Source organism: Tamandua tetradactyla, chromosome 4 (assembly GCF_023851605.1).
Source record: "Tamandua tetradactyla isolate mTamTet1 chromosome 4, mTamTet1.pri, whole genome shotgun sequence".
Lineage (NCBI taxonomy): Eukaryota > Metazoa > Chordata > Mammalia > Pilosa > Myrmecophagidae > Tamandua > Tamandua tetradactyla.
In genome coordinates this window covers 65242826-65314914 of record NC_135330.1, presented here as the reverse complement: position 1 = coordinate 65314914, position 72089 = coordinate 65242826, and the positions used below count along the sequence as shown (strand labels likewise).

The 72089-nt window shown below is 37.0% G+C and overlaps 1 protein-coding gene across 7 annotated transcripts; it reads right to left on the bottom strand.

The window, feature by feature from the left end:
* Positions 1-34673: 34673 nt before the first annotated feature.
* Positions 34674-67075, bottom strand: CD55 (CD55 molecule (Cromer blood group)). 7 transcript variants are annotated; one of them, XM_077157650.1, is made up of 11 exons: positions 66851-67075; positions 65892-66077; positions 64336-64527; positions 63823-63922; positions 62653-62738; positions 58711-58899; positions 49382-50632; positions 46323-46343; positions 41767-41839; positions 36590-36686; positions 35610-35734 (listed from the first exon to the last, which is right to left on the bottom strand). In XM_077157650.1, the coding sequence occupies exons 1-11, from the start codon at positions 66978-66980 to the stop codon at positions 35720-35722; spliced, it is 2340 nt and encodes a 779-aa protein (XP_077013765.1). In that variant the 5' UTR covers positions 66981-67075; the 3' UTR covers positions 35610-35719. The 7 variants fall into 7 exon arrangements, 6 of the variants coding, with proteins under 6 accessions (XP_077013764.1, XP_077013768.1, XP_077013765.1 ...); XM_077157649.1 differs by lacking the exon at positions 36590-36686 and having other exon boundaries at positions 34674-35734; XR_013174280.1 differs by lacking the exon at positions 41767-41839 and having other exon boundaries at positions 35627-35734.
* Positions 67076-72089: the final 5014 nt, after the last annotated feature.

The following is a 72089-nucleotide window of genomic DNA, read 5'->3' as shown; positions in this document are numbered from 1 at the left end:
GACCATACAGTATTTGTCCTTTAGTTTTTGGCTGGATTCACTCAGCATAATATTCTCTAGGTCCATCCATGTTATTACATGGTTCATAAGTTTATCTTGTCTTAAAGCTGCATAATATTCCATCGTATGTATATACCACAGTTTGTTTAGCCACTCTTCTGTTGATGGACATTTTGGCTGTGTCCATCTCTTTGCAATTGTAAATAACGCTGCTATAAACATTGGTGTGCAAATGTCCGTTTGTGTCTTTGCCCTTAAGTCCTTTGAGTAGATACCTAGCAATGGTATTGCTGGGTCGTATGGCAATTCTATATTCAGCTTTTTGAGGAACCGCCAAACTGCCTTCCACAGTGGTTGTACCCTTTGACATTCCCACCAACAGTGAATAAGTGTGCCTCTATCTCCGCATCCTCTCCAGCACTTGTCATTTTCTGTTTTGTTGATAATGGCCATTCTGGTGGGTGTGAGATGATATCTCATTGTGGTTTTGATTTGCATTTCTCTAATGGCCAGGGACATTGAGCATCTCTTCATGTGCCTCTTGGCCATCCGTATTTCTTCTTCTGAGAGGTATCTGTTCAAGTCTTTTTCCCATTTTGTAATTGGGTTGGCTGTCTTTTTGTTGTTGAGTTGAATAATCTCTTTATAAATTCTGGATACTAGACCTTTATCTGATATGTCATTTCCAAATATTGTCTCCCATTGTGTAGGCTGTCTTTCTACTTTCTTGATGAAGTTCTCTGATGCACAAAAGTGTTTAATTTTGAGGAGCTCCCATTTATTTATTTCCTTCTTCAGTGTTCTTGCTTTAGGTTTAAGGTCCATAAAACCACCTCCAGTTGTGAGATCCATAAGATATCTCCCAACATTTTCCTCTATCTGTTTTATGGTCTTAGACCTAATGTTTAGATCTTTGATCCATTTTGAGTTAACTTTTGTATAGGGTGTGAGAGATGGGTCTTCTTTCATTCTTTTGCATATGGATATCCAGTTCTCTAGGCACCATTTATTGAAGAGACTGTTCTGTCCCAGGTGAGTTGGCTTGACTGCCTTATCAAAGATCAAATGTCCATAGATGAGAGGGTCTATATCTGAGCACTCTATTCGATTCCATTGGTCGATATATCTATCTTTATGCCAATACCATGCTGTTTTGACCACTGTGGCTTCATAATATGCCTTAAAGTCAGGCAGTGCAAGACCTCCAGCTTCGTTTTTTTTCCTCAAGATGTTTTTAGCAATTCGGGGTACCCTGCCCTTCCAGATAAATTAGCTTATTGGTTTTTCTATTTCTGAAAAATAAGTTGTTGGGATTTTGATTGGTATTGCATTGAATCTGTAAATCAATTTAGGTAGGATTGACATCTTAACTATATTTAGTCTTCCAATCCATGAACACGGTATGCCCTTCCATCTATTTAGGTCTTCTGTGATTTCTTTTAACAGTTTTTTGTAGTTTTCTTTATATAGGTTTTTTGTCTCTTTGATTAAATTTATTCCTAGGTATTTTATTCTTTTAGTTGCGATTGTAAATGGGATTCGTTTCTTGATTTCTGCCTCAGCTTGTTCATTACTAGTGTATAGAAAAGCTACAGATTTTTGAATGTTGATCTTGTAGCCTGCTACTTTGCTGTACTCATTTATTAGCTCTAGTAATTTTGTTGTGGATTTTTCTGGGTTTTCTACATATAGTATCATATCGTCTGCAAACAGTGATAGTTTTACTTCTTCCTTTCCAATTTTGATGCCTTGTATTTCTTTTTCTTGCCTAATTGCTCTGGCTAGAACTTTCAACACAATGTTGAATAATAGTGGTGATAGTGGACATCCTTGTCTTGTTCCTGATCTTAGGGGGAAAGTTTTCAATTTTTCCCCATTGAGGATGATATTAGCTGTGGGTTTTTCATATATTCCCTCTATCATTTTAAGGAAGTTCCCTTGTATTCCTATCTTTTGAAGTGTTTTCAGCAGGAAAGGATGTTGAATCTTGTCAAATGCCTTCTCTGCATCAATTGAGATGATCATGTGATTTTTCTGCTTTGATTTGTTGATATGGTGTGTTACATTAATTGATTTTCTTATGTTGAACCATCCTTGCATACCTGGGATGAATCCTACTTGGTCATGATGTATAATTCTTTTAATGTGTTGTTGGATACGATTTGCTAGAATTTTATTGAGGATTTTTGCATCTGTATTCATTAGAGAGATTGGTCTGTAGTTTTCTTTTTTTGTAATATCTTTGCCTGGTTTTGGTATGAGGGTGATGTTGGCTTCATAGAATGAATTAGGTAGTTTTCCCTCCACTTCGATTATGTTGAAGAGTTTGAGGAGAGTAGGTACTAATTCTTTCTGGAATGTTTGATAGAATTCACATGTGAAGCCGTCTGGTCCTGGACTTTTCTTTTTAGGGAGCTTTTGAATAACTAATTCAATCTCTTTACTTGTGATTGGTTTGTTGAGGTCGTCTATTTCTTCTTGAGTCAAAGTTGGTTGTTCATGTCTTTCCAGGAACCTGTCCATTTCATCTAAATTGTTGTATTTATTAGCGTAAAGTTGTTCATAGTATCCTGTTATTACCTCCTTTATTTCTGTGAGGTCAGTAGTTATGTCTCCTCTTTCATTTCTAATCTTATTTATTTGCATCCTCTCTCTTCTTCTTTTTGTCAATCTTGCTAAGGGCCCATCAATCTTATTGATTTTCTCATAGAACCAACTTCTGGTCTTATTGATTTTCTCTATTGTTTTCATGTTTTCAATTTCATTTATTTCTGCTCTAATCTTTGTTATTTCTTTCCTTTTGCTTGCTTTGGGATTAGTTTGCTGTTCTTTCTCCAGTTCTTCCAAGTGGACAGTTAATTCCTGCATTTTTGCCTTTTCTTCTTTTCTGATAAAGGCATTTAGGGCAATAAATTTCCCTCTTAGCACTGCCTTTGCTGCGTCCCATAAGTTTTGATATGTTGTGTCTTCATTTTCATTTGCCTCTAGGTATTTACTAATTTCTCTTGCAATTTCTTCTTTGACCCACTTGTTGTTTAAGAGTGTGTTGTTGAGCCTCCATGTATTTATGAATTTTCTGGCACTCCGCCTATTATTGATTTCCAACTTCATTCCTTTATGATCCGAGAAAGTGTTGTGTATGATTTCAATATTTTTAAATTTGTTAAGACTTGCTTTGTGACCCAGCATATGGTCTATCTTTGAGAATGATCCATGAGCACTTGAAAAAAAGGTGTATCCTGCTGTTGTGGGATGTAATGTCCTATAAATGTCTGTTAAGTGAAGTTCATTTATAGTAATATTCAGGTTCTCTATTTCTTTATTGATCCTCTGTGTAGATGTTCTGTCCATTGATGAGAGTGGTGAATTGAAGTCTCCAACTATTATGGTATATGTGTCTATTTCCCTTTTCAGTGTTTGCAGTGTATTCCTCACGTATTTTGGGGCATTCTGGTTCGGTGCGTAAATATTTATGATTGTTATGTCTTCTTGTTTAATTGTTCCTTTTATTAGTATATAGTGTCCTTCTTTGTCTCTTTTAACTGTTTTACATTTGAAGTCTAATTTGTTGGATATTAGTATAGCCACTCCTGCTCTTTTCTGGTTGTTGTTTGCATGAAATATCTTTTCCCAACCTTTCACTTTCAACCTATATTTATCTTTGGGTCTAAGATGTGTTTCCTGTAGACAGCATATAGAAGGATCCTGTTTTTTAATCCATTCTGCCAGTCTATGTCTTTTAATTGGGAAATTCAGTCCATTGACATTTAGAGTTATTACTGTTTGGATAATATTTTCCTCTACCATTTTGCCTTTTGTATTATATATATCATATCTGACTTTCCTTCTTTCTACACTTTTCTCCATGTCTCTCTCTTCTGTCTTTTTGTATCTGACTCTAGTGCTTCTTTTAGTATTTCTTGCAGAGCTGGTCTCTTGGTCACAAATTCTCTTAGTGACTTTTTGTCTGAGAATGTTTTAATTTCTCCCTCATTTTTGAAGGACAATTTTGCTGGATATAGGAGTCTTGGCTGGCAGTTTTTCTCTTTTAGTAACTTAAATATATCATCCCACTGTCTTCTAGCTTCCATGGTTTCTGCTGAGAAATCTACACATAGTCTTGTATGTGACGGATTGTTTTTCTCTCGCTGCCTTCAAGATCCTCTCTTTCTCTTTGACCTCTGACATTCTAACTAGTAAGTGTCTTGGGGAACGCCTATTTGTGTCTAATCTCTTTGGGGTGCGCTGCACTTCTTGGATCTGTAATTTTAGGTCTTTCATAAGAGTTGGGAAATTTTCAGTGATAATTTCTTCCATTAGTTTTTCTCCTCCTTTTCCCTTCTCTTCTCCTTCTGGGATACCCACTACACGTATATTTGTACGGTTCACATTGTCCTTGAGTTCCCTGATACCTTGTTCAAATTTTTCCATTCTTTTCCAGATAGTTTCTGTTTCTTTTTGGAATTCAGATGTTTCATCCTCCAAATCACTAATTCTATCTTCTGTTTCTTTAAATCTGTCATTGTAGGTATCCATTGTTTTTTCCATCTTTTCTACTTTATCTTTCACTTCCATAAGTTCTGTGATTTGTTTTTTCAGTTTTTCTATTTCTTCTTTATGTTCAGCCCATGTCTTCTTCATGTCCTCCCTCAATTTATCGATTTCGTTTTTGAAGAGGTTTTCCATTTCTGTTCGTATATTCAGCATTAGTTGTTTCAGCTCCTGTATCTCATTTGAACTATTGGTTTCTTCGTTTGACTGGGCCATATGTTCAATTTTCTGAGCGTGATCCGTTATCTTCTGCTGGCGTCTGGGCATTTAGTCAGATTTCCCCGGGTGTTCGACCCCACAGGTTGAAAGATTTTTCTGTGCAATCTCTTGGTTCTGTTTTTATCCTGCCCAGTAGGTGGCGCTCGTGGCACACGTTTGTCTGTGGGTTCCACCAGTGAAAGTTGCTGTAGGTCCTTTAACTCTGGAAAATTCTCGCCGTAGGGGAGGTTCGGCAGCCGAAGCGTCTTGGAAGAATGCCAGCCGGTCTGGGGTTCCGAATGCGGGGAGGGTCGCCGGCCGTCGCAGCACAGGAGAGCGTCCGGCCAAATTAGCTAGTCGGCCCGGGGCACCAAGCGTGGCGGGAGGGCGCCAGCTGTCGCAGCCCGGGAGAGTGCACTATTCCCAGCCGATGGGGGAGTCACGTGTTTGGAAGGGATCCCCCGGTCACTGTTCTCCGCAGTCTGGGGATTTCCGACCCAACTATCTCAGTTGTTCCGGGGGGCCTCGTGTGGTGGGGGCACCAGCCGCCGCGGCCTAAGGGGACCACCTGTCCAATTCTACCAGCTGGCCTGGGAAGGTGGAAGGGAGGGACTCCGGTCGCTTGCCGTCCCACCCAGGAAAGCCCGTGCCCCTTGGTGATCTCACCGGAGCTGGTTCTCCCAGATAGTCAGCTGTTCCAGGATGGGGTACGCTGTCCCTTTGATCTCCCTCGTGGCTCCGGGAGCTGCTCTGTATTATCTCCACTCCCCCAGTAGTTGTTCTGGAGGAGGAAAGGTGAGGGCAGCAAGGCTGTCGAGGCTGGTGGCGGAGGAGCACGGTGAAGGCGGGGGAAGAGGGCACCGTGGTGGTTGGAGAGCAGCCGGAGCAGGAGGGGGAGGAGGGGGGGGAAGGAGGTCGGGCGGCTCGGCTGCTGTGGGGCGGGGGCGCCGCGCGGCGGGCCGGCGGAGAAAGAGAGGGGGGAAGGAGGTCGGGCGGCTCGGCTGCTGCGGGGCGGGGGCGCCGCGCGGCGGGCCGGCGGAGAAAGAGAGGGGGGAAGGAGGTCGGGCGGCTCGGCTGCTGCGGGGCGGGGGCGCCGCGCGGCGGGCCGGCGGAGAAAGAGAGGGGGGAAGGAGGTCGGGCGGCTCGGCTGCTGCGGGGCGGGGGCGCCGCGCGGCGGGCCGGCGGAGAAAGAGAGACTCCTGTTGACTCTTAAGAACACCTAGGGCTCGAGCTGAGACTCTATAAAGGTTTCATGCACTAAATTTGCTTTCTTGGAATCTTGGAATAATTCCTAGAGGGTTCCTAGGTCAGATAAATCTGGAAAACCAGAAGTTTCAGACTGGACCAGACTCTCCAAGATTATAGAGTGATTAAATTCCCCTATGCTTTAGTGTCGACACCCCTTCTCAACCTGAAAAAGTCAAAATGAGCATTGCCTAAAGATCCCTATAGATTGGGAGAGAGATCAGAAAAGGAGGAGGTAGAACAGAGAAAATAGGATTTAACAAATGAGTATGACTGATGAATGACTATACTACTATTCTTTCTAGTCTCCAGGGTTTTGAAAAAGCTAGAAGGAAAAATCTGAAATAGTGGAAGGGTAATCCATAACAAACTCTGAAATTTGGTAACCGATAACAAAATCTGTTCTGTAACTCTTGTTGAAATGTGCTTTGAAAATTGTTTTTTCTTTCTTTGCTTTGTATATGTTATATTTTATATTTATATTATATTTTCATAATGAAATACTTAATGTAGCTTAAAAAAGAATGATATTGATATTGGCTTATCATTGCTGTCTAGATTTATGGACCACTTGTGTCAAAACATATTCTACCAAAATGAGAAAACTTTTCTGGAAATTTATAAAACAAGACATTATAGTTTCAAACAATTAGTTATTAGCTGTCACCATTAAACCATTCTTTCCAGATCGTAATATATGATGCCTTTATCATACTGTAAGATCCCTTATGGAACTGGATCAACATCTAAATTCTATTTGGCATTAAAGTATTTTGTTGACTTACTTCAACTGTAAAGTTCTTTGTAAGTTAATTTTGGCTGAGCTATAATTAACATAATTAATATAATAGCAAAAGTAACATAAAGCTTTATATTTATTTCTTGATACAAATTATTTCAATGAGAAACATTCATTTGACTTCACAGACAATACCAGTGTAACCCTAGGAAGAATGTCTAGAACTTCAGCCAAAATTTTAGAAAATTTTCCAGATGTTTTGACTTGGAACCAAGAGTCTACATATTTAAGTAGCTCTGAATGATCCAATACAAGGTTTAAATCAAGAAAATCACTTCAAATCATTTCTCAATACATTTATATTCATTTACATATATCAAATGAACATTAGAGGAAAATGAATAACAAAACAAAGTGGCGGGAATCTAAATAATGAAAACAGAATGATTTATTTGGCTGTTGGGGAGCAGACCAGTGAGCTAGACATGCAAAAGCTGTGTGGAAACCATTCAAGTTTTGTAGATCACTTTACAACGAATTTACAGTGTAAACATCTGGATTGAATTCTTAAGAGATTTAGCTTCAATAAATGCATGAAAAGCAATGTCAAACATTTATTTTTTTCTATAGGAAAATGCAGTTATTAAAATGAAAATTTAATTCAGTATAAAAACACATATAAAACAAAGGAAATTATGAGAGAAGTGATTGCTCTTAAAGAGGTAAATATGATGTACTCTTTCTAGAACTAATTAAATCATGAATTCTAAGATAAAAACTATTGCTATGTCAAATGAATTTCATGAAAATTTGATGACAAAAGTTAAAAACAGAATTAGCTTTTAAGTTCTTCCAAATTATCAAATTCTAAAACGTGGCCAAATAAAACTCATAGCTTGAAGATGAGCAACATTTCATAAAAGGAAGCCAGCTAATTATGACATTTCAATAAGATAGAGATGGTGAGTGTATAAAAATTGCACATAGCATTATAAGGGCTAAAAATTTTTTCAGTAGACTCTAAGAAAATTGAATACCACAAATTAAGCTTATAAATGTCATAAGTATGGTGTGCACATCAGAGTAAATACAGGCATTCTTGAGACCCATCATAAAATTCCAGGAATATCTTAGGAAAACAATACCTGAAAAAGGGTAAAGTAGTGGAGAAAGCTTAATGATCAATTCCTTTTCTTTTCTCTTTTCCCTTTTCTCTTCTTGTGAGAACACTCAAGGTTGTAGGGTTGTGATCCCCAGATATACTCTAACTCTATAGATTCAGCTTTATTGTATGAACTAGTCTTACTGGCTTTTAAAAAAATGTATCTATCTTTCCATTTTTGCAGATGCAGATGGATAGTATAGGGGGCAGGTAAATAAATAAAACTTCAGTTTGGAAGATAAATATGTATTTATAACTTGGTGAGACTAATGGTTTAAAATGTATGTGCGTGTGTGAAAAAGACTAAGTTCTCTTATTTCTAGAGTGGTACATAATTCTCAAATATACAAAATGAGAAAAGTCTATAACAAACTAAAAAAAAAGATATTCATTTGGATTGTGGTTTTCACTAGTTTATTACAGTCATGATATATGACATCACTAGACTAGAATAAAATATGAAAAAATGCTACCCATGCCAATATTAGCTGAAAAATATCATTGTTTTCTTTTCTTTGTTGAATGTATTTAAAATCTCATTAAATTGTTGTAACCACAGTTTCTGGTCTTCTAAGTAGAGATGAAATGGGGAGGGTAGAAATTGGAGCTACTCTTTAGAGGCAGCAGAGTGTGCTGGCAATATAGAGCTGCCATTAAGTAACCACGTATTTGTGGGACTGCAGGTAAGTTGCTTAACTTCTTTTGCTTCAGTTTCATCATCTGAAAAATGAAGATAATAGTGGTCACACAGAAGAGTAGTATACATCTCATATCCAAACTTCTTCTTTGCTATTTTCCTTATCCAATCTGAAAGTTCTAAACTTCTCAGTCCTTCTCTTGTCTCTTGGTTCTAACTAATGGAATTCTGGTCCTTAGTCTTGAAAAGATGCTAGTGAAAGAAATCCCTGAAATATAAGTGTTTTAGTTTATTAAAACTGCTGGAATGCAATATACCAGAAACAGAATGGCTTATTAAAAACTAATTTATTAAGCTGCAAGTTTACAGTCCCAAGGCCACGGAAATGTCCAAACTGAGGCATCCAGAGAAAGATACCTTAACTACAAAGAAAGGACCAATGACATTGGAGGTTTCTCTCTCAGCTGGGTAGATACATGGTGATGTCTGCTAGCTTTCTTCAGACGTCTCCTCCAGGGAAGTTTTCTTTCCGCATATCCAAAGGCTTCCAGGCTGTGTGGGCTCTCAAGCATTTTCCAAAATGATTCTCTCCTAAAGGACCCCAGTAGGCAACACCCCCCACCCCTTGTCCCTTGAAAGGGTGGAGACACATCTCTATGGAAACCACCTAATCAAAAGGTACCACCCACAACTCGGTGGGTCACATCTCCATGGAAACAATAAAAAAGATCCCACCCAATAATAATGAATGAGGATTAAAGAACATGGCTTTTCTGGGGTACACAACAGTTTCAAACTGGTACAATAATAAGGAGAAACCAGTTCTGACAAACTGGTGGATTGAGAATACCAAGTTTACTCTACTGTTCAGTCTAAAGGATAATGTGAAGAGATAGAATCCTATCGTTTTTATTTAGCCAATGGGCCTTTAAAAAACATCCTGGCCTCAAAGATTATTTCTTTCTCTTTTGAGATTTTATTTATAATTTCAGAAAGTCTACAGTTGTGATTAGTTGCTTACTCGACCTGAAAATTATTAGGCCTGGAGGGCAGGACCCCTTCTCTGCAGGATGTAACCTACCTCTGAAAAATATTTCAGAAAGCTTCTCTCACCCCAAACCAGCCCGGTGTCTTCACTCTCTATCAGCTGCGCTCTTGCACTAACCTCCCATTATTCAGCTTCTGCTCTCCAGAGAATGCATTCTTGTATAAACTCCCCTTACTCTTACACTGTGGCCGACCCGCATTTACAACCTTGCGTGCCTAGGGCAGTGTTTAAATTTTAAACTTTACCAGTGGGAAGCTGCGAACTCCGGATAAGATTCTCTTTCTCTCTCTCTCTGTTTCTCTCTCTCTCTCTGGCTCTGTTTCTCCCTGAAATAAATCCTTTGCCTGAACTCTTTTGTTCCCACCTCATTCTGGTGAATTTGCCTTTCAAAACCAATATTTAAACGGACACGTTTGTTTCCCTAAAGTTATGAATAACTTATGAGAGGTCTCTGTTTTGAGAGAGAAGGAACTTATCAATTATAGCATAAATGTATAATAGAATCTAATAGAATGGATTTCCTTGGATTCCTTATTAAAACGTAGATTTTAAATGTCTTTGTCTCCTTTAAATCAACAACTAACAAATGATACCGTGGAACAGAGAAAATAACCTGCTGAGGATAGTTTCCCATCCTGGCAAAAAGGGATCGCAGCCATTGGGAACGACACACCATGGTTGTTTGCATTGCATATTTCTCAAGGAATGAAATGATCCCAGTGTGCAAGGTTTGATTATAGCAATTTTTTAATTTGTTAGTTTGTGAATATTTAGATAATTCTGAAATTTAAAGGAAAGAGAGGGCCTTAAACAATAGAATCCCTGTTTTACTTGGCATTAAAAATCCCTAAATAGTTATCTAAATATGGGATGACTAAAAACTTCCAAGAAATTAAGCAAAATTTTCTAATTCTGCGTATGTGAGAGTCCCATAAAAGAAAAAACCTCACGATGCTGGGGAAAAAAGTGACGGATAGGCTCTATAATTTTCATATATGAAATAGGTTGTAGAATTTAATAATCAGAGAACTGGAACTTAAAATTGTCTTCTCCTTGGAAAAATAACTTTCTATATATTTGAAAAAGAAATTATTCTATTGAGGTTTAATACTTTTGTTAATGACACCTGGTTAAAGATAGATATTACATTTGGATAAGAAAACAAGAAAGGAAAATACCTACAATATGTGCATAAAAACAAATGACTAATAGATATTTATTTTCCATAATTAAACGTTCCTATCCTTTAAAACGTTTTTGGTCAAGAAAAAGAGAAATCTAACTTTGCTTTAATGAACTCAGAGTCCCTGCCTAGTAATAAGCTTAAAAAAAAATACAGATATGAAAAAGAAAGGACAGATGCCAGTAAATTAGAAGTCTACAAAAGGCTTAAGTGGAAAAATATAGCAACTTTGAGTCTTAATCCTTTTTCTATAAAAAGGTAAAATTTAAACCTATAATTATATAACATCTGTGAAAATTTTTGAAATAAATATTTTAAATGAAGAATTATGAGGCAGTACGTGGTAAATAAATAGAATTAAATTTATAATCCAAGTTCATTCATGCCCTTAATCAAGGTATACCCTTTGATAAACAGTTTGGTGAATATAAAGTATGAAACTTTAGTTGTGTGTATTTAGTATTTATTTATTTATATTATTAATGCATTTATTAATATGTATCATATTAATAAAATCAATGCAAACATGGCGTTTTAGTCAGGGCCAGCTTCACTGGGTATGGAACCTGTGTGGTCTGAAAGGCCCTGAACTGGGATTCATGCTGTGCAATCACTGTCTTGAAATTCTTAACAATTTTTGAACAAGAGGCTTCACATTTTCGTTTTGCACTAGGCCCCACAACTTATGTAGCTGGTCTTGATTTTGCTATATGCAAGTCCTTTTTTCAAATTAAAAATTTCTAAATTAAATACACATACACAATTTTGATAGGTTATTATTACCTACAATAATACTTGAATTTATGTAAATGTTAACATAACTGCTAAACTAAACTGATTATTAATTGATATGATCAATGTCTTCCTAAATTGCTTCTTGAAATTTTAAACCATTCCTCAAACTAAGTAGCCCTAACAAATTACTCCAATCAGAATATCTGGGTACAATGTCATATACCAATGATTGGTTGAAAATTAACCATAGATAGCTCATAAATTTTATCAACATATATAATGAATTGACTGCAAGCGTACTGGCTTTATTTCTAAAAGTCTGTGTTCTTTGGAACTAATAAAATTCAATGCAATTTCTTGGGATATGAGTACTAATTTTACTTACTCCTGTTCATACGTTAGTAAAGCTTACTGAAAAGCTGATTCTGGTAATTTTCCTGAAATAACACAATAGATTATATCAAATCATTAACAATGCAATTGAATTATTTCTTTTACACTTACAAATCTTGATTTTTTTTTGTCCAGTTCAACAAAAACTTCATTGGTAATTTATTTGGAATTGCATTGATTTTATTTTTATATTTGGCAAGATTTATTATTTGTAGATTAAGTCTCTCACCAGGGGAACAATTCGTCTTCCTTTTGTCAGGGCTTGTTTTATAATTTTAAATGAAGTGTTAATATTTTATTCACATGGTTTCTGAATTTTCTGGGCAGCTTCCTACTAAGATATTTTATAATAATCGTAACTTCTTTCTATGGAATCATTTCTTGCACTTCCGTACTTAACTTGCTATCGTCAATATTTACCTAATATCAAGTCCATTATTAAATCATCGTATTTAGTCCAATATATTTTAGGTCAGTATAAATTAGATTGCTCATGTAATTTACAAGCTTTAAAAGTAAAATTTGTAAATCTAAACACTTCATTTCTATTATTTATTTTCATTCTTACATTAGCTAAAACTGCTAAGAGTATTAAATAACAATCATGAAAGGAAGTTTTTATTCCTGAGTTGAGTGATGTTTTTGGTGGTTTTGCTATTTCAGTAGTCTCCTTCCATTTCCTTCTCATGTTGAATATTTACTATCATGACTGCTTAATTTAGTCATGTTATTAAACCGTATTTTTATCAGTATAAACAATGACTACCCTTGTATATATGTCCTTAGGTATTTCGCTTTTCTTTAATAAATACAGTTTCCCAGGAGTACAATTGCTGGATCAGAAGTTGCTTGCTTTTTTGTTTTGCATGGGCAGGAATCAGGAATCGAACCCTGGTCTCCAGCATGGCAGGTGAGAACTCTGCCACTGAACCACCATTGCTCACCCGGCTTGCTTTTAAATGATAAAAAAGAGCATATGAAATTTTTGAAAGAGATTGAAACATTTCACATTTCTATTAGCAAGATTCCTATTCTACTCACACCCCTGCAAGATAGGTGCCATGACTCTTATTTTTGCCACTTATACATGCGAGATTTTTATTATTTTAATTTTCTTTACTCTACTTGCGAATTTAAGCATCTTTTCATACATTCTTCGTCAATTTGATTTGCCTTTTTAAAATACTGCCTATATGTATTCCCTTTCATTTTTGTATTGGATTCTATGTTGTACCTTAATTTGTAAGAGTTTTCTGTATATTACATTCATCCTTTTTATCATTTCTGTAACAAATCATTTATTTCCTATTGATTATTTTTTATTAACTTTGTTCATTAAATTTATTTTGTCACATTGTTAAAGATATCTATATTTCATTATGTAATTCCTAAGATTCCAATCTCTTTTGAAGTTTTATACTGCCCTTAGATTGAGATTTTAGATTTCATTCAATATACTTTGCTTTTATATGTATCCTGACTATTGTGCTTTCTAGTTTTTGTGTAGTTATTTGGTTCAGTTTTAATTTCATTAATTTTCTTTATTAATTCCCTCCTCCTACTGACTTTGTTTAATTTGCTGTTCTTTGACTAATTTCTACATAAGTTTGAGATCTATTTTTCATATATTTTAAGAATGAAGGTAATTAAAGCCTACAAATCTCATTAAAACATATTTCTCTGAGTTCCTTATGACTTAGATGCATGTTTTCTCCCTTTCACTTTTCTCTAAATGGATTATAAGTTTTTCAATTTCATCTTTGATATTAGCATAATTTAGGACTATGTTTCTTAATTCCAGAGTGGTTAAGATTCTGGTCATCAACTTTCTTCGTACCCTTTCACATTTATTAATGTAAACTTTTTAAAAACTGACTATAGATTTGTGGTCAAGTAAATGTTTGCTGGGCTTACTACTTTAAGCCTGTATCTTTGATTATGAAACACATTTTTCCCCACATTTAACTTCTCTGGAATTGGGGTGCATTGCCACAGGGCTGTCATCCCAGAGCAGTGATGATGTAGTTGCGTGAAAACCTTCAGTCGACACATTTTGGTAAAATCAAGGAATCAAGAAAGCATTTGCATCAGTGTCTTAGAGTTAGACGAAAGCTGGCGTATTCTCCCTTTGAGTAATATAAGGTTCTTTGTGTCCTTGGTGTGTTTCTGTCTACTGTACCTGATTCTGGTGGAGGTGTACTGAAGTCTGCAGTCATTATTGTATTTTATCAGTTTTTTGAATTTCTAATAGTCTTGCTCCATATGGTTAGCTAGTTGTTATATGGTTTGATATTTACAAACATAATTTCTTCATGAATTTTGCCTTTTATAAATGGTTTTAGCCTTATAATTTACCATGACATTAATATTGCCACTCTTTCCTGCCTTTTTTTTGCATCGGGCTATTTCCTTTCCCTACCCTTTTATTTTCTACTTTTCTTTATTAATTTAACTTATGCCTTGTAAACAGCTTTTTCTTAAGTTTTGCTTTTTAGCCCAAATCACTAGCCTTTGTTCTGTAATGGAAGAATATAACCCATTCATATTTCATGTATTGCCTGTATATTATTTTTGGTATTTACTACGTAAATCACTGTTTCTTCTTTTTAACTTTTTCTTGTTTGTATTGGTTTATTCAGGTTCATCCCATTTGTTTTTTTCAAAATTAATTGTGTATTTTCTGTTTATATCCCATTAATTGTTAACATTATGACCGCTCTCAAGGCTATATATAATTATATTGTATATAATGTATTCTGTAATATTATATATATTATATATAATTGTTTGAAAACTAGTAAACAGCATTGTCTTTCCTCATACAACTCTATTACCCCAATTTGCTTCCCTACACAAATTAGATGAGATCTCTAGAGCACCGTTCCTCCTTTTTCCAATCTTCCTGGTTGGAATTCTTTATATCACTGGGCATCATGCTTTTCCTTGGGTCTACTGGTTTTTATTACTTATAGATGTAATTGTTAGTATATACAAAATATTTTTATAAATACAAATGAAATTAGCATAAGTCTTCACCATATTAGAAGAATGCTCTGTCATGATCCAAAACATGGATTATTACAGGAGTCAAGGATGTCTCAACAAAATGAAATTGCTCAAAATAAATCATTTGAAAATTGAGGGATGTGAGGAACTTCACTGGGACTTCTCCCTCTTCTTTTCCAACTCCAATGTAGTTGCCTCTTCCCTCCCTGCAGACAATGCTGTCTGGAATTCTTTCATTTCTTTCTTCTGCAGAACACACCCCCCATCCTTAAATATAATTAAGAACTTACAGTATACATTCCAAGAGAGTATGTATTTATTGAGAGTCAGTCTTATTGACCCACTATTCAGCTCCTTCTTGACCTTTTGAGGATCTAAAGAACTTCAGATGGAGCAAATATCAATCTTCCTGGTTGGAGTTCTTTTAGATCACTGGGCATCATGCTTTTCCTTGGGTCTTTTGGGGTTTTTTCTGTTTGTTTGTTTGGTTTTTTTTTTGCATGTAAAGGCACTGAGAATCGAGCCCAGGTTTCCGGCGTGGCAGGTGAGAACTCTGCCACTGAGCCACCGTGGCCCGCCTGGGTCAATTGTTTTTTGTTACTTATCCCAAGGAACCAGATTCTTTTCTTAAAATCTTATTCAAGTCAAGGGAATAAAGTCTTGTAATGTATCTTCTTGGTAGGACTTCAAACAATCCCAAGGTGGGTATATAAATTGTTTGGAGCTTACAGTGGCCGTTGGTTCTGATGAGGCAACTACGTTGGAGTTGGAAAAGAAGAGGGAAAAGTCCCAGAGAAGTTAGTTCCTCACGTCCCTCAATTTTCAAATGACTTATTTTGAGCAATTTCATTTTGTTGAAACATCCTTGACTCCTGTAATAATCCATGTTTTGGGTCATGATAGAGCATTCTTCTAATATGGTGAAGACTTATGCTAATTTCAACTATATTTATAAAAATGTTTTGTATTTATATTAATAATTACATCTATTTTAATAATGTTTTGCATTTGTATTCATAAGTGCATATACAATTATGGGTCTTTTTTGGTAGGGTGCTTGCCATTTTTTTTTTTTTTTTTGCATGGGCAGGCATTGAGAATTGAACCCAGGTCTCTGGCATGGCAAGCGAGTACTCTGCCTGCTGAGTGAGCCATCATGGCCCACCGAGCTTGCCAATTTTTTGCATGATTTGGAATATTTTTCAACAATCTTATCTTATAAGAAATCACTTTTTAAATCATCAGATCCTGAAACAAGTACTTTTAAAATTATAGGTCTTTAGCAATCTTTCCAAATTCTGATTTTTTTGTTATTTTTGAGGCATTCTATCCTCTTGGATCAATTTTAGTCATTTATATTTTACTAAAAATTTTCTCTAAAGTTTCAAATTTGCATTAGCATAGAGTTAATTTATTAAACAGATGTACATTGAGTGGTAGCCACCATTCTAAGCAATGAAAATACAATGAAAAACAGTTCCATGAGCTCATAGAACTTATATTTTGTGAGGATGGGAGCAGAAAAAAAACAATCATATCATTGTGTCTATTATACAGGCTTTTAAAATACATCTTGTGCAGTTATATGACTGTATTCTTTCCATGATTATTTAATTATGCAAAACTGTATAGTTTTATTGATGATATACCAAGTTTTTGCTAATTCCTTAATAGTATGAAAAAAACCTACATTTTACACAGTTACATTTAGACAATAAAAGAAAATAATGGGGCAGGCAACAGTGGCTCACTGGCAGAGTTCTTGTCTGCTGTGTTGGAGATCCAGGTTCGATTCCTGGAGCCTGTCCATGCAAAGAAGAAAGTCACTTTAGTCATATTGTTAATTTTTATAAAACCCTTTTTAATGTTCTTGATCTGGACTCCAGGGAAAGAGTCATGGTGGTGACATTATTACAAGGGTTTAAGGAATACAAATGTTAATGAAACATTTTCTATAGCAGAATGAGTAATACCAAATATAGGCACTACTTTTTTTTTTTTTTCCAAATGTACAACCCTGGTGTTTAATAAAGTTTAAATTCATTTAAAAGAGAAAAAATTTTCATTTGCCCACCAGGCAAAGTGGTGTTAAGACCTCAGAAACCTTGCCACCCTCTACCAAATTTCCATGAAATGACAAAAAACAAACAAACAAACAAAACTCTAAAAATTCTTCATTAACAGATGTCTGAGAAAATAGAGTGAGGACAAGTATGTGATGACTCCTTCCAAGTTCTTCAAAATGAGGAAACAAAGGTTGTATCAGATCTAAGAGAGAAGTAGCTCCCCATGTATTAGAGGGAGGAAATGTTGAAAATGCCTGTTCTAGTTTGCTAGCTGCCAGAATGCAACACACCAGAGACGGATTGGCTTTTAATAAAAGGGGATTTATTTTGTTGGTTCTTCAGAGGAAAGGCAGCTAACTTTCCACTGAGGTTCTTTCTTACGTGGAAGGCACAAGATGGTCTCTGCTGGTCTTCTCTCCAGGCCCCTGGGTTCCAACAACTTTCCCTGGGGTGACTTCTTTCTGCACCTCCAAAGGCCTGGGCTGAGCTGCAAGTGCTGAGATGAGGAATGCCAAACTGCTTAGGCTGTGCTACATTGCGTTCTCTCATTTAAGCACCAGCCAATTAAGTCAAACGTCACTCATTGCAGCAGACACGCCTCCTAGCTGACTGCAGATGTAATTGGCAACAGATGAGGTTCACGTACTTTTGGCTCATGTCCGCAGCAACAAGACTAGGTATGCTCACCTGGCCAAGTTGACAACTGAATCTAACTAACACAATGCCTGTAAATGAATGATTAAAGTATTTAGCAATTCACAAAACTCCTATCTTTGTCAAATGGGTGCACTTTTGTGGTGACAAGTATTGAATCTAAGTATTATTTTTTGAGTGGAAATGGAATCAACTGTAGTTTATCCTCTTTGGAGAAAAACTGTGTATAGAGGCAGAAAATCTGTCAGGGCTCAGATTAGGAGAAAATCAGAATCAGATGCTGGAAATATTTATCCCAGCACTGTGGACTTAACGAGCCCCACGATGCAGAGACTACTCTTTGACATGCTGCGGAAGGTATCACTAGCCTGGATTTATAACTAACTACAATTTCTTCTTATGGAAATTAAGAATGGATGTTGTGTTGCAGGAAAACTTAATTTGGAAATAGAACCAAATATTCTGGCATTATTTTCAAATTCCCAGGATAAGGAAGAAATACTGTAATATAAGCATTCAGGCAAACGAATTGGCTTATCCTCCAGTAACCAAATTTCGAAACAAATTGCCCCTTTGCAACATTAAATGCAGTAAAAAAATTAGCTTAACGCCCATAGGGTTTTCAAAAATTATATATGATTCTAAAATTCAAGACATGCATGAAGGCAACTTTCTAGAATCTGCTGCTTGTTCCCTTTTGAGTCTGATTCCCTATTTTTGCATCTGATCAGAGCCACCTCGAACAGTGACTATATTTCCCAGCTTCCTATGGAGCTAGTATGACCACATGACTAAGTTGCAGCCGGTTGGATGTAAGGAGAAATGCATGTGTGTTTTCAAGGAAGCAGACTTAAAGGAGGGGTGTGAGCATTTTCCGCCCTTCCTTAGTTTCTGCTCTCTTCATGCAGACATGATGTTTGCATTTGCGGCAGTCATACAGGATCGTAAGTAGAAATTATGTTTGAGCATGAGAGAGACACAAGATAGAACGAAACAGTGTGTCTAATGATTTTGGTGCTGTCACACTGGCTTTGGAACGCTTCCCTTTGGAGTTGGTTTATGTAAGGAATACATAAACTTCCATTTTAGTTAAGCCACTGTTATTTTTGTTTTCTCTCAGATGAGCTGAAACTAATTCTGAGACTGCTACAAAAATCTTTTTTAGCTATAAAATGATTTAGCATGAACAAATTGCACTAAAATAAATTGCACTGTTCAATACAAAAGCCCAGGACTTCCTTCTATTCCTCTGATTTTATTTCTCCCCTACTCTGTTTCTTCATATTTTCCACAGTGTGTAGTTATATGACTGTTGCAATGAGTTGAATTTTTCCACCCCTCACCCCTCATAAAGGTATCTTTAAGGTCCTAACCCAGGGTACTGCTATATTGATTGTGATTTTATTTGGAAATGGGGTCTCTGTGGATATAGTTAAGCTATAAGGTAAGAAGAGGTCATACTGCACAAAAGGGCAAATGTTGTATGATTCCAGTTTAATAAAATAACTAAAGCAAGCAGATTCAAAGACACAGAAAGATTAGAGGTAACCATAGGCTAGGGGGAGGGGAATGGGGGAATTACTGCTTACTGGGTACAGAGTTTCTGTATGGGGAAAAAAAAGTTTTGGTAATGGATGATGATGATGGCAGTACAACACTGTAAATGTAGTTAATGTCATTGAACTGTACACTTCAAAAATGATTAAAATGGCAAATTTTATGTTATATGTTATCATCATAAAAATAGTAAACTAAAATATGAAGTTATACTGTATTAGGGTGGGCCCTAAATCTAATTGCTGGTGTCCATATAAGAGACAGAGATGCACAGGGAAAACATCATGTGATGATGGAGACAGAGATCGGAGAGATGCAGGCACAAGACTAGGAAGTCCAAAGCTGGCTGGCAACCCCAGGAGTTAGGAGGCAGCGTGGAACAGAGGCTCCCCCAGAGCTCCTGCGAAAAACCAACTTTACCAAATGATTTTGGACTTCTATCTTTCAGAATTGAAGGAGAATTAATGTCTGTTGTTATAAGTCACCCAGTTTGAAGTGTTTTATTACAGCAGCCACAAAATTGATAGAGTCACTCATCAAAAACACGTCCATGGGGATACAGACTGTGCAACAGGACTAGATACAAAAACTCAAAAATGGACAGCACAATAACACCTAATTGTAAAGTAATCATGTTAAAGCACTGAATGAAGCTGCATCTGAGCTATAGGTTTTTTTTTTTTTACTATTATTATTACTTTTATTTTTTCTCTATATTAACATTCTATATCTTTTTCTGTTGTGTTGCTAGTTCTTCTAAACCAATGCAAATGTACTAAGAAATGATGATCATGCATCTATGTGATGATGTTAAGAATTACTGATTGCATATGTAGAATGGTATGATTTCTAAATGTTGGGTTAATTTCTTTTTTTCTGTTAATTAATAAAAAAAAATAATAGAATGGCTAAAATAGAAAAGGCAGCTATATCAAATTGTCATGGTCAGGTTCGTGTGTCAACTTGGCCAAGTGGTGGTACCTGTTGTTTGGTTGAACAAGTGCTGTCCTGTCTGTTGCTATGAGGACATTTCATAGAATTAAATCATGATCACGTTGGCTGCATCCACAGCTGATTCCATTTGTAATCAGCCAAGGGGAGTGTCTTCTGCAATGAGTGATGCTTAATCCAATCACTGGAAACCTTTTAAGGAGGATTCAGAAGAGACACGCTCTCTTCCTGCTTCAATCAGCAAGCCTCTCCTGTGGAGTTCATCCAGACTTTCCATTAGAATCATCAGCTTCACAGCCTGTCCTACAGATTTTGGATTCTATGTTCCCATGATTATGTGAGAGACTTTTATAAATTTTATATTTACAAATATTTCCTTTTGATTCTGTTTCTCTAGAGAATCCTAATTAAAACACAAATGTTGTTCAGGATGGAAAGCACCTGTAACTCCCAAATACTGCAGAGAATATACAGAATGCTACAGCCTTGTTGGAACAGCAAGTTTGGCAGTCCCTTCAAAGTTAAATGTGCACTTACCACTTGTGCCAGTTTGAAAGTGTTGTGTACCCCAGAAAAGCCATGTCCTTTAATCCTGATTCAATACTGTAGAGTGGAAGCCCTTTTGACTAGATTATCTCCACAGAGATGTAGGGCTCCCAGTTGTGGGTGTAGCCTTTTTGGTTAGATGGAGATGTGACTCCTCTCATTTAGGGTGGGTCTTGATTAGTTTAGTAGAGACCTTGAAAAGAGGAAATATTTTGGAGAAACCTCAGAGCGAATGCAGACTCTTGGAGAACATTTGCTTCAGAGCTCACAGAGACATGGATATTTGGTGATGTTTGGAGTGCCAACAGAGGAAATGCCTACCCATGAGCAGAGAGCCTAACAGACTTTGCCATGTGCCTTCTCATGAGATGCTAAGCAATTCAGAACCTGGAGAGATCCAAGGGAAGCTGGGAGATGAAAGCCAACCCCGAAGAAGCAAAGCAGGGAACCCCCACAGGAACAGAGGCTGAAAGCAACGGAGGCTGGGAGCAAGGGACCAGCAGAAGCCCACAGCCAAGTGACTTCCCAGCTGACGAGGTATTCCAGATGACATCAGCCTTTCTTGAGTAAAGGTAACCTCTGGTTGGTGCCTTAATTTGGACATTTTCTTGGTTTTAGAACTGTAAACTTGTAACTTATTAAATTTCCTTTATTCGAAAAAAAAAAAAAAACACATCCATGAAAGGAAGGAAAGAATAAAGATGTTTTAAACATTATAAGCACAGAGAACCTCGGACCTCCATTATGAATAAGCTTTTGAGTCATACACTTGGGATACAAAATCTAAAACTAAACTGTGCATTGGAATTAATACTTTATTAAGAGAAGAGTAAACTAAGATTTACTCATAGGTAAATCTTGAGAATAAAAATGAATCTCAAGAAATGTAACTAAACATTGACTCTTACTCTTTCATGCACAATGTGAAGCACTTGGAATCCATAAATTATCATGAACACAGGAAATCAGACTCTTCTTACCAGGAAAAATCCAGAATTGCAGGCAAATGCTACGATATTCATTTATGTACAAGGAGGCACTGAATTAAAACTCGGACAACTGTTTGAAGCCCTAGGCACTTCACAGAAGACCTCTGGGAAAAAAGTAGAAATCATTTTGCAAAAGTGATAAATGATAGAACTAGAAACGATTCTTAAAAGGTGCCTTCTCTCTATGCTTATATTTTATTTTGAGAAAAAAATAGAATACAGATAAGTATAAAACAATGACTGTAACAAATACCCATGTACCTATCACTTCAAGTAATGTAAACTGATATATTTTTAAATGTGTTTCAAGTCTTCTACTTTCTAATAAAATAAATAAACATTACAGGGAGAGTTGAAGCACTCACCATCTCCCACTCACTTCTAGTTCCTCCCACTCTCCCTCACTAAGACTTATCTTCCCACTTTGGTTTAAAAGATGTTTATGCACATGAAAGGATTCAGGAATTATGCATCTGTTTATTTTTGGCTTCATATTTGTAATTTACATAAATTTTATCACTCTGCCATGTAATTTTTTTCCCTCTCAGCGTTTCATTTTTTTTAGGTATATATAATAAGAAGTATACATTGTGGCTAGGAATTCCATTTTTCAATAATGGTGTCCTAAATCATTTTGTACTAATCACACTTTAAAAAGCAACTAAGGGGTGGTGCAATGGTGGCTCAGTGGCAAAATTTCTGCCTGCCATGCCAGAGACCTGGGTTCAATTCCCCGTGCTTGTCCATGCCAAAAAAAAGCAACTTAGATTGCTGGAGATATATATATATAAACCATTGATGAGCTGATATAATAGAGGGGTAATTGCCAAGAAAAATTCTTGGAGAAAGAATGAATCCAGAAAAGGAAGGGAGAAAATATCAGAGTAATAAAACTTGCCCAAAGGTCATTCACTGATACCAGGAAACTTTTGTTTACCTACAGAACTTCATGGAGTAAGAGAGACAGAAGTCAATGCCCAGGACCCATCTAAGGTGAAAAGTTTAAACAGAAGTGGTCCCAGCATTGCGTTGGGAATGCAAAAGCCTTCATCCACATGATTAGAGTGAACCATATATAAATCTACCCTTTCTGAACCCAACCCCAGAGGATAACAGGTAAGGTTGTCTTCTCATTGACTGAAGCTAATAATAATAATAATAATAAAAATAATAAAAAGGAATAGAAATATAAAAACTTAGCTGTGAAAATATGTGGCCACTGCCCAACCATTGTGAGAATTCACAGCCCAAGTTCTCATGACCTGGGTGGGTCAGGAAAGCTCATGCTCAAAATTTGATTTAAGGATGTGTCCAAATGATACTGCCAGATTAGTCTGGTGGATGGAAAATTAAATACCCTCTAGAGGAAAGTACCTTCATCCTATGCCTTGGGGAATCCCAACAAGTAATTTTATAAAGTACAATGAGTAGCACAGAGGCAACCAGATACACAAGGAAATAAACCTCCATGAATGAGAACCTACAAATAAAAGATAAAAAGATAGCTGAAACGGACTCTTACAGACCTCAGATATTGGAATCCTCAGACACAGTTTATTTAAAAAAACATGCTTAGTGGGTAAAAAAATCAATGATAAGTTTAAAAATATCTTCTGGTGACAAGAAAATATTTAAAAGTTATCACATTTTCAAATGTGAAAATGAACCAGTTAGATACTTTGGAAAAGGCAAATAAAATAACCAAATGAAAAATTCAGCCAATGGATGTGATTGGAGAAGACTGGACAAAGCAGAAGAGGGAATTAGTGAATAAAATATTGGGGAGGGACATACCTCTGGACTCAGATGACCATAAGCCATCCATCCCTCCCCTTTTCCAAGTGACTTGGTACTGGAAGATAGCAAGACTACTGACCAGTATCAGCAGCCTGCAAATACCCCAGGTGATCTCTGGAGTCCAATCCTGGACTAGAAAACCTTTGTCACACAATAGTGTCCTTTACTCTGTTTTTAAACTAGTGTATAAATATGTAGAGTGGAGCTGGAGTGAGAAACCTTGTATTAAAATATCCTTCATAGCGTTCCAATTCTACTGACCTACCCATGTCTATTTGTAGAGTATCAGTAAGGGCTTAGGAATCCTGTATGCTCTGCTTTTCCTCCGATTCTTATACTGTTTTCAGTCATTATCGTTTTTGCCAACACTGTGGCCAGTGTTGTGGATCCATCTCAGGGAGGTTCTTTCTTGTTCATTTTCCTCCCTTGCTCCTGCAGAAGTAGATGTTGGGGGTTATGTTCTCCCTGGGACCTTCAGTTTCGGCAGCCCATTTGTTGTCCATCACATTTTGGGCACTATTTTCATTTCTCAAATACTAAACAAATACCACACAAAAGGTTGGCTTAACAATAGGAACTTATTGGCTTATGGTTTCAGAGGCTAGAAGGCTTGCTTCCTCTCAGGGTTGGTATCTTTTGGCTGGCCAGCAATCTTTGGGGTTCCTTGGCTTTTCTATCACTTGGCAATGCACATAGCAGCATCTTCTCTTTTCTCTTCTGTGTCCCATTGACTTCCAGCTTCTGGCCACTCCCCATGGCTTCTTCCTTTCATGTCCAATTTCTTTTGCTTCTAAGGACTGCAGCTGTATTGGAGTGAGGCCCAACCTCACTCAGTTTGGGTACACCTTAACTAATAACATCTTCAAAGGTCCTATTTACTAAAGGGTTCACACCTACAGAACCAGGGGTTAGGGCCTGAACATGTCTTTTGTGGCAGGTATGATTCAATCCATACCAGGCACCCAAAGACTCTGATAGTCAAAGGCTTTTTTTTTACATGGGGAGGCACTGGGAATCAAACCCGGGTCTTCGGCATGGCAGGCAAGAACTCTGCCACTGAGCCACCATTGTCTGCCCAGCCAAAGGCTTTTAAGTCTAGGATTTTAGTTTCTTTGACAATGCCATTCCCTCAAAAAGTAAGTAGACTTCTGATCTATTTGTATCCAATGAATAATTTCCTAAATGGAGTTCTCAAGCCTGAGTTATTCCTTTGCTTCCCAGTCCCTCTGTCATTCTTTCAGTTCAATGGGCATTATCATGAGGTCCTCAGAAATAATAGGTAAGAAATCCACACCATTAGTCTTATTTTTGCTCCTCTGCTGAGTGTTAATAGGTGTCTACTTCTTGAGAAATCTTCTTTTCTTTTCTTTTTTTTTTTCATATGCAAAATATTGCTGGGACTACCTGTCAAGATATTTCTGCAAATACAGACATCACCACACCATCTTTAATCCAAATATATAAAAATTAAAGATAAAATATAACAAATGAGATTCAAAAAGACAAGACTAGGTATAGTAGGATGAATGGTGGCCCACAAAAAAGATATGCCTATGTCATAATCCCTGGAACCTGTGAATGTGACCTTATTTGGAAAAGGTATTTGCAAATTTAATTAAGATCCTTAAGATGAGACCACTCTGGATTATCCAGGTGGACCCTAAATCCAATGACAAGTGTGCTTATAAGAGGAACATAGGGAGAAGAGCAAGAGGCCATATAAAGACAGAGGGAGAAATTGGAGTTACACAGCAGCAAGTCGAGAAATGCGAATGGACTCCAGAAGCTGGGAGAGGCCAGGATGGGTCATTCCCTAGAGCCCTCAGAGGGAGCATGGCTCAGCCAACACCTTGATTTCTATCCTCCAGAGCTGTGAGAAAATACATTTCTGTTGTTAAATTTTAAGCTACTCAGTTTGTGGTAATTTGTTATAGCAGCCTGACCACAACACAAAGTCTCATCCAGACACAGTGTCAGGCTTAAAATCCAGGTTCCTCTTGATGCAGAGATTGATGACCTCAAAGGGCAAGTCATATGCTTCCGGTACACTGCACAATAATCACATTCATCTCCAAATGCAAAGGAAAAGAATAGATCTTTCATGACTGTCTATAACTTTTTTGCTATTCAGCTGGGAAACTTTGCTAAGTTCCTTGTTCCTTGATTAGGTCCGAATTTTTCTCCTGGGAAAGTTCTCTGTTCATTATTCTTCTTGGTTAATGCTTGTGTCCCTCTAGAAATTCTTCATTTGCCATCATCTTTCTTAGTCTCATCTGAAGAAGGCACTGGAGAACATAATTCTACTTGCAACCAAGCTGCTGTTATAGCCTGCTTCCTCTTCATAATTAACTGGGAGCCCAGAGGTCTTTGTGGGTCTTTAAGAGTCACTGTTTTTTTTTTTTTTATTAAATCCAATCAGGGGGCACTTTGCCAATGCAGTTCTCTACTATCTATGTACAGATTTTAGTCAGATCCATGTACCAAAAGCCACATCCACAATTCTTTTTGTGACATCTATCTCTCCCTCTATTCTTAATTGCTGCTACTTTGGATGAACCAGGCTTCTGTGGTTCCATCCCTTTAGACTTCTTTCAAAGAGCTGAAAGTATCTCTTAGGCACTGCCTTAATCCTTTTGGAAGCCTTAACAAAGAGTGATGACAACTTTGGCTCTAGGGCTATGTCTTAGAAGGATTTTTTAATTCCAGACATTTCTCAACTTTATCTACTATTTGGCAAAGAGAACCAATTGCATTTTCCAACCTTGAAAGTTTTGGATCTTCTGGGCTCTCTGTATTCTTTTTCAACTCTGTGTGTAAACTGGCCAACTACATTCTGAGTTTCTCTCTTATAGTCTCATATCAGCAGTCATTCAGACAATTATTCTGCTAGAAAGCATCCTTGCTCATTGCCACTGTTCAGTTGGTACATTTTCTGTCTTCCAAGTTATCTCAGACAAGAGCTGCCACTATTTCATCACTGCATAATCTGGGATGCCATTTTTCCTACCTCCTGTAGCAGACATATTTTAGGATTTTTCATAGCAGAAATCCACTTCTAAGTATAAATTTTATTCTTAGGATCAACTTTTGTTGTAATAATGCTAACAATATAAAAATCTTAGTGGTAATCATATATATAGGATGGAATGATCAAAGGTTAAGAATGTTTGTGTTTGGTGTTTTTTGGTATTTAAAACAAAATTTTTTTTAATTATAAAAAAGAAGGTATGTCAGAGGACCCGGGTTCGATTCCCGGTGCCTGCCCATGTTAAAAAAAAAAAAAAAGGGAATACACAATTATACCTAAAAAAAAAGTCTTAGTGGTTTACAAAAATATATTGTCTTCACTTTTAGAGTGGAGATCAGTGGGAATTTGGCTCCAGGCTCAGTCCTGGTTCAGTTTTTTTTTTTCCTCCCATATATTTATTCTTGGTACAGCCGATAACTGGTACGAGCTCTTCTCATGATATATACAGAATCAGAAGAGACCAAGAGTAATTAAGTAAAACATCTAACACTTCTGCTTACATTATGTATACTAGCATTCCATTGGTCAAAGCAAGTCCCATAGCCTAGCTCAGCATCAGTGGGTAGGGGAGGTCTAGGGTACTGTAATCAGTCATTTTCTCCAAGGAACTTTGGTTTCTTTTAGTGGTGAAAGGTGATCTGGGGTCTCATTGCTTCTAGGCTTTCTGAAAAGAACTTCTGCACATGTACGTACAAGCACACACACACACACACACACACACCTGTATCTACCTCTTTATCACTTTTTCTATGTTTCTGTATTTATGTTAGAAATCAAGAGTGACTTCATATCCTAACTCAAATTATAATTCAGCATCACTGGGTTCATGCTAATGCTCCCTTTTCCCTTATTTTAATTCTCACAATAACGAGAAATATGGCTCTCATTATTCACAATATACTTACCTGTTCTATCCTAGAATACATATAACATAGTAACCAATCTCATTGTTTCTATCTAGCTTCTCTTTTGTACATCCTTCCTATGTGTGTGTTTTGTTTTGTTTTGTTTTTTGCACAAATGAGAAGATAGATGTATTTTTAAAAATTTCCTTTTCTTTCTTATTTGGAAGGTATACTGGAATCTTTTCCACTTTGCTTCTTTCATATAACAATATATTCTGAAAATCATTCCTTAACAGTTCATAGAGGTTTTCTATCTTTATTTATTTTTTACAGCTTCATAGTGCTCCATTGTTTGGATGTAACATAATTTTTCAAATCAACCTCCTAAATATGCGCATTTAAATTATTTCCAATCTTTTACAGTTATAAACAATTCCCTAGTGAATAATCTTGCGCATGTATATTTTCATATTGCTGGAGATGTATCTTCAAGGTTCATTCCTAGAAGTAAGATTGGTGAGTAAGAGGGTGTATACATATGGAGTTTTTTTAGAAACAAAATCCCCCTCCAAAAGGGTTGTACTAGTTTGCATTCTTACTGACAATGTATAAGAATACCCGTTTTCCCACTTCTATACCAACAGAATAGGTTGTCATACTACACGAAAACCACATCTCAGCATGACTAGAAGACAGAGAAAACTTAACACGTAAAATTGTCTATAAAAAACAATCAAACAAAACAAAGAAATTCTGCAATCTCTCTCTCATACACACACACATGCCCCATAGGCCTTTGTAGTGAGCAAGGGCAAACTGAGGAAAAATTGTATGGAAAAGAGAAAATGAGAGCTAACAGTGTGCTGGTTTGAAAGGATGTGTGGACCGTAGAAAAGCCATGTTTTAATCAAAATCCCATTTCATAAAGGTAGAATAATCCTTATTCAATATTGTATGTTTGAAACTGTAATCAGAGCATCTCCGTGGAGATGTGATTTAATCAAGAGTGGTTGTTAAACTGGATTACGTGACGACATGTCTCTGGCCATTTGGGTGTGTCTTGATTAGTTTCTGAAGTCCTATAAAAGAGGAAACATTTGGGAGAATGAGAGCAATACAGAGAGAGCAGAGAAAAACGACATAGCCATGAGAAGCAGAGGCCACTAGCCAGCGACCACTGGAGATGAAGAAGGAAAACGCCTCCTGGGGAGCTTTGTGAAACAGGAAGCCAGGAGAGAAAGCTAGCAGATGATGCTGTGTTCGCCATGTGCCCTTCCAGGTGGGAGAGAAGCCCTGGCTGTGTTCACCATGTGCCTTCTCACTTGAGAGAGAAACCCTGAACTTCATCAGCCATCTTGAACCACGGAATCTATCCCTGGATGCCTTAGATTGGATGTTTCTATAGACTCGTTTTAATTAAGACATTTTCTCAGCCTTAGAACTATAAACTACCAACTTATTAAATTCCCCTTTTCAAAAGCCATTCCGCTTCTGGTTTATTGCATTCCAACAGCTAGCAAGCTAGAACAAACAGCAACCCTCAAATTGTTCCAAAACTATTTCCAGAAAGTAATGTCTACTCCAAATTTGAAAATATTGGAAAAGTGTCCTAATATACCAGAGCACTGACCACAAGCACTGATTATAGGGCAATTAAGTATATATGTGATTTGAGTTGAAACTCTTTGAAAGACATGGCTTCTGGGAGAGGAAGAAAGATAAACAGGAAGGGCAAGGCACACTTTGATGAGTAAGTGGCAAAAAAGGAAACGAAACAGCAGAAATTTGGGGATCCTATGGGACAAAACAAACATCAGAGAACATACAACCCATTCACCACTACCTTCACCTAGTACAGGCCAGCTTCCTGAAGTCAGAGCAGCCTGCGGGGAGGGAGCAGAGTGGTGCTAAGGGAGCAAACACAAAATATCCAGCACAGGAAGAAAGTAGAAGGCCAGTGTACACACTGGAGTTACTGAATTAGAAAACTGAAAAGAGAGAAGGTTATCATCAATGAGGAAAGAGTCTGAATTAGTGATTTAAGAAAGAAGGCACTTTTAGGTAACAAGTTCCATGGAAATAATGGCTTAGGTAGAATGAAGGAGGGAATGAAGGAGGTTATTGGAGATTAGAAGTTCAAGGAAATGAGAGGCAATGGTACCTGAAGGAGTCATCCATGTCAATAGTGAAATCACCAGGAATAATACCAAATTGTAAGATGGGTGGAAAGACTGTGATCCCGGTTCCAAAGTCTGTGGTAAACAGGACGCTAAAGTGGTTTTGAATTTGCAAACAAACCTCTGAGTGCAAAAATGTTTCTCATTGCTCCCCTTGATCCTGCCTTTAACCAAACCTGGAGGTGAAGTTGTCCTCTTCTTTTTCATCATTGCTACTTCCAGACCAATTATCACGCCATCATTTTATGCCACCCAGTGTTATCTTTTTTGCAACCGTCTTTAGACTTCCAGGCCTGTCCTCATTCCTTGAAGATCTTAGCTCTTCACTTATCTTTTGAACATTAGCCCTGTCATACTTCTTGGAGATTTCAATATTGAGTAAGATGGTCTTTGGCCTTCTTTCCCCCCAGAACTTTTGTCCACCATTTTGCTTCAACCTCTCACAAGAAGAAAGGCTTTAGACAATCTCATGATTGTGAGAGGCTGAAGTTGAGTGTGGACAAAAGTTCTGGGGCAGAGAAGGCCAGACACTGTCTAAGCTTTCTTTCACAATAGCTAGAAGCCTTCATCTTAGTCAAGATAATAATGGCTATAATAACAGAGCAAGAAAGTCCCCCAGATATGATGATACAAACATGATGGAAGTTTGTGTCTTCCCCACATACAGTCTAAAGTGGATGTTCCTTTCCCCCAAGCTGTAATGTAGGCCCCTTCCATTCTGTTACTCTGTTCTCTTCAACATGTGACTTTCAAAATTCACTGTGCCTACCTTCATCAAATCAATGGGAGGAGAAAAGGCAAGGAGGATCACATCTAGGAGTACTTTGTCTAGAAGTGCCACACAACCCTTCTGCTTGTGTTCCGTGGGCCTGGACTCAGTCATTGTGCACACCTAACTCCACGGGTGCCAGGAAATAAATCTAGCCGTGTGACCAGAAGAAAGAGGAAACCAGTCTGTGAACAGTTCTGTCTTCGGGTCACCAATTCTGTTTTCCTCTCAGTTTAGACATTCCTATTTCTTACTACCTCATATTGCTATTCCAGTTCACTCTTTCTACCACCTCAATTCTAGCAACTCCTTGCTAGATCTACAAAAATTTGATTTCTCACCGCATGTCCTTAACTTCCCTCCTTACACTATTTATATTCTGTGGTCCATCAGTTTAATCATTCCCTTGTAGACTTGTTCAGTTCACTTCATCATATTCATCTGCTGACCTCCCAGTCCTGATTAAATCCAAACACCTGCTTTTTCTGAGACGGCATCTAGGTTGCTAAATATGACTGGAGAAAAACTCATAACCATGCTTACGGTTACAGTCAAAATTTATGGGTACCTTCCCCAATCATGGTCCATGGCACTGCCCACTAATTCTATTTCTCTAGCCTATTCTTTCTTTCCGTCTCTTTTCAAAAATGGAACACTTCTTCACTTATCTTTGTTTTCATCAAGACCTTGCTTTCTATTTCACTGAGAAAATAGGAGCAATCTGAAGAAAATTTCCAAAAGCAATCTGAAGAGAATTTTTCCTAAAACTTTCCAGTGGCATCACCAACCACCTGCAACAGTCCTCACATACCACCTGCTTTCCTGTTAACTATGAGTCTTCTACCCTATCTGCTTCCAACTAAAGCCAATTTCTTCATTTGTGCACTAATAATAGCTAAAACTTACTGAGCACTATATAGTTAGCACTTGTCATGGTCAGGTTCATGTGTCAACTTGGCCAAGTGGTGGTACCTGTTTGTCTGGTTGGGCAAGTGCTGGCTTGTCTGTTGTGATGAGGACATTTCATAGAATTAAATCATGATCATGTCAGCTGCATCCACAGTTGATTCCATTCATGGTCAGCCAAAGGGGAGTGTCTTCTGCAATGAGTGATGCTTAATCTAATCACTGGAAGCCTTTTAAGGAGGATTCAGAAGAGACAGGCTGTCTTCCTGCTTCGGCTAGTGAACCTCTCCTGTGGAGTTCGTCCATACCCTCCATCAGAATCGTCGGCTTCACAGCCTGCCCTGCAGATTTTAGACTCTGTGTTCCTGCAGTCATGTGAGACACTTTATAAATTTTATATTTGCGAGTGTTCCCTGTTGATTATGTTTCTCTAGAGAACCCTAATACAGCACTATTCTGAGAGTTTTATGTTTATTTACTTATTTAATTCTCCTAGCAAGCTAATGAGATAGGTACTTCTGTTATTTTCACTTTGCAGATGAAAAACCTAAGTCACATAGCTAGTTAAGATGCATAGACTGGGAAATTTCCTAAAATTATTTGGCTGATGAATGGCAGGACTGTAATTTGAGCCCAGGCAGTCTGTCTCCAGAATCCATGCTCTTATTCACCAGCTACACTGCTTCTCAAGATAAAATCATTATCACTTCCTCCTCCAGATCTTTATGTTGGCAACTCTTTCTCCTGTAGCATATATACCAGCATGCAAATGTGATATAATTTTCTGCATATTTTAAAATAAAACCTCTTCCGATCCCACATTGCCCCCCACTAACATCTTATTTCTCTGCCCCACTATTCTGCAAAACATCTCAAAAAAAGCTGTTTATATTCACATATGCTGGCCGTCTCCAATTTCTCTCCTCCCAGGCTCTGCTGAAGCCTCTCCATTTGGGTTTACCCACAACCATTCTACTGAAAGCTTTGTTCACGGCCACCTATGATCTCCATTTTGTAAACCCTAATGTCAAATTTTAGTCTTCATCTTTTTTCTTCCCTTCAGTTCCATGGTACCCATTCTCCTGTTAATGACTCCCAAATATATATCTCAAGTCTCGACATCTTCCCTGAACCTCAGACATGAATATGTGACTATCTCCAATACAACATTTCCATTTTGATTTCTAAAAGGCACATCTCAAATTCATCATTCTAAAAACAAACTCCTGAGCTTTCTGCTACAAGAGAGTAAATGGCAACCTCATTCTTCCTGTTGCTCAGACCAAAAACCTTGGTGTCATCCTTAATTTCTGTCTTTAAAACCCCACATCCAATCCTTTAATGAGTTTTGCTAGCCCCAACTTCAAAGTATAACTATAAGACTGCCACCTCCCACCACTCACCTCTGAGTTCTTTCCACCACCATTCCACTCTAAAACTTGTCAGAATGTATGGCTTGGAAACTTTGGTGCTGTTACTAGCATCTGTCTTCATTGTCCATCATGAGAATCTTCTTTCCTTGTATTTTTCTACCTTCTTCCCTGCAGCCTAACCCCTGATGAGAGTCTAGGATTTCAAAGAACATCAAGGAAGAGAGTTGTTTTTAAGCAGTTCTGCTTTCACCCTATCACGACACCCCCATGTGGCAAGGAGCATTAACTCTGGCTACAAGCATGGAATTGAAACAGCGACAACTGTAGGAAAAAGAAATTAACATCTCAGTAAATTATCCTACTAGAGTGAAAGAACACTCTTTCACTTTTTGAAGTGTGTGGGAGAATTAATATGGTAATAGTGGCAAGGGAAGCAAGGAAAACACCATCATCACTTCCCACTATTGAGATATATGGAGTATGGAAAAAAAACAAACATCCACCACTGTGAGGGAAGTTGTGACTTCAGGAGAGTGGCAGGTTTAATTTAGGTGGAGATAGAAGGAATACAAAGCAGGTGGGTAGAGAATGAGGTATGTGCACATTGGGTGTTAACCAAAGAAAACTTCGTGTGATAGCACAAAGACTGATAATGTTCGTGTTCCCAGAAATTTGAGTGATAGTGGTTAAATATTGTAAAATGCAAATTTCTATGGCAATAAGTATAATTTCCTACAATAAATAAGCATCAGTCTCAAGTAAAGGCAATATAAGCTTTGCAATAAAATTAAAATCTCATCGGAAAGCTTACCTTGACTAAAAATAAAAACAACTACTTAACCTCATGACAACAGGATACAAAGTAAATATAAATTCCACAAAGTTCCATTACAACCAGCATATCGACTGTTTATTTTCTTCAAGATAATTGTTAGGTATTTTGTTCAGCTTTTACCCTTATTAGCTTTATTGTCGAAGTTCAATATTTCCCCAAAACTAAAAGTCTTGCTATTTCAAACCTTGTGCATTGATTTTCCCTTTTAATCAAGGTGGAATAAAAAATTGGGGATTATAATTTTTCCTTCTACACTGAGCACATGATCTTCTAGCCCTCTCCCCAAGTCTTTACTACTTTGAGCATGGAGTACTATTTGCATCTCCCAGTCCTGCCATGATAATTGCAGTTATTGTCCTTTCACAACTGGCATCCTGCTTAACCCCTCCCCCCACTCATCCATTAGAACACACAACTTAAGCAGCCACTGTATTGTGTACAAGTATTTGCCAATAGCACTTAGAAGTTGACATTCCTTTCTAAGCAACTGAATAGCATTGGCCTATAATTTGAGCCCAGGCCGTCTGGGCTATAAGCAACTTGAAGGCAGATACTATGAATTAATTAGTCATCTTGAAAGCCCAGCACCTGCCATGCTGTAACTTGCCCTTAGTAGAGTGGCAGGTAATTTTCTGAATAACTGAATCAGGGTCATCCTTGCTATCGGTTGTCACAAAGTAGGTGGAGGAGGCCCTCATGTTGAACAAATGAGTGAACTGATGGGTGGATATGAGTCTCTTCTCAGAACTTTTAGAAGAGTTCAAAGAATTTTCTGATATTAGAAAATATTAGGAAATTATTGTTAGTCTTGTTAGTTGTGATAATGGCTGGGAAAATGTTCTTATTTTTTAGAAATGTATTGAAGTGTTTACAGTGAAATCCCATGATGCCTATGAAATTTACTTTAAAATACTTCAACAACAATAAAAACAGATGATGCAATATAGCAAAATAATTATTGTTAAATCTAGTTATGTGCATATTCTAGTTTGGTCTATTACTTAATATGACAAGACTATATTAGGAACTTAGATATTAATGTGATTGCATTAGGTAAATCAACAATAAATAAAAAATAGCAACACTCATCAATATAAAAGGATATGGCATGGTCCAGAAAGTATAAAATAATATAATATATACTGCCCTACAATAAGTTAGCCAAAGGGCAGCATTCTAAACTACTTACATGAGACAGGGAGGAAAACTCTTCTTTAGGAATAAGTTATTCACATTTAAGAAAGTAAATTTCAAATATTACAGGAGGCAAAAAAATAGGATCAGTTATTTATTTCTATATAAGGAAAATAAATTTTTCTTTACATATCTTCTCATATATTTGGACTTTTCTTGTTTACATGTAAAACCAATGCGTTCAATTACATAAATAAATATAAATAAATAAATTGCAATATTTCAAAAGAACAAGATTTACAATTTGGCTATGAACATCTCACTTAGAAATATAGAATATTTTCTTATGTTAATATTGTAATATTTCTGAATATTTTTAAAGACATAGAGTCAACGAAGATTCCTTTCTTTTACCAAAAAAAAAAGATTGTCCTAAGGACAAAATTCTCGAAACTATCTTAGAATAAATGGGATAAGTCTTGGTTCTTTATATGTATCTGTGAAACAAAGGAAGTAATGTTTTTCATTCTATATTCTTCCCTTGCCATCTACTAACTCAAGAAACTCAACATTCTGTGTCATTAGCATGTTTTCCCTTTAAAATATTTTATCAAACCATTCAGACTCATTTTAATGGCATAAGGAAAGATTTTGAAAAGGCACTACAGTCAAGGATTATTTTACAATATGGTTCAGCTCTCTGTGACAATTTTGTTCAGAAGAGACTGGTTTCAAATTTTTGTTAGTTTAATTTTAATTTCAATATCCAGTTAACATTTTTAATTTTTATTGCCTGTATAAGTAAAAATTACACAGAGTGATAAAAACCACATTTCCTTTTCTCACTCTCACATTCTAAGCATGAACGAATGAATCTCTGTTCTTCCCTGTACATTCAGGAGAGTAATCACTTTCACTCCTCTGTGTTGTTCTATTTGCAAGAGGCTTAGGTGTGTTGAGATTGTGATTCCAGGACAGACTCTTTCCTCCTTGCTTTGCTGACTTCCCTATGCATTTTAAAGACATCCATAACAAGCAAAACGAAGAGCACTACTGGAAATATTGTGTCCATTCCACCGAAAAGTTCTACGACACTAGAAAGATTCTGTGTACTTGGGTACACTTTCTTCTTAATTCTTCTTCTGCTAAGACAGCTAGCCAATGGTTACTAGCATCATAAGCAAAACAATCAGTGTTATAAATGTATGTCCTGAAAGTTAAAAAAAAAAAGTTAAAATCAAAACGATTTTATTTACTGGTGATAAGCATTATTATTATTTTGTTGTTGTTGTTACTACGTGACAAGTCATCAAAAAGAATTAGTAAGTTAGTTTGGACTGTAAAACGCATGCAAAATTAGTAAATTATAGAGTATGGACAACTTTGACAGACAGGAAGTTTAGTAGCTATAGCAACATGAGATAAAATATGACAGTTTTTAGTTTCTTGATATTAATAAAGTCCAAGCCAAACTCAATTAAAATGCTATCAGATTAAAAGTCAATGAAAATCTCCTGACTGTAACATCTGGAATAGAGGAAAGTTTCATCAGGAGAGGACACTTAGAAAGTTCACAGACAGATACATTTACATCAAATTATTTTTTGTGCAGTAATTCTGTAGGACAACATAAAATAGGTATCTTTGAATATCTACAAATGCGATTTAAAGATGCCCTAAAACAGATGTTAGTATTTCCTAAACACTGAAACATCTAATCATTAAGCAAAAGGAGAAACAAATACAACACAGGGCAATCATCACCTCATGATGCAAACAGTCATAATGAAGTCATTCCTTATGGATCAGTATTAGTGCATCATACTTTCTTTTCCCCCCAATTATTTGTGGCATTGTTAGCATCTACTCATTACAATAAACAGAGTGCAAAAAACAGGATGAGATGAAGAATCTACCGCTGAAGAGTCAAAAATTGAAGCTGTGTCATGCTAATGAGAAATTCAATGTGTTAGAAACAAAGAAAGAAAAACAAAGAAAGATAAACCCTCAGCCAACCCTAAGATAGTCTACAAGCTCAGAAATGCAATTTTATGAAACCATATACCTTTTTTAATTTATCAGAAAGTCTTAATTCTGAGTCATCACCAGTCACAGCTATATGATGAAACATATCTTTGTTGTTCTCATGTGTATTATAAGAACTGAATAGCAGAAAAGGAAAAAACTAATTGTATTATATCATTTTAATTTCAACTGAAAAGTGAAATCAAACATTTGCTTGTAATGTCCCTTTTAAAATTATATAAGTCTAGCACTTCTAAAGGAAGCAAACAAATTGATTGACAAACACAAAGGCTCACCAGCTGAAGCTACATTATCATCTTTCCACTCAGTAACTATTTCCCCCTGACCTGATAAAGATAAAATGTAAAAATTAAGCAATATGAAGTCAGGAGAATTCCCAGGCATACATCAAGTTAGCTTCTGCCCTCTACAGCTTATACGTCCAAAATAAGGCAGGTGGGGTGTGTTTCAGGTGTATATGGAAAAGGCAAATTACTGCTCATGGGTTTGCATGAAATTTCCCCTGATTCTTAGTTGAGGAATTAGGTTTACTGCAAAACCCCAATGCAATCCAAAACAGATATTCCCGCCTTCTGCCTCCCAGTGTTTCTTGTCCTGTTAAAAATCATGGCCAATTTTTTGGCCAAAGTATTTAAAGAACCTAATTGAAGCCACACGTGGCAAAGTTGCTACATTCTGCCTGCTTCCTCCTTACCCACTAAGCCCCAAAACACTTTAGAAGATAAATAACATTCTATTTCAAAGGGAATGTGGGAATGAATCCAAGAAAGTACATAACATCAGTGGATTAATTATTTTTTCAGAGTAATTTTGCAGTGGCATCTGTCCCAACTTAACTTACTTTGTATCGCTTAGAACTCTGTTAGTTTTTGCTGAGTTCTAAATCATATTCTTAAAAAGCTTCTGAAAAATCCAAGGATAAAGTTACATCTTATAACATTTATTTTGATAGCATCCTGCATATTTTGTTGGCATTAAACAAATATCTGCAAAAACTACTTTTTAAAAGCCAGGATCTAATGGTAAAATATTTTTACTAAACCACTGAACCATATAGTGATTTAAAGAACATTTGCATACTTCAGCTTATAATAGGCTTAAATAATAATTTAATAAGAAAGAAAAGATTATAGAGGGTAAAAATGTAGAGAGGTAGGATCTCCCAAAGAATTAAAACAGAAAATTTAGTAATAGCTTTACAATATAGTTGTTTTTTATTAATTAATGAAAAGAAAATGGGTAGGCATTAGGGCAGTTTAGAAATAATTTGTCTATATGAACTCCACAATTAACTTTCCCAACAGTGAAATCTACAAAACAGAAGTTTCAACTTAAATAATGCTCTGCTTGTCTACAGAATATGTCAGAGCCAACCATGATGTGTGTATTTAACATATATGGTTTCCAGACAATTCAGCTGTTTCCAATAATATGGAAATTTTTCTGTATGTTGTTGCTTGACAGCTGAGTATTTATTATGTGCCAAGCAATGCTCTAACCTCTTTACAGGGGACAATTCATTCTATCCTCATTGCAATCTCATGAGGCAGGTACTACTGTTCCCCCATTTTACAAATGAGAAAACTGAGGCATAGGGAAGTTAGGCTGCTAATCACAATCACAGAGTTAGTAAATGGAAGACCCAGGATGTGAATCCAGGAAGTGGGCTCCAGAGCCTGCCCTCTTAACCAAAAGGCTGTTTTTGGCTAGAGATGGCATCTATTAATAAATTCAAATTAGAAAAAGACTTAAACACAGGCAATTTATCACTATATTAGATTTCTCTGCAATATGTGAAATTCTGTACTGTATAAAGATATTAACATAAATTCATCCCAGGTATGCAAGGATGGTTAAACATAAGAAAATCAATTAATGTAATACACCATATCAACAAATCAAAGCAGAAAAATCACATGATCATCTCAATTGATGCAGAGAAAGCATTTGACAAGATTCAACATCCTTTCCTGTTGAAAACACTTCAAAGGATAAGAATACAAGGGAACTTCCTTAAAATGATAGAGGGAATATATGAAAAACCCACAGCTAATATCATCCTCAATGGGGAAAAATTGAAAACTTTCCCCCTAAGATCAGGAACAAGACAAGGATGTCCACTATCACCACTATTATTCAACATTGTGTTGGAGGTTCTAGCCAGAGCAATTAGACAAGAAAAAGAAATACAAGGCATCACAATTGGAAAGGAAGAAGTAAAACTATCACTGTTTGCAGACGATATGATACTGAAAGTTAAAGCCTCACTTTTTTGCAACCAAATAATCAATTCACCTTTTTTCCTGCTCAGTACAATTTATGTTAATATCTTTATACAGTACAGAATTTCACATATTGCAGAGAAATCTAATATAGTGATAAATTGCCTGTGTTTAAGTCTTTTTCTAATTTGAATACGTCGAAAACCCGGAAAAATCCACAACAAAACTACTAGAGCTAATAAATGAGTACAGCAAAGTAGCAGGTTACAAGATCAACATTCAAAAATCTGTAGCATTTCTATACACTAGCAATGAACAAGCAGAGGGGGAAATCAAGAAACGAATCCCATTTACAATTGCAACTAAAAGAATAAAATACCTAGGAATAAATTTAACTAAAGAGACAAAAAACCTATATAAAGAAAACTACAAAAAACTGCTAAAAGAAATCACAGAAGACCTAAACAGATGGAAGGGCATACCGTGTTCATGGATTGGAAGACTAAATATAGTTAAGATGTCAATCCTACCTAAATTGATTTACAGATTCAATGCAATACCAATCAAAATCCCAACAACTTATTTTTCAGAAATAGAAAAACCAATAAGCAAATTTATCTGGAAGGGTAGGGTGCCCCGAATTGCTAAAAACATCTTGAGGAAAAAAAACGAAGCTGGAGGTCTTGCACTGCCTGACTTTAAGGCATATTATGAAGCCACAGTGGTCAAAACAGCATGGTATTGGCATAAAGATAGATATATTGACCAATGGAATCGAATAGAGTGCTCAGATATAGACCCTCTCATCTATGGACATTTGATCTTTGATAAGGCAGTCAAGCCAACTCACCTGGGACAGAACAGTCTCTTCAATAAATGGTGCCTAGAGAACTGGATATCCATATGCAAAAGAATGAAAGAAGACCCATCTCTCACACCCTATACAAAAGTTAACTCAAAATGGATCAAAGATCTAAACATTAGGTCTAAGACCATAAAACAGATAGAGGAAAATGTTGGGAGATATCTTATGGATCTCACAACTGGAGGTGGTTTTATGGACCTTAAACCTAAAGCAAGAACACTGAAGAAGGAAATAAATAAATGGGAGCTCCTCAAAATTAAACACTTTTGTGCATCAGAGAACTTCATCAAGAAAGTAGAAAGACAGCCTACACAATGGGAGACAATATTTGGAAATGACATATCAGATAAAGGTCTAGTATCCAGAATTTATAAAGAGATTATTCAACTCAACAACAAAAAGACAGCCAACCCAATTACAAAATGGGAAAAAGACTTAAACAGACACCTACCAGAAGAAGAAATACGGATGGCCAAGAGGCACATGAAGAGATGCTCAATGTCCCTGGCCATTAGAGAAATGCAAATCAAAACCACAATGAGATATCATCTCACACCCACCAGAATGGCCATTATCAACAAAACAGAAAATGACAAGTGCTGGAGAGGATGCGGTGAAAGAGGCACACTTATCCACTGTTGGTGGGAATGTCAAATGGTGCAACCACTGTGGAAGGCAGTTTGGCGGTTCCTCAAAAAGCTGAATATAGAATTGCCATATGACCCAGCAATACCATTGCTGGGAATCTACTCAAAGGAATTAAGGGCAAAAACTCAAACGGACATTTGCACACCAATGTTTATAGCAGTGTTATTTACAATTGCAAAGAGATGGAAACAGCCAAAATGTCCATCAACAGATGAGTGGCTAAACAAACTGTGGTATATACATACGATGGAATATTATGCAGCTTTAAGGCAGGATAAACTTATGAAGCATGTAATAACATGGATGGACCTAGAGAATATTATGCTGAGTGAGTCCAGCCAAAAACTAAAGGACAAATACTGTATGGTCCCACTGATGTGAACGGACATTTGAGAATAAACTTGAAATATGTCATTGGTAACAGAGTCCAGCAGGAGTTAGAAACAGGGTAAGATAATGGGTAATTGAAGCTGAAGGGATATAGACTGTGCAACAGGACTAGATACAAAAACTCAAAAATGGACAGCACAATAATACCTAATTGTAAAGTAATCATGTTAAAACACTGAATGAAGCTGCATCCGAGCTATGGGTTTTTGTTTTGTTTTGTTTTGTTCTTACTATTATTACTTTTATTTTTTTTCCTCTATATTAACCTCTATATCTTTTTCGGTTGTATTGCTAGTTCTTCTAAACCGATGCAAATGTACTAAGAAACGATGATCATGCATCTATGTGATGATGTTAAGAATTACTGATTGCATATGTAGAATGGTATGATTTCTAAAAAAAAAATGGACAGCACAATACTACCTAATTGTAATGTAATTATGTTAAAACACTGAATGAAGCTGCATCTGAGCTATAGTTTTTTTTTATATATTTTTGTATTTTTTATTTTTATTTCTTCTCTATATTATCATTTTATTTCTTTTTCTGTTGTCTTGCTATTTCTTTTTCTAAATCGATGCATATGTACTAAGAAATGATGATCATACATCTATGTGATGATATTAAGAATTACTGATTGCATATGTAGAATGGAATGATTTCTAAATGTTGTGTTAGTTAATTTTTTTAATTAATAAAAAAATGTAAAAAAAAAAAAGTCGATCCATCTCTGATGTGCTGCATTCAGGCAGCTTTGACAAACTAAAACATGGCATTATAAATAAAAAATACAATAGTAAAAAAAAAAAATCATATTCCTTTGAAATGTGGTTAGTGAATTCGAATGCATGTGAAATTTCTTTAAAAATAAATGAGAGCAAAATAAATAAATAAATAAAATAAAAAATAAACAAGAGCCAGCTCATCCAGGGTAGATATTAAAGACAAAAGGAATAAAGGGATAGTATGTTCAAAATTGCAATAAAGCTAAGAAAGTTAGCTGCCAATATAGTATCATGTTTTACTAGAAAGCAGAATAAATAAAAAAAGGTTATCATAATTGCTGCTCACCCTGATTTTCCACGGTCCCAGAAAATTTTGACTAGAATTAGGCTACCAATTATTATAGTACCAGCAACAAATCCTTGAGGGGGGGGTGAAAATTTGGTAAAAGTTAATAAAAACACCAGCAATTACATACAAAGTAAAGTTTCAAAATGACAAACATACTGATAATGAAGAAAGTTAAAGAAAAGATAGGAGACATGATTTACATTTTGCATATATCTTGCTCATGTCATAAGTTTGACGACAGACACTAGATGTCATTTGTCATTCTTTCAAAGAAAAATGAAATAAAACATTTAGAGACAAAGTATCACAAAGTGCAAAGAAAACATATTTGACACGTTTGAGATGACACTAAATTGTTCTCACCATGCTCAATTAAAAAATTCTTGAACACTGACCACTTAAATATGATGACTGAAGGATGTAATTTTAAAGTTAGAGGGTATCTTGTCATTCAGCTAGTCCAATACTCTTATTTTATAAATGAGGAAGCTGAGTCTGACAAAGGTGGGGTTTGCATATGTGGTCGAGGAGAGCAGATATGCAGGCATTTCTCCATCACCGGAAAGATACCTGTATATCATCATCATCATCTGAGCACGAAGGGGAAAACATATTTGCTTTGCCTATGGACTATGCTTTTCAGTGTTCTGTCTACTGTGGCTGCAATTTCACTGAAGAAAACTAATATTAACTATTAAGAGTAAAGGCACGATTTTGACTTGACAACAGTAAATGTTTTGTCCAATAAATAGGTTAACAGCAAAAAAAATTTTATAGCTTACTTTTCACACACGCTCTTTCTTCTTAAAACTACCCATTTGCTCTCTCCCCTCAGCACTGGCAGTCTTCCTCTCCCTCCCCGAATGCCTTGTCTCTGGCCTCTATACCTTTACTTGGTACTATAAAATAAAGTACACATACACGAGGAAAGTAGCCAAAGCTAATGTGACTAATAAGTGTATTCGGTTTCAAATTAGCAAAATACAGATTTCACACAATTGCACTGCCATACGAATATGTGATTTAAAAGAAAATTCTTAGTCTGGTTAAGGTTCCAGAATGCGTGTAAAAACAATACCATAAAAAGGATACTTGGCTTCAGAAATGTCTGCAGACCCAGTTCCCAGGGCAAGCCTCTTAAATCTGTTCTTTCCTGTATCATTCCAGATGTGTTGATAAATTCAGTCTAATTACCCAGAGTTGACTCTTTAAATGTCTCTTTGTACCCTAATAGCAGCTATTTCTATTGCAGGTAAGTTTTTACATTATTTTACTCAACCAATTTATTTAACAGATTCCCTAGCACTGTACCATAAACTTAGAAAGACTTTGTATCCATAACATAAACCATGGCTTCTCATAAATTTTGGATTTTTCTTTCCTTCATCACTTCCTGTTATTCCCACCATTTTCAAACATTGCAAAAACATCTCATTCCTACTTTAAGTGATAAATAAAGATATAAAATTCAAAAGTGGTCCTGAATATCTGGGTCACAGAAATAAAAGGCTAGTCCTAGGACAATAATCAGCATTTATATATATGTAATTCTAGAGAAATTTTTGTAACACCTAATGGTTTAACAGGAAACTGGGGAAAAACACAGAAATATGAGAAAAAGAATTCTAATTCTAACTAAAGCAAATTAATAAGAAATTATCTCCCAAATTTGAAACAAAACTTTCAGGTATAAAGGTAATTGCTCATAATCTCAGAAATTTACAGAAAACCACCAAGGGGGAATGAGTGCCAATTTAAGAATTATGCAACTTGGGATAAATGAAATTATGAAAGAAATTATGGACATTATTTCAGTTTTCCTAATCGTTAATTGAAGAGCTCTTGCATAGGAAAATTACATATTTTTTTAAAATTGGTTTTTTCCAGGTAAAGGGAATATTTTAGTAATGTTCCTGATTGTGCAGAATTATGTTCACATAGTGTTTAAACATTACAAAGCACTTTGCCACCTATTGTCTCATTTGATCACCTACAACACCTAGCACAGTGCTTGGCCAATAGTACGAAGTGTTTAGTAATATTTATTCAATGGCATTGAATGATATCCTTTTTTGCAGATGACCAAAAAAGATGTCAAACCGTTTATCACCAGAGAAAAGCTTATTTCTAATCCCAGATTCATGCCATGATTTTAATTGTCTATAGTATTCCCAATAAAAATGCCTAAGTTATTCAAACAAAATTGACATTAGGTAGTTATTATATTCATATAGAAAGTAACATCTCCATTCCTTGAAGAACCCAAGTCAGAATTCTACCATAAGAGCTGGTGTTAATTGAGAGAAATGACACCTGTCTTGTTTTTGGAAGAAATGCAAGTTTTCCCAGTCACTTCAAAAGATCTCACTCAGATGGACAATAAAGTGGGAACGCAGTTCATATGGTATGAAAAACACAGGAAGTTGTGAACCAGTTTCTTGCTTATCATATTTAATGTAAAGTTAAAGGGGCAGAGGAGGGGCTGGAACAAGTGAGGTCACACTGGAAAGAGAGCTGAAGAAGTGAAAAGAATGTGCTTGACTGAACCTTAAATTTTCAGATCTAGAAATGAGGATTCAACACCACCAACTCATAGCAACAACTACAGAGTCTTGCCATTATCGTTGGATTTTCTGTGCCCTTTTTTCAAATACGGAAAATCTGCATGCTTCTTTTCTCAAGCTAAACAGATCGCTGAAAAAAAAATCACAGGATTATATTATCTAACCTCTTAAATCTGAGTAATGTACAGATAACTGAAGTCAAATGGAGGTGACTGTCACCCACAAAGGAGTGAAAAAAAATCTTACTCTTCTTATGTATAATGCACAGATATACATACAGTATATACACAGATTTACAGTATATCAGGTGGTATTAAAATTTTGTGGGAGCATGATTAGGAAAAAAAAAATGCCCAAGAAGGCTCCTTGTGAGGAGAGGGCAATCATGAAAAAAGAATAGAGAAACATGATACCAAGCCAGCAGAAAAATACTTTTAAAATTCACATACAAGTTTCATTTACAAGATGAATTTAGGAAGTTCTGTGAAGATTAGTCAATTTATTACTTAGTAGATTTAAATAAGGAAAAAAGATCTAAATACTTGCAAAAGCCTAATACCATCTGTATCATTCACTTACATTGCAACATTATCAAAACATATCCTTGCAGTAAGCGTTCACTTATCTTTTAAGGTGAGAAAAGTGACCTGATTCATAGAATAATAAATTTTAGGAATAAAGATAAATTCCAAGTTTGTATTTTGCAAGTATAGTATCACAAAAAAATGTTGCCGTATGTTGCTCTTCTTTATTTGTTAGCATAAGCTGGAATTACAACTAACCCGAAAAGAAGGTTGTGGGGAAATCACAGAGTGTATACTTGAAGAATTTCAGAGAGAATAATAAGTGCTCCAAGCCATCACCGAATGCCACTCAGCAGGTGAGAAAAAGTACACTATCCAACTCATTACTTTTGTGACCATTAAATCATGAAATCATGAGATTTTCATTTAGAATGCATTTATTTCTGCTTAAAATATAGAAGGAACAAGGTGAATTCCAGCTGTTGGAATCTTTCAAGATAAATAATTTAGAAGATGTTCATTAAAAATATTTTTAAAACCATAAATAATAATAATAATAACAATAAAAACCTACTTTCAGTTTTATTGTCCCTTGACTAATTCATGCATACATAGGATAAGGAACTTTAGTTTTTAAGTACATAATTTTAAAATAAACACTTTTTATTTTAAAAATCTTATTCATTTTCTGTTGTACCGCAATTTAACTGATAAATTATTTGTCAATAGACCAATTTAGCTGTAAATGCTACTTAACGAACATTTCTCTTACCATCTTCTTCAGGAGTTATTAATCTTCTAGTTAATGGATAGCCATCAATAATATATTTATGGGTAAAAACAGAAGACATAAAAAAGGGCTGAACCAAATGCTAGAAGAAAATGCACCATGTATGTTTCTGACTTCATGTCCACAGCAACAGAACTTATTTTTAAAGATAACTTTGCTTCAAAACACTGAAAAGAAGGGAAAATAAACAGGATGCAATTGAAGGTAGCACGCTTTGTCTTATTTGGAATAGAAGAGAAATCCAGAAATGGTCAAGGAGTAATTTGTGATTCATTACAAAATACTCGAGGATAGAAACTCGAGTTTCTATCGAAACTCGAAATCATGAAATCATGACTGCTTCCTCTGTGTGGCTGTCCAGTACCTAGACTTTTGCACTGAGACACTGGGCACGCAGCAATACTTGACTGGCTGGCCAAATGATTTGAAGTTGTCCTGAAATTACCTTGGAACAAGAACACGGCTGGGAATACTTAGGAACATACCGAATACCTAGTGGCTTCCACAAAACGTGCCGATGAAACGCATTTATCCAGTTTCTCCTTGGAACCCATAAACACTGCATTTTAATAGTACTCCTTAGACAGATAAAAGACAGTATTCTCTTCCAGGAATATGGATTATACAGCCCACAGTGATGGCAGTTTCTTGTAAATGCCTGAGAGCCAGACTTACCAGGTATAAGGGTGGCAGTGCCTAAAGAAGAAGGAAAAAAGAATTACAAAAATTAAAAATTAAACAGAACATTGATTCACTAGCAATTTAATAGAAATGTCAATGAACTATACTTGAAAGTTCAAAAGTAGCTCAAATTTCCACAACTAAAAGAAATAATTATAAGCAAATTTATGAAAAACAATGGTACCTTATTAATTTAATCAAGTAACATACATACTAATGCCTGTATCTGTTCAGCTGAGTCAATGTTATAGACGCAAAACATGGTGGAGTCATTGGATACCAAAACAAACTCCGTTTATGTCTGATTATATGACTTGATGGTAAGAAACAAGTTTGAAAAGCTTATACAGCAAATAGTGACTGATCTAATATTACTATCAAGAAGCTACTAGAAATCTAAGTACCTTTCAGCAGACCTTATCAAAACTTAAATTACCAACTCATCTTATCAGTTATCCTTTTCAATGATTATGAGTGAGGGCAAAAACAACTCCACTTCAAGTAAATATATTTCTGATAATAGATAAGGTATACAGTAAACAGAGGTTAATAAATGTACTCCAGGAACCATTTAGAACAGACACTATTACAATGGAGAAAAAGCACATCTTTGGAGCCACCAAATATATGTTTTAACCCCAATTTCCTCCTCATTAACTCTGTTCTGTACATGAATTTTACAGGTTAATCTCTCAACCTCTAACCCCTCATGCATATCGGGAAGCTACAAACATTTATCTGGCCACGTTGTGGTAGGAGCCTGAGTTGACAAATGTTAAGACCATAAGTCGTGTCACCATAGGACATGCTCAAAAAGCAGGGGCTACTTTTTTTTTAATAGAGCTAAAAATAGTATATTGTGGGCGGGCCACAGTGGCTCAGTGGCAGAGTTTTCGCCTGCTGTACGGAGACCCGGGTTCGATTCTGGGAGGCTGACCATGCCAAAAAAAAAAAAAAAGTATTTTGTGCCCTGAAAGAATAAATTAATTGTAATAAGAGAGCAATAGCCTCCCAACTATTGCTTGTATTTTTATCATAACAATGGGCCCATTAGGTTTAGTTTAAATTTGTTAAAATATCTTGTATTTTTTTAAGGAAAGAAATAATTCTGCAAAGTTAGATTTACATGCAAATGAAATTTATTTCTCTTTGCCTTGTCCTATTAAAAAGTGGGTGCTTTCAACTAAAAATTTTAAGCTCAAAGATATCATTAAAGCTAAGAAGTCAATAAAGAAATGGATGCATAACTATTAAAAAGTTAAGATTAATTAAATCTATCGATATAAGTAAACTACAAAACCCATGTTGAATGGAAAAAGTCAAGTTAGATAATGTGATATATAATATACCGTTCATATAAATTATCAAAAATATACAAAACAGTATTAAGTTCTAATTATGGATACATATATGTGGTATAAGAATGAAAATAGAGAGTGGTAGAACACACCCCAAATTCAGGGCAGTGATTGCCTTGGGGGAAAAGAAATGGAAGTGGAAAAATGTACAATGGGGATGATAAAAACATCTGTAATGTTTAAATTCTTAACAATATCTGGGTAATGGCAATATGGACTTCAAGATAACAATTAAAAAATTATTATGAAAATATCGCCATTGTGTATAAAAATACAGTTTTTAAAGAACAAAGCTATTTGATGGCTCTGGAGAATGACCAAAAGCAGATAAGAACTGAGTTCCTCTTTGGAAGAGGGGGAACTAAAAGGGGTGAGATTTGTGTGTATTTGACTTTTTTTCATCTAAGGGAATAAAGGCATGTACAAAGGAAACATCAACAATATTATCTATAATGTTTTTTTGCTCTTAAAATTTATCTGATTATATATGTAGAATGGAATGATCAAAAGAGGAATGTTTGCATTTGCTAAGTGTTTTTTGGTACTTAAAAAAATAAAATAAAATGAAAAAGCTATCTGAGTGATGGCAAAATAGACCTCAACATGCTGTACAAAATACTGAGAAAACAACAATGAGGCCCTTGGAGAGCAATTTAGAGCAGGCAGAAACTGACCAAAGCCAAGACAGGGAGGGACCGCTGGGACTGGTTTGCGTGTTGTCAGCTGAGGGCATTCCCTAGGCCAGGTGGTATAGGAACCAGAGAGGCACATGCTGACTGGCTTGAGAAGTCAGAAGATGGATTTCTGGCCTGACCGAGCATCTGGAAAGTTCTAGGGCAAATCTGAGATGCTGGTAATAATCTACTTCTTGGTATTTGTGGTGTTTACACAAATATTTGTTTTGGATAACTTGTTGTTTATGTTTTATGCAGTTTTCTACATGAGTGTTGACTTCAATTAAAAAGTTCAAACAATTAAAAAATTATCGCCTCAGTCTTGTTGATATCTTCCAGGGAAGAGGAAAGGGAAAAAAGTTAAGTAGCCCCTATTAGAGAACAACGATGTCTATGAAAATGGCTATCCATTAGGCAAGTTGTGAGAAAAGACAATAAGAGGGGCTTCATTCATTTGACAGGTTTTTCTTAAGCCTCTACCATACCTTTACACCACTTTCACAAAAACTGTCATTTAAAGAACCTTGTAATAATATGAACTAATTCAAAGGATCTCTATATTTTTTATTATTTAGGAGACACTGTCAAGATGTGTTGCCAAATTAGCAGCGCTAGGGAATCTGGAGAGACCCTTTAGCCTACTTAGAGGATGGGTCTCAGTCAATAAACCAGATACCCTGGAATAAACCTGTAGGATGGTACATATTTGGTCTTACAGAATTTAATGACTCCCTAAAACTACTATAGAAAACAAAATTTGTCACCAACCCTAATTCAGTATTGTTTTTATAGGGTCATAACCTTTTCCCATATGATTTTCCTGTAAAACGTTACTTTTCTAAAGATTTGCCCTAGCACAACCCAAGTCTACCTTGGAAGAAAGTCAACAACATTAGCCTGAAAAGAACCCTGACTACAATATCTCAGAGAATATTTGAGTTTTGCTATCTTGGTCAAATTCCAAATTTCCATCATAACACATTAGATCTATCATCAGAAAACCTAAAAAGTGTTAACTAACCTGAAGAAAGGGTTCCTCTTCCTTTCGGTATGCTTGTTGTATGTGAAGGTGTGGTTGTTCTGGGAACAGTTAGACTCCGAGTTGCTGTAACATGTGAGGAGAAAATCCTTTGTGTGGTGTGGTGACCCTTCGTCACTGGGACATGAACAGTGGTGGACTTTTGTGTGGCTGGAAGACTATGTGTAGATGAAGCTCTTGGCAGGCTGAATTTTGGGGCTGTTGCTGTGGCCTGGGTAGCAGAAGCATTTGCTTTGACAGGATTCAGGGCTGCTGATGGGGTCTTTGTAGATAAGGTCTTTAATACGGGGGGCTTTTGAGCTGTTGCTGGGGCCTTGGTGGCACTTTCTGTGGTGAGCTTCTGAGGAGCATGTTGGGTCTCTATACCTGAAGCATTTACTAGGGTGGGTTTCTGAGGAGTAGGTGGGGTCTCTATACCTGAAGCATTTACTAGGGTGGGTTTCTGAGGAGTAGGTGGGGTCTCTATACCTGAAGCATTTACTAGGGTGGGTTTCTGAGGAGTAGGTGTGGCCTCTGTAACAGGACCTTTTTCTATGGTGGGTTTCTGAAGAGTAGGTGCGGTTTCTATACCTGAAGCATTTACTAGGGTGGGTTTCTGAGGAGTAGGTGGGGTCTCTATACCTGAAGCATTTACTAGGGTGGGTTTCTGAGGAGTAGGTGTGGCCTCTGTAACAGGACCTTTTTCTATGGTGGGTTTCTGAAGAGTAGGTGCGGTTTCTATACCTGAAGCATTTACTGCGGTGGGTTTCTGAGGAGTTGGGGTTTCTGTAACCGTAGTTTTTTCTGTGGTGGGTTTGTGAGGAGTAGGTGGGTCCTCTGTAACTAGATCATTTACTGTGGTGGGTTTCTGAGGAATAAGTGGGCCCTCTGTACCTGAAGCATTTACTGTGGTGGATTTCTGAGGAGTTGGGGTTTCTGTAATAGGAGCTTTTTCTATGGTGGGTTTCTGGGAACCAGGTGGGGTCTCTGTAACTGGAGCTTTTACTGTGGCGGGTTTCTGAGGAGCAGATGGGGCCTCCGCAATCAGAGCTTTTACTGTGGCAGGTTTCTGAGGAGTAGGCGGACCCTCTGTACCTGAAGCTTTTACTGTGGTGAGTTTCTGAGGAGTTGGGGCTTCTGTAACCGGAGTTTTTACTATGGTGGGTCTCTGAGGAGTAGGTGGGGCCTCTGTAACTAGAACTTTTACTGTGGGCTTCTGAACTGCTGGTGGGAACTTGACAGTTGGAGAACTTTCTGTGGGGGTAAAATATAAAAAATTAGTTAAATATTACTGTTTAGTTAATATTTCTAAGCCTATTGTTTGCCCCGTTGCTCTTCTTTTTCTTTTCCCATATATACCTAAAGATGACTTTTAAGGAAGTCACATTGATAAGTATTATTGTGTATTTCACAAGTAACTGAAATGATATTTTTTGTTTGTTTGCTGTAAATTATACCTACACTATTAGGAAACCATCTTTTTTATATTTCACAAGGAAATGAAACACTACATTATTTTTGCCTTTCTACCAATTATACCTACAGTGATGAAAGCATATTTACACCAAAGTGGTACTGAAGTTCTCAAGCTGTTTCCTGTGAGCCGAAAGGGAATGAAAGTTGGAAGCAGCACTGATCTCAGTCTGTGATGCACTCTGAGCCTCTTCTCTCTATTTTCTCTCTCAAATTGTCTTTCTTTGCTCATACCAAGACCAAAGAACAACAGGATGCAACCATTGATGCAATTCAGCTCATCATAACATGGTGACCTTTTCCAGTGTTTTCAGGACATGCTAGTGAGCATGGGAGTTTATTTTGTTTCACTTGTTTTTTAAAGCAATAAAGCCAATCTGAGTAAAATACTCCCTTTCTTCTTTAATGGGAGCTACCAACTTCATGTACATAAATTTTATTTCCTCTCTGTATTTTAGATCAGAAACAAGGTGAAACTTTAATTATGATTATGTTCTGAGAATCATTAATCTATCAACATTGCAAAGTTGTTGGTTTTCAGTAACTGTTTGAGTCTGGGTTACTTATGCAAACTCCTTTTGATGGCAGTATTGACTAGGGGTACGCCTGTTTTCACTCCTCTGGCCTGGAGCCATTCTCAGGCTGTATGGATAAGCCCTGAAGGAGAGCACTGGCACAGGTCAATAGGCAAAGACTGGGAAAGGTGCTTTATTTTCTTCATCATTGTCTCCTTCTCTGCTACCACTTCCTCCTCCTCCTCCTTTTCTTTGTCAGCTCCTGACATTCAAGGAAACCTCTGTCATGACACTAGCTATATAAAGCTTAAGAAACAGATCCCTCAGAGTCCAAATTCCAGCTATAACACATTAAATAACAAAATGTCCTGGTTTCCACAAAAGATTACAAAACATGCACATAAACAGGAGGTGATAACTCAGGCAAAGAAAAACTCAGATGAAGGAAAGCACAGAATAAGAAAGTATTAGAAATGATCAATGAGGAGGTTCAGACCTGGGAGACTCAAGACAAAGGCTTTCAAAAACTGGAAAGGCTTTTAAAAATTGTCCTAAATATGGTTAAAGAGCTAAAGGAAAACATGGACAAAGAACTAAAGGAAATCAGGAAAATAATAGGTGAACACAAAGAAATTATCAATATAGAAATGGACATTATGAAAGGGAACCAAACAGAGTTGAAAACCACAGTAAGAGATAGTAAACATATCTTAGAGAGGTTCTACAGCAGATTGCAACTGACAGAAGAAGGAATCAGTGAAATCGAAGGCAAGATCATTGAAATTATCCCGCCTATGGAACAAAAAGAGTAAAATGAAGAAAAGTGAACAGAACCTTAGGAACCTGTGGGACACCATCAAACATACCAATATAAAATTGTTGAGAAGGAAGAGAAAATATTCAAGAAAATAATGGCTAAAAACTTCCCAAATTTAACAAAAGATTTAAATACAGGCATCCAAGATGGATAACGAACTCCAAACAGGATAAACCTCAATATACCCACACTATGCCACATTATAATCAAACTGTCAAATGGCAAAGATAAGGAGAGGAATCTGAAAGGTGCAAGAGAGAAGCACTGGATCTCATACAAGGGATCCTCAATAAGATCAACTGCTGATTTCTCATAGGAAACCATGGAGGCAAAAAGGCAGTGGGAAGACATATTTAAAGCACTGAAAACAAAAAATTGCCAACCAGTTATTTCATATCTAGCAAAACTGTCTTTCAAACTTGAGGGAAGAATTAAGATATCCCCATATAGGTAAAAGACAAGGGATACTGTTACCACTCGACCAGCCCTACAAGAAATGCTAAAGGGAGTTCTGTGGGCTGAGAGGAAAGGACACCAGACAATTGACTGAAACCACATGAATAAATAAAACTTTCCAGTAAAGATAATGACACAGATAAGCTTATATACCAGCACTATTGTGTTTTTGATTTGTAACTTCACTTCTTGCTTCCTAAAGGTTCTAAAAGGCAAATGTATAAAATTAATTTTAAATCAATGATTTGGGGCTCATAATATATAAATATGTCATTTGTGACAAGAACTACATAAAGGTGGGGGATGGGAGGTATAGGGACCAGTTTATGTATACTGTTAAAGTTTAATTGGTATCAAAGCAAATGAAATTGTTATGGATTTAGGATGTTACATTTAAGCCATGTGGCAGCCACAATGAATATATCAGAGATTATGCACACTCACAGAGACAGAAAGTAGAGTACAGGCTTCCAGGAATGGGGGGCAGGAGTGATGGGAAGTTAATGCAAAATGAGTGTGGGTTTCTGTTTGGAGTCAAGGGAAAATTATAGTAATGGATGGTGGTGAGGATATTGCAACAGTGTGAATGTGATTAATCCCACTGAATGGTATACTTGGGAAGTGTTGAGATGGAAAGATTTAGGTTGTATATATGTTTCCACAATTAAGAAAAAAGAGGGAAAGTGAAACTAAAGTGACAATGACAATTAAATATATGATACTGGATGGGATCTAAGAATGGAGGAGAAAAGGCTCAAAAAGATATTGGGACATAAGAAAAAATTGGAATAGTGAATATAAGTTTTATATCAATGTTAAGTTTCTTGAACTTGATAATTGCATTTAAGGTGATTACATAAGTGAATATCCTTTTTGGTAAGAAATGTACATGGAAGTATCATGTGTTCAAGGCATATGATGTATGCAAACTGCTCTCAAATGTTCACAAGACAGAAGGATAGAAAAATATGGATAGATAGACAGACAGATAGATAGATAGATAGATAGATAGATAGATAGATGGATGGATGGATGGATGATAGGTGTAGGTAGGTAGGTAGATAGTAGAGATAGAAAGATAGATAAATAGAATGATAGGTGACAAAATGTTAAAATTGGTAAATCTGGGTTTGTCAGTTTAAACTACTGTGTACCCCAGAAAGGCCATGTTCTTTAATCTTGATTTAATATTGTGGGGTGAGATCTTTTTGATTAATTTGTTTCCATGGAGATGTGGCCCACCCATTCAAGGTAGGTCACGTACTGGAGTCCTTTAAGAGGGAACCATTTTGGAAAAAGCATCAGTGCTGACACAAAGTTGTCTGGAGATGCAGCAAGAAAAAGTCCCTGGGGAAGCTGTTTGAAACTAGAAGCCAAAGGACCAGCAGACTAGCCATGTACCTTCCTAGCTAACAGAGCTGTTCCACACCATTGACGTTTCTTGAGTCAAGGTATCTTTCTCTAAATGGCTTAGTTTGAATATTCTTAAGGACTCAGAACTATAAATTTGTAACTTAAATTCCTCTTATAAAAGCCAACCCAGGGTGGTGCAACAGTGGCTCAGTGGTAGAATTCCTGCCTGCTAAGCCTGAAACCCAGGTTTGATTCCCAGAGCCTGCCCATGCAAAAAAAAGAAAAAAAGCCAACCCATTTCTGGCATATTGCCTTTCTGGCAGCATTAGCAAACTAAAACACTGGGTATCTGGGGTGGTGTGGGGGGTATGCTGGAATTCTTCTGTATGGGGTTTGTATTATTTTTGCAACTGCCCCGCAAGTTTGAAATTATTTCAAAATAAAAATCGTTTTTAACATGATGACTATTATTGTGGTAAATGACATTTTTATGTGGGCCTTTTATCTACAGCCCTCATATATAAAAATTTTTCTTTATTTTACCAAGTTCTCATTTTTTTTTTCAAAGGATTTATATATTACCATAGAATTTGAATTTCCTGAAAATTGGTGCTTTTTCAGTTATCTTTTTATTTCTGATATCTAGGCTAATTCCACTGTGGCCAGAAAGTCTGCTCTGAACAACTTTTATCTTCTGAAATGCACTGAGGTTTATACCCCAGTGTATGCTCAATTTTCGTAAATATTCCATATTCACTTGGAAAAAATTTGCCATCTGTCATTGTGAGATTCATTGCTCTTATATGTCAATTTGTTCACGTATAAGTCGTGTTCAGATCTTCTATATTCTTATTGATTTGGGGCTGTTTGGTCCAATAGTATAGAGATAGGTATGCTGAATTCTCCAACCATGACTGTGGTTTTGCCTACTTTCCTTCTGTCCATTTTCAGTATATATATATGACTTATGTTATCAAGTGCACAATATTTCAGATTGTGATATCTTCTTGTTGAATTGACCTCTTTATCCTTATGACTTGTCTTTCCCTAAAATCTACTTTGATGTTAATACAGTTACACCAGCTTCTTTTAGTTACTGTTGGCATGGTATGCTTTTTCATTCTTTACTTTCAACTATTCTGTGTCCTTATATTAAAGTGTTTCTCTCGTAAGGTTAGGTTTTATATTTTTAGTCTAGTCTGCAAATTTTAGTCAAATTATACCTAATGTAATTACTGATAGAGATGGCTTTTTATCTACCACCTTACTGTTTGTTTTCTACTTGGTCCATCTATTTTATGTTCTTTTTTGTTTTTCTTATTCTCTTGCCCTTTTTTGGTTCAAATATTTCTGATTATTCCTTTACTAGCTTGATATTTATAAGTGATTACAATTTATCAGACTATAACTTAATGATGCAAATGATCACTTTTACAACCTTTTCAATGCCAGAACCTTGGAACTTTCAAATTCAATTTACCCCTCTCTGCTTTTTGCTTTATTACTATCATGCATTCGTATTCTACATATAATTCAAAACCCAGAAGATGCTGCATTTATTATTTTATATATTCAGTATCCATTTACCCTTGCAGAGTTCTTCATTTTCTCCTACATTTAATTGTTTCACTTGGAACTATTTTCCATTCTACTTGTAGAATTTCTTTCGGATTTTCATTCAGTGCATGTCTGGTCTGCTGGTGACAAATTTCCTCACCAGGGAATTTTCTTTTCCTGAAAATATATTTTACATTCAATTTTGGGGATATGTTCATTGGGTATATAATCCTAAGGGAGCAGTTATTTTCTTACAGCATTTAAAACATTTATTTCTATTGTCTTTTGGCTCTTTTGTTGAGAAACTGGCAATCAGTTTTACTGTTGCTCCTTTGATGAGTACTTTTATCATTGCTTGGAGTTTCCAAAGTTTTGCTATATGGTAGCTTGAAGTGGCATTTTTTTTTTTTATTCTGCTTAGAGTCTACAGATCTTCTTGAATCTGCTAACAGGCATATTTCATTAGTTTTGGAAGAGTCTCAGTCATCTCTGAGATGTTAGAGCAGTCCAACATGTCTCAAATGACTGTTAAGCTTTTGCCCATTTTTCATATTCCTATTTCTCTTTTTCCTTCAGTTTTGGCATTTTTAATTAACCTGCTTTTCAGTTCTTAATACTGTTTCCTGCTGTGTCCAAATCACTGTTACACCTACCTATTGTGTTAATTTCATATATTACATTTTCCAGTTGTAGAATGTCCATTTTACTTCATTTTTTGAGATTCTAATTCTCATTGAAGTTCTTTATCTATCACTTCCTTTATTGTCTTAACATATTAATCACTTATTTTAAAGTCCTAGTCTTCTAACTCAATTATTTGAATCTTCTTTATAAAGTTTTTTCTACTCTTGATTTGGTGATATTTTCTTGTCACTTTACATGTAATGATTTTTTATGGTATACCAGCCACTGTATATAAAATATCCAAATGATATGATCTTCCAAACAGAGGGCTCCTCTTTCTGATAGGCAGATTGGTTTGAGGTGTTCAAGTCCTCAACTTATCAGGGATTGAGCCGGTTACAGTTTTCGGGAAGGTTCTGTAAGGTTTTGTTCCTGCCTCTGTTCCTTAGGAGCGGCCCTCCTGGGCTTTGGTTGAAAGCCTTGTGGATTTCCTCGGTGGAAAAAGTTCGCAGGAGATCCATGCCTGTCCTTAAGAGGTCCCTCAGTCCAACAATCTAGCCTCCTGCTCCACAAAGCTTTGAGGCCAGCTTGAGAAAAGCCTTTTCCTGATGGGTATTTGTTTCATAAATATCCTAAGGCTCTGAAGGATTTCATTCTGTACTCTGGCTCTGGGTTCAGCTTCCCAGCCTCACATGCAGCCCCAGAAGTCAGCAAAGGGCCCTTGGGAAAAGCTGACTCTGCATTTGAGGACCCCAATTTTCCAGTATGTTATCCTAGCTCTCTATAACTATTAAACGTTTTTCTGGCTTCTTTCTTTCCTGGAAGTGCCCTTTATCTAGGCCACATTGGGTCCTCAGCCCACACCCAGAGTCAGCAAATGCCCCTAAGGAAAAATACAACTGGAACACCTCAGAATAGTTGCCTTTACCTCCCAGGAAGTTCAGTTCAATCCAGTCCTTGTGTCCACAGCTTTATCTTATGCCTTTAAAAACATGGCTTTTGTTATCTACCCAGGTTTTTAAATTGTAATGAGAGCACTGGCCAGCTGTGACCTACTTGAGTACTACCATAGGCTTTAAGTTCTAAATAACTGGTGATTTAATAAAACCGGTGACATTAAATAGGAGTGGATCAAATGGTTAAAGAAACAAACCAACAAAACACTAAACCACTCCTAATTAAATAGATTCAAACAGTCAAACGGGCATTTTCACCACTTATGTTGGCACACCTCCATATGATCATATCCATTATCTTTAAGGGTGCAGAGAAGCAGCATAATGTCTCAGTGCTAATGGGAGAGTAAACAGATATATCGGTCTCTTTGGGAACAATGCTAGTAATGTCTATCAAAAAATTAAATCTATATCCTTTGATATAGCAGTTGCATTGCTAGGGAATTATTGTACAAAATGTGCTTCAACACGTGTAACGGCACATACAAAGATATTTATTATAGAACCATTTGTAACAATAACTTAAAAAAAACTAGAATGAAAAACCTAAATCCCCTCAACATGAGACTAGTCAAATAAATGTTATCATTGTAAATGATACAATTGCAAAAATGCAATTGATGCTATTTTTGTTCATTTTCTAGAAGGAAACACAATAATCCATAAACAAAAATTATTTCTGGGTGCAGGACTAGGGAGAAAGAGGAGATATTTTACTTCTCATTTTATACTCCTCTGTGTTATTTGAGTATTACTTTACTATTTACATGTATTATGTTTATAAAAAGTATTTTCAATGAGTAATTTGCACTAATAGAATTGCATGCACAATTTTAAGACTGTAATCTGCTTGCATCATACTGACATTCACCACTGTTTAAACATTTATTCATACAGTGTAATTTGTAATCTAGCTTCACTGATCTTCTAAATATCTTGTAAAAATAAATTCAAAAAGCAGTTCTAAGAAATCTGAAAGTAAAGCCTGGATTTTAAAAAAAGGGTAAAAAAAGCCTTCTAGATTGAGAGAAAAAGTCTAGAAGGATGAAGAGAGAATGGTCAACGACAGAGAGAAATTCCGGAGACAGAAAATAAGTGTGTAATTCAATTAAACCAGGCAAGGGTTTCTCCCTCAGCTGTCACAACGTGTCTGATCACTATACAGACCCCTCAGTTTAACTTAAGATTCCCCAGTCCTCCCCCACCTCCAATTTAATAAAATTAATCACTTTATATATGCTGTAACAACAAGGATATCTATATTAGCTTCATGAGCATATCATAGTACAAAGCAGTAAATTTAAACTAGTTCATGAAAAATATAAGACATAAGTACATACGTGTGTCATATTATCTTCAACACATGCTTTTATATATTAGCACATGTACTCACACCAGCAGTTCTTCCTTTTTGGGAGTCATAGAGTCAAAAGGAAAATAGTGACCCCAGAAAAATGCAACCTTTTACATTCATTCTTAGGTTGTTCACAGAAACTCTGCAGCTCTTATTTAGGCTTAAGGATAAGAATTCCAAATCTTCAAGAAACAAAAAGCAAAAATATAAATATGAAAATTGGGTACCTTTGCACACTGGTGGCTGGCCACTCCATTCCCCTTGGTCATCCTTTACAACACATTGTATAGAGTTCTTTCCCGTCAGGACGAAGCCTTCAGTACATGTGTATGTTATAGACTGTCCATCTACATAATTGGGCTGTTGCTCTTGAATTTTCCCATTGTCAATTTTTGGTGGGTCTGGACAAAAAATTTCTTAAAAAAATATTCCAACATCTTTTAAATAAATTAAACTGATAAGGTATTTTAACAATAAGTAAGACTAAAATATTTTAAAGATTTTATTTTAAAAAATTAAAGTCTATCAGTTTTCTAAAGTCAGTATTGACTTTAGTCAGTATTTCAAGGATGTTGAAGTATTTCAAGGATGTTGAAATATTTCAAGCCTATTAATGGATAGTATTTCTGGAGCTTTAGATGCAAAGTGTTGTGGAACATGAATGCTAACCTTGAGACCAACTTATAGGAATAATAAAATTGAAAACATATATGCAAAACATAAATGACGGTAAGTATGTGTTTAATATTAAACTGGTACTACAGAAAGTACGGAGTTCAGAGGCCAAAGCAGGGGCAGTCAGAAAATACTTTAGGGAGTTGATGGAACTTGAGTAAACCTAAGGCACACCCTTCTAAGACAGAGCAGGGAAGCAGGCCTCACACTTATCCCAGGGGGAGTGATGCCAAAGGAAAGCAGTTGGGAATTCAAGCAGCATCCTTGGGAAATAAGAATAGATCATTTCGAATAGAACAGAAATCTTAAAGTCTGGATTATATTTTGTCTAGTAAGGTCAACTTTTCTAAGCATGTATTGAATCACAAGGGCCTTTTATTCAAAGTAAAACAAAAGCAGAATTGCTCTAGTTATCTTGTGAATAGAGCACTCTTCTTGGCAGCTACCTTGATAAGGAAAAAAATTAATGGTTCCACAATTGCTAGAACGATGAAATTGTTTTAAGCAGGAAAGCAACGTGAATATATAGGTAAAGGAAATTACAGATTATATCTTACTGAATGCACTTAAGGACCCAGAGAATAATAATAAATTTATAAATTACTCTTGGATCATTGAGGAGAGCAAGGAGCAAGAACAAGCTAATCTGATTTACACTAAGCCAGGGTGTACAGTAGCTGCACACATCACCCTTGGTTCACTTCTGACATTTTCTGTGCATCTGTTTCATACCAGCCATTTTCCTACAAGCAGAAGTGTACAACCAAATAAGACACGGTTCTTTATGTCTTAAAATCTAGTGGGGCAAAAGATTCAAAGAGATCATTTCAATACAAAATTGTGAGGGTTACCATGAAAGTACCCAGTGACATGGAAAGAAAGAGGAAGGACAGTTCCCATCCTGGGGCTGAGACGAGGCATCCTGAAGTTCTATATGACAGCAATCTAACCAAGCAAAGAGAGGAGAGGAAGGACCTTCCAGGCAGAGGCAGCAGCATAAAGACTGGTGTGGGGCCTGAAGGGGAGCATGAGGCAACCTGGAGAACCATGAGCAGTTTGTGCAGTTAGAGCACAAAGAATGAGAGCAACACACGAGTGTGGAGAGGAAGGTAGACCACGACCAGCCTTGCACACTACATCAAGGACTATGAACTTGATGGGAGACGCTAATAAACTTTAAGAAGGAAAAATATGAGTCATATCTGTGTTTCAGGTAGGTCATTCTGGGTAAAGCATGGATGAAACATTAATCAAGTATAAAGAATGGAAGCAGGAAGCCATTTCAATTGGAATCATCCTTGAATTCAAGCCATTGGGACTCCTGCCATTGGCCCTGTACTTTAAAGGGCTCTTGCTGGCTTTGATTTTCTCCATCAAGAAGGGTATCAACTTAGGTGGTCTTGGGCGAGGGACCTCCATTTACACTTTCAGTCTGGGCCCTGAAAATATGAGGGATGGTTCTGATTGCAATAGTCTAGATGAGGGATAATAGACTATTATCAGAGGTTATTACAGGTGAAGGATAAAAAACAAGCTTAAGCATTAGATTAAATGCATAAAGCAAAAATAATTTAGTAATAAGATATGACGGTTAAGACAGAGAGGAGTATGAGATGATAGCTATTGGGTGGCAAGAATTGATTTCAGGCTAGCAGATACCAGCAGCCAACTGAAAGTACTTTTGAATAAGGAAACATTTTGAGAGAAATACCAAAACAGGTCCTTCTGATGGGCTAGTTTTGACAGTGCAGTTCGATTCAAAGATGAGCAAATATCACCTCTCTTTAATGTATAAGTAAGGAAAATTCTTGAATCTTTCTATTGTTCTTTGCTTCTCCAACATGAGATAACACACATGGATATCAATGTAACCTCATGTGTCTATAGGCTAAGGAGGCATCCTTGAGGTGAAGCAGCTAAATGTTTAAGAGTTTACTTTCCACTCAATTGTTTAGATATTTTTGAAACAGAAAAGTAAGTTGTGTGGAAAAGCAAAACTAAAGTCTAAAGGAAGCAGGGCTTTATGGGGATAGTTGAAGATCTTGGAGTTGCTTGGGGCAGTGACTCTGTCCTGTGGGATGCAGAAGTCAGCGTTTGCTGAGTTGGAGAAATGGAGAAGAGAGTTAAAGAGGAAGATATGAACATCAGGATATTTACCAAGGGGGTTACTCCAGATAGGGACTAAAACAATAGTCAAGACACAAGCAAGTATGAAGAAAAAGGGGGTCTACAGTATAAAAGCTCTTCTATATTAGATACCTACTTGGTGTCATGATTTTTGTGAAACTCATGACAGTGGTTGCCTGGGAAAATATTGCCCTCAGACTGGGTGACTGCTTGTCAGACTTTCTGACTCACTGCCTGTGGCAGAAAATGATGTGGTCTGGTTTCTCCCTGCTGCCCATTTTCCCAATTATATTAGAACCATTTACAAGATCCTTTGCTAGAAGGTGGTAATGGAGAGGTAGTAGTGGGTAATCATGATGAATATTTAAAAATAATATTAGTAAGAAAAAAAAGAGTAGTAGTATATATAGAACAGTAGTTGGGTAGGCAATGAGTGAGCTTATTGACAGAAGGGACCTCATTTTATTTCTCTTGACATCAGATGACCTTACAGCCTTCCTACCAAAGAACACCAACGAACAAATGCTTGTTAAATTACACTAAATATATTCTAGTTGCCTGCTCCTAATAACGCCAAAAACTTATATTTAGCATTGAACCTGAAAAGAGTGTTTTCAGAAGTCACTTGGCAGAAGTGTAAGTTAGGTATAGAGAGAGGGAGTATAGAAATAAAGCACACATTTTTAAATGTTGCCAACATTTTACTGCTTTCAATTTTCCCGAGACATATGTCTCAGACATGCACTTGGTTTGATATATATTCATTTATGATATTATTTCTCTCTCCTTGAGAAGTTACGATTCTCAAATGGAGAAATGATATTTCTTCTTTTTACATAACCTTATTTTCTAATGGTACAATTTTTTTATAATCATTGTAATCCTAAAGGAGGTATGCAGACAATGCAGACTCTTAGAAAAACAGATGGGTTTGAAGTCAAGAGATCTGGATTAAATGTCTTTTCTTGCCATTTGTTTTGGAATTTGGGATTTAGTTATAAGTACTCTGATCATAGCATTTTCATCCATGAAGTTATGAAAAAAATTTCATATCTATCTTTTTTTGACATTTAAAAAGAATGGTTAGATAATAAATGACCAAGTACAATAAAACTGTAAGTTTGTTTTTACTCCGCATTCTATGGTTAAGGATATCGAGACTAAGAAAGGCTTGGTGACTTATCTCACAGCTAATACATGAAGGAGCTTCACTACAAAAGGGCTTTAAATTAGCTAAGACACTCACATGTTGAGTGGTAGAGGACTACAAATATATACTGTGGACAATTCTAAACAAGCAGAAAGGAATTTGCCATTGAATATTCAGCCCCACAACCTGAAAGCTTGGATTTTTTAAAACATCTTACGTTTGCATTCTGGCAATGGGTCACTCCAACCAACGTTTTGCTCCACAAGAGAACAGTAACTAATAGCTGCACCAACTAACGTGTACCTAAAGCAATGGGGAAGCGGGGGGAGAAAAAAAAGATCCATTCACACGTGTTTGAAATCCCTCAAATTCTTCTGACTATCATCTTATAATATTGACTATACTATAAGAAGGAGACAAAACAATAGTTAAACAAAAGCTCTGATAGCAGCTTAATAAGACATAACACATTTTTCATTTGCAAGGGACACATGTTGGATAACGTAAAAATTTTAAACAATATAGATGCTTGGATTTTTGTATATTTCTAAGTTTAGAAAGACCAATAGAACCTTCAGAGAATAATAAAGTACTCTTCAGATTCTATAATAATAACCCACACATCTATGTTTAGGTAGAGGAGACAAATGATACTTGTATTTTCATTTTTTAAAAAAGAGGGGGGCGGGCCACAGTGGCTAAGCAGGCAGAATTCTCGCCTGCCATGCTGGAGACCCGGGTTCTATTCCCGGTGCCTGTCCATGCAAAAAAAAAAAGGGGGGGGGGGGACACATACACAGTCAATTAGCCCCACTGGATTTGCAGATATTAAATTAGAAAATGAATGGAAAAATTTCAGGAGTGTCTAAGACATTGGTGACAATCATAAGTGAGTTCCTTTTTCCTATTTAGAGAACTTATCAAAGATCTTAGATAAGAGTGGTATTTTCTCACTAGGGATAAAAATGTTTAGAGCATGACATTATATAACAGATTACATATAAAAAATACGTTAACTCATTATTGAGGTAAACTAAAGATTGGCTGCATGTTTCATGCTTTAAGGATTTAATTTCTTCCGTTATCACAAACATTATCTCTTGTTAAGTTTTTACATTCTCTAACCACGTAAATTTGAAATATATTGAATTGCGTATCACTGAAATTTAAGTTTACAGAATTTGGTGATACATGAAATCTTCCTTTCTTGCCGTCATTTGCTGAATTTGACTATGATGAGCTCATGATAAGGATTTTTGAGGAGAGGGATGGCTCTTTAGGTGCTACCTGCTTGTAAACACTAGTCATGAATCTAAAACCTCTATCTTATATCCCAATTTGTTTTTCCCTTTGTCCAACACAGACTATTTAGTGTGGCAAAACTTACCCTTTGTCACATGAAAAGAATATAGGTGAGCCAAACAATATGTTAGTTGTTATATTGACATGACCATTTTTAAATTCTCCAGGATTAGGACATGATTTTTCTAGAAGAGAGTACAAATAAATTATTTGTTTTCATTAAATTATGAATGAAATTAAATACATGTGTACATACATGTGTATTCATAATCTAAACCACTGATGTTTCTAATCCTTAGACTTCTCTCATCCTACTTTCATTTCGGGATACTTTTTTTTAAAGCCACATGTTATAGTTATTTTATATTTAATTCATTTTGGATAACCTTAAGCTAATTAAATGTGAATTCTGCTAATGAATCAATGATTATCACACACCATTTTGTTTTCTAATTTAAAATAAAACACTAATTGCTCTTTAAAGACTCATTCTAAATAACAATATATACACATAGAATTCCGGCATGAAAAAGGGAGGAAGAAATATTATTTCCCCAGACACCATACAATTGGGAATACTCTTTAAAATTATACTCACTTTTACAAAATTCAGCAGGTTTGGACCATGTTAAACTTGGAAGGCAAGTTAGTTTTCCCGACAGAGAATGGTTTCTTTTGTACCCGGAATGGCACTCATATTCCACAGTGGAACCCACCGGGAAATAATTCTGTCTGCTATAAGGCTTTTGGAGGGATGCAAAATATAGCCTGGGTGGAAATTCACAGCTACCTAAAAGTCGTAACAAGAGCAGCAACAGTAAAAGGATTATTAAATAATTATCCGGAATTATCTGGTCCTTAAATCAATCTTCTTTCTGTACTTCCTTGTATATATTTGGCATTTAACTTTATTATTACATATGGAGTTTACAGCATATCAAAAAACCTACGAAGTAAATTATATACATATAGATGTAACTATCTCCACTTTTCAGATAATACAGTTCATTTAGTCACCTAGGCTAGTTCTGGAAGTCAATAAATGTTAGTTCCCTTACCCTCCTTAAAGAGCTATACAGCACCATGTGGTATAGGGAGAGCTCAGAACCAATATTTTCAGATCCCAAGCTAATAATGTCCTAGACAAAAATAGTAATAATTATAATAGTTAATGATTACTGAAAAACTTCTAAATGTCTTACAAGCATCAGCTCATTTAATCCCCAAAACAACTTTTTGAGGACAAGGATCAGATGCCCCAAAAGAGAACCTAAAAATATTTGCAAACTGTAAGAAGCTGGACAAGTGTGAATTTAGTGAGAGGGGCATGGGATTTGTGGTCAGCAGACCTGAGTCTGAACCCCACATAGGAGCTGCTGACCTTGGGAAAGTTATTTAACTTCTGGGGTCCTGCTTCTACAACTGTAAAATGCAGCAAGAGTTCCTGCTTGCCTCATAGGGGTGTGGGAGGGATTAAAAGATATAATACATGTGGACGAATCATAAACTCAAACTCTCCATATGCGCAAAGGCTTGTGTACTTCATCCTACTGCCTTCAATCATGGACAGATGAAAATAAAAAGTCAAAGAGTATTTCACACCTGATTTCAAAAAGTATTTGTGGCAGTTTCTATATTCACTGTATCTTCTATTGATTTCAAGTTGTTCAAAGGCAGAAACCAGTGTTATCATTATTTTTACTTGCATATCTCAACGCTAATACAGGGCTATGCATACAATAATAGGTTTGGGGTAAATATGGAGAGCTTTTTAAAATGCCACCACAGAACTGTATTTAGAAAATCCTACTTTGCAAAATGAAGCTAAGAAAACAGATCACCTGTGTTAATGCATCTCAAGGTAATTGCCAAAAATATTCATATAATTTACTCCCTGAGCAATACCTATTGTTTATTTTCTCTATTAGTCTGTTCAGGAGGTATAAGAGAAAAGCTCTTAATGAAGAAGCAGGACCTACTCAGGGAAGTAATGCCTTCAATTAGCTGGAGTGTGAAGTGCCAACACGGTGTACCCTGGGATTTAATAGTACCAGAAAACTATCAATTACCAGTCACTCTGAAGAGATATAAAAATAATTTTAACAAGACACATTCCATCCCCATAACATGTCTGAAAAGACATAAAGAACTTACGGTTACAAAATTCTGTAATCTCGGACCATTTATCACTCTTAAGGCAGAACACTGTATCTGGCTTCCCAGGAACTTTTACAAAGCCTTTGTTGCATTCGTATGTTACCGAGCTGTCTGTAGGAAAACTAGTACGCCCTTCCAAAGCTGGCTCAGCATTAGGTAAATCTGGAGGATGGCTGCAGTCACCTAGGGAGGAAGAAGCAGGATTGAATTAAACACTGCTTTTCAATTCATAGAAACATTCCTTTCCAAAGATGAACAAGCAAGGTTACAAAGGTTTTTGATGCCCATATAACATTTCCATCCAGGGCTAAACAGACATACCAGGAACTTACTAGCAACCGTAACTTGTCCATTAATTCAAGGCTAAAATAAATCGAGAGCAAATAACGCCCTCCTCCCCGTCATTATTTTCTCAATCTACTGTCCACGTAGATACTGTTGCTGAGCATCCGGTAAGACAGACGCGTTGGTAGCGTGATAACCACGAGAAGACTCGCAGGGTTGTAGCACCGCGTGCTGCCCACGGCTGGGCTCTGTGTAGACGTGAAAGTGGTCAACTGTTTGGCTTCCCACCCTTAGAAAGGAGACCATGTGGGGGTTGAGAATTCACGCTCTTGGAGCCCTCCCTTTCAGCTTTCCCACATTTGGCTGCTCCGCAAATTCAACCTTGGCTTCCCCAGCCCTTCACGCCTCACCCCAGAGCCGTGCCAGCTGGGGTCCAACCCAAGATCCCCAAATTCTGGTTAGCAGCGGCGATCCACTTCCTTGTCCCCAGGGATGCGGTCAGCAGGAGCTGAGCTTTAAAGGTAGAGGATTACCGGAACAATGACCGGTGCCCACAATCCACATCAGCCCAGGGGTCCGAGCCTTTCCGTTGTCACAGAGACGGACCCAGCTCCTCCCACACAGCCTAAGGGTTCAATCAATCTGGCTGGGCCCCGGGGCTCCCTACTCACCCCGCACGGCGGGCGGGCACAGCAGCAGCACAGTCAGCCCCCCGAGGAGACCCAGCAGCGCAGGGGCGCTCCGCCACGCCGGACTCATAGCACGCGGGCCCGGGGGCCCGGGGCCGGGGCTCCGCGGCATCACCCGCGAGATGAAACCGACTGGAGCAAGGACCTGGAAGTAGCAGTAGCGCCCGGGAGTTTTGCAACTCGAGTTAAATTAGCGCCTCGGGCGGTACCAGGGCTCTGAGTCACCAAAAGGGTGGGGCGAGGAGACGCGGGTGGAGAGGCGGTTTGCACAGAGCAGGTGCTGGGCGGGCCGAGGGCGGGAGCTCTCTTGTCAGCGGCCGCTGGGGGCCCTAGGCTTGAGTAGAGGAGGCCCAGGAGAAAAAGGGGGCTCTCCGGCGCGGGACAGTAAGGCTTATTTCCCATCCCCTGCCCCCGCCTCTAGGGTGGGGCCTGGGGTGAGCTGCCATCTGGAAACGTAAATATCTGCTTTCTCAGTGAACAAACAAAACAAAACAAAACCAAAAAAAACGGGGAACAGGGTAAAGGAGAGTGGTTCTAGTGGCTCAGCCTTGGTTCCCCTGGAATCTGAACTAGCTTAAGTGAACCTTAAACGCGCTTGAGTGCTGCAAAGTAGAGCGGTAGGTGCGGTGAAATGCAGAGGTAGCCCGTCAAGAGAAAGAGCAGAGAAACAGTGCAGTGGTTTAAGTGCTAACAGGAGGACTGGGGAAAAATGATGCAGTTTATTGTCCTCCTAGGACATTCCACAGTCTGAAAACAGCACATGTAAAATGACTCAAGAAAGCAGGGAGTGAACATTGTTCATACAATGTTTGGGTGGGAATCATTTTCTTCCGAGTTTTCCTTATTTCATGGGACACCTAAGGCATCCCGCTCTGAGACTATTCTAGGGTGTCTGCAAGAGAAATTCACCACCACTTGTGTCTGTGGGATGTGTGTGGGGGTGGGGGAGAGTGGGGGGGGGCGATGACAAAACAAAAGCAGGCACCAAAAAGTAGAGACTGTTACAAATTCTTAAGGATATGCCCATGGCTTGCAAGGCTGGCTGCAGGTTAAAGTCCGATAGGGAGATTTTAGAAATCGAGATGCCCAAACTGTACCCCAGAATCTATGGGGGTAGGACTGGGCATCAGAATTATTTAAGACTTTCCAGGTAATTCCACTGCACAACCTGGTTTGATTGGTGGATCTCCATGTGTTGGGTCAGAGTAAACATCCACTCAGGCCAGCACTTCCCCATAAAAAATACTAAAGGGCATTGCTCATCGTCGTGGGCAGTGACCCTAAGAATATGTTTCCCTTGATAATTTATCTGGGTCTGGATAGCAGAGTCCTAGCTTAGATTTCCTTTTCCCTTAGGCACCTTTCCCTGGTCAAGTGAAATCCCTGACTTGAAATTATGCCTGGCCCCGCTTCCCAGCTGGGGTTAGCTGCCACATCTGATCATAATTTCTTTCCTGAATGCTTTCTGATGACTTTTTGTTGGTTTGTAAGAGCTTTATGAAGAGGAAAGGAATAAAAACAGTTTCAACAATAGTGTTTTCTCTAACTGAACCAGAAACTTGGATCACCCAATAGAGGACCCAGTCCTGTTGGGATTTCAGGAAAGGGTATCCTAAAGGCTTTCACTGAAACTTAACAGTATTTAAAAATTCTCGAGTTGAAAATTTGAAGGGAGTTTTAAACTCATCTAGTGCAACCTTCCTATTTGGTATTAATATATCTTACTTATACCCTCATATTTGATAGAAAGCCAGAGCAGTATTCTCACAGCAGTACCACTTCTTCACTTTTTTCCCTTAAGAACCCTCCCATGACCTTAATCACCGCACCCTTCTCCCAGGCCATTGTAGATAAGTGGTCTTCATTCCTGCCCAGGCATAGAATTGGCTAGGCAAGAGCTGAAAGTGGAGACCAGTTAGGGATCTGTCAGAAGACTTAAGTGTGAGGCCTGTTAGGGCTCTATAAAAAACAATGAGCTTTGCAAAGTGTCAAAAAAATTTATCTCTGTCACCCAGCTTAGCTACACCGAATGTACTAAGTATTCACATTACTTAGTTCTTAGAAATATTTTTTTTAAGGGAACTATGACGAGAAATAACTGGGTGGATATTAAGTAATATTTATGACCACCCAAATAATTTCAACATTCTGAAGGGAAAGGAAAAATAAAGAAATCCCCTATGCATTTGCTCAACTTAGAAAAGTGATCTATGATAAAGCCGAAGCATCACTAAGAAGAACCAAAGTAAGCAAATTTCTAGCTTGTTCAAGAACACTTTAAATAATAGACTCAATTTGTTGTGTTCCAATAACTTGAGATGGATTACATGATTTAACCAATCCAACCTCATGAAGTGGTGATAACCCACATTTTGCAGATAATGTAAACAGCCTCAGAGACTAAGTAGTTTACCAATTCCATGCAACTAATCTGACCAGGTCAGAATCTAAACCTAGTTTGTCTAATTCCAAATTTACACTTCTCCTTCTCTACCACCTTACATTTAAAAAAAATTAGAATCAGTCAGCAAATACTTCCATGTGGCGGACACTGAACAAGGTATTTGGGGAGGTGGTTGGAGAATACAGCCATTTCAGTATGAGCACTAGTCTTGAGTCTTGACTCTAGCCATGTGTTCTCTTGACAAGTTACCCTACCTCCTATGGTCTCTTTTCTCCATTGATTTTAAAAAGGTTTGGAGCTAAGATAGTGTCTATAGAGCTTTCCAATTTCATGACAAGTTCATGTAATTAGAAGGAAAAAAAAAACCAAGAAGAAAATAGAACTAGATGTCTGAGTTTGGCAGAGGAAAAGAACACACTGTCTCACCTTGTCCAGGGAACCATACAATGACTAAATCAAAGGCTATTGAATGAATTAGGGGGTATTTAATACTCAGAAGCATACTAGAAATGGCAATACTTGTGTTCAAGAATCCATCACCCAGGAGGGAGAACTTGTGAGATAAATGCTAGTAGAATACCACCATCCAAGTAGTGTGAAGATTCAGAAAAGAGCGAGAGGGCTATGGCAATTGGGCAATTGGGGTGGGGAAGGCTCTTGGCTGAGCGATTCAGCTAAATATGACAAATGTGCATCCATGCCATAAGGGGAAAAAAAGAGAGGAAGGAATGGTATGAGCAAAGGTTTGGGGTTAGAAAACGGTCAGTCTAGGCCAAGAATAGTTAATAGTTTAGTTTAAAGAAAGCAGAAGGGACTGAATTGGAGTGACAGAAGAAGAGGCTGAGAGAAATAGTCTGTAAGGAGATTTGAGAGGGCCTTAAACATATGGCCTCTGCATTTTAGACTTTTGGGAAGCATTGACTGACTGCCAAAGATTTTAAGCAGGAAAGCACAGAATAAATAGGGAAGTTGTATATAAAATTCTGGGAAGGGAGCAACTCTGAAAGCAAAGATCCAATTTAGCTAGCGTATACAATACTCCAGGTGTATAAGATTGGGTAACAAAATGTCTTCAATATTTTATTTTAAAATAAATAAATCTATATTAAGGAAACAGTCCTGTTACCCTAAAAACACACATGCATACACACACAATTATAATAGCCACTTGGCATTCCATTCCTGCCTTGACCAAAGTTTCAAGGAAGAACGCACAGAATTTGGTGACTGATTAGATAAAGAATAAGAAAAAAAAAGTGTTTAAGATGACTCAGAGGTTTTAGAAGCTGTGAAGCTAGTGGCCCTACTTAAAAGAATTGCACATTTTAAAGTCAGAAGGTAGTTAGGGAGGAAAGAACACATTTGGCTTTGTCCTTGTTGAATTAAAAATGCCTCCGCAGGGAGTCTGATATGTACAGCATGTGATTGAAACACAGCGAAGACAGAAACTAGTGCATAGGGTGGAGAGATGGCTGGAGCTGGGTAACCAAGAGAGAGAGTAAACACAAACTCATGAGGCCCAAGGAGGGAACCTGGGGGAAGTTTACATTAGGAAAGTACAGACAGTAAAGAGGAAGGAGAGGGTGGTGGGGACAGAAGACAGTGCAATTTCCTGAATGCCAAGGGATGACAAAACTAAGACATAAATATTGTCACCCTCATTGCAGGGTGACAAACTCAAACTATCTACCAGGCACTGGTAGATGCAGATTGCAGGTGAGGCGACTGAGGTTTAGGGAAGTTAAGTAACTTGCCCCATATCACATGACTTGCAAGGACTAGAACTGTCTTTTAGGATCTTAATCTCTGTTATACTGGTCAGGCATCAGCTCCTCCAGGAAATCTTCCTGCTCTCAGCATTGTACCCAGAACCCTCCTCTGTGCTACCCTAGTACTCCATGTGTCTATCAGCTCTTCAAGTCTAAGGAACCAGTCTATTTCATATTTGCATTTGTGATTCTGCCTAGAATTATTCCCAAATTATCTTAAAAGGCCAAGGAAAAACAAAAACTTTATACTGAAACATTTTTTTGTCATGCAGCTGCAAATGTGGACAGCTCTACTTTGCAGTACAAGTGAAGTAAGTACATTTTCTTAAAAAATAAAGTAAATAGGGAGTGCAAGGGTAGTTCAGTGGTAGAATTCACGCCAGCCATGCAGGAAAGCCAGGTTCGATTCCCGGTCCATGCACTTCCCCCCCAAAAACAAACAAACAAACAAAAACTCAACAAATGGTACTGCAACAACGGGAGACGCACATGGAAAAATAATGAAATGTGACCCCATCATAGAGCATACAAATGAAAAATAAAATAAAATAAAGCAAACAAATAGTGGAACCCTATTTCTTATAAAAGAGTTTTATTCTTCAGGAATTCATTAATTAGGATAAGAGGGAACTGCAGCAGACATACCCTTTTTTTTCACTAGGATTGAGCAGTATCTAGTAAAAGTGGTTTAATGCCAGGCAAAATTTCCATTTGAGGAGATGGCATTCTGCTCTGCATCTGGATTCCTGTGTAAGAGAGCAGCCCAGCAGCCAAATGAGGTGCAGTGTCTGACTGCTATGAGCAAATGTTCTTTGCTGAGTCCAATTTTTCTGAGAAAGCAGTGAATTTTTGTTGAGGAAGTCAAGGTAAAGGCAGGTGCTTTCAGAAAATGTATGTGCGAGGTGTGTGTGTGTGAGTGTATGTGTGTGCACACGTGTGATATGATAGCACAGCACAAGGACTGAGAGGGCAGATTTGAGAGTCAGATGGACTCAGGCTTAAATCCTGGCCCCACTGTTCTCTTGTTGTCTGTGAGCCCCAGAACTCA

What these genes read in the sequence shown, in the direction of transcription:
- CD55 (XM_077157648.1), bottom strand. Translation starts at nt 66,980, where the DNA reads ATGCCGCGGAGCCCCGGCCCCGGGCCCCCGGGCCCGCGTGCTATGAGT. An exon ending in CCCATTGCCAGAATGCAAAC is followed by an intron (nt 58,900 to 62,652) that starts GTAAGATGTTTT and finishes TATTTTTTTAAG; the next exon opens with AAATTTTTTGTCCAGACCCA. An exon ending in AAGAGGAACCCTTTCTTCAG is followed by an intron (nt 46,344 to 49,381) that starts GTTAGTTAACAC and finishes CTTCTTCTTTAG; the next exon opens with GCACTGCCACCCTTATACCT.